General features: G+C 42.8%; 7 protein-coding genes across 7 annotated transcripts in view; 4 read left to right on the forward strand and 3 right to left on the reverse strand.

The window, feature by feature from the left end:
- The first annotated feature begins 2,323 nt into the window (after window positions 1-2,323).
- On the forward strand, window positions 2,324-5,022 carry LOC110156510 (sex-determining region Y protein-like). Its single transcript, XM_020920710.2, has 6 exons — window positions 2,324-2,428; window positions 2,702-2,850; window positions 3,812-4,233; window positions 4,369-4,497; window positions 4,739-4,861; window positions 4,947-5,022. The coding sequence occupies exons 1-6, from the start codon at window positions 2,324-2,326 to the stop codon at window positions 5,000-5,002; spliced, it is 984 nt and encodes a 327-aa protein (XP_020776369.2). The 3' UTR covers window positions 5,003-5,022.
- Window positions 5,023-10,723: 5,701 nt separating this feature from the next.
- Window positions 10,724-16,808, forward strand: psmb4 (proteasome 20S subunit beta 4). Its single transcript, XM_020920698.2, has 8 exons — window positions 10,724-10,884; window positions 11,805-11,931; window positions 12,014-12,093; window positions 13,600-13,746; window positions 15,466-15,547; window positions 16,276-16,392; window positions 16,512-16,600; window positions 16,687-16,808. The coding sequence occupies exons 1-8, from the start codon at window positions 10,754-10,756 to the stop codon at window positions 16,697-16,699; spliced, it is 786 nt and encodes a 261-aa protein (XP_020776357.2). The 5' UTR covers window positions 10,724-10,753; the 3' UTR covers window positions 16,700-16,808.
- Window positions 16,809-17,968: 1,160 nt separating this feature from the next.
- rfx5 (regulatory factor X, 5) lies at window positions 17,969-30,476 on the forward strand. The gene is made up of 11 exons (XM_020920707.2): window positions 17,969-18,129; window positions 19,442-19,559; window positions 20,068-20,101; window positions 20,195-20,277; window positions 20,584-20,706; window positions 23,056-23,172; window positions 23,704-23,782; window positions 23,851-24,049; window positions 24,136-24,218; window positions 24,281-24,370; window positions 25,054-30,476. Exons 2-11 carry the CDS (start codon window positions 19,462-19,464, stop codon window positions 25,975-25,977), a joined length of 1,830 nt encoding a protein of 609 aa, XP_020776366.1. The 5' UTR covers window positions 17,969-18,129; window positions 19,442-19,461; the 3' UTR covers window positions 25,978-30,476.
- A 620-nt stretch (window positions 30,477-31,096) lies between these two features.
- LOC110156511 (inner centromere protein A-like) lies at window positions 31,097-37,007 on the reverse strand. The gene is made up of 3 exons (XM_020920711.2): window positions 36,449-37,007; window positions 35,993-36,040; window positions 31,097-32,895 (listed from the first exon to the last, which is right to left on the reverse strand). Exons 1-3 carry the CDS (start codon window positions 36,756-36,758, stop codon window positions 31,517-31,519), a joined length of 1,737 nt encoding a protein of 578 aa, XP_020776370.2. The 5' UTR covers window positions 36,759-37,007; the 3' UTR covers window positions 31,097-31,516.
- Window positions 37,008-37,646: 639 nt separating this feature from the next.
- Window positions 37,647-49,504, forward strand: LOC110156498 (zinc finger protein 184-like). The gene is made up of 10 exons (XM_020920697.2): window positions 37,647-37,937; window positions 39,000-39,099; window positions 39,225-39,319; window positions 39,426-39,794; window positions 40,285-40,644; window positions 40,724-40,813; window positions 40,940-41,020; window positions 45,123-45,348; window positions 46,417-46,838; window positions 47,827-49,504. The coding sequence occupies exons 1-10, from the start codon at window positions 37,667-37,669 to the stop codon at window positions 48,987-48,989; spliced, it is 3,177 nt and encodes a 1,058-aa protein (XP_020776356.2). The 5' UTR covers window positions 37,647-37,666; the 3' UTR covers window positions 48,990-49,504.
- A 327-nt stretch (window positions 49,505-49,831) lies between these two features.
- Window positions 49,832-60,092, reverse strand: LOC110156512 (zinc finger protein 835-like). The gene is made up of 4 exons (XM_020920712.2): window positions 59,627-60,092; window positions 56,542-56,972; window positions 55,490-55,691; window positions 49,832-54,836 (listed from the first exon to the last, which is right to left on the reverse strand). Exons 1-4 carry the CDS (start codon window positions 59,868-59,870, stop codon window positions 54,496-54,498), a joined length of 1,218 nt encoding a protein of 405 aa, XP_020776371.2. The 5' UTR covers window positions 59,871-60,092; the 3' UTR covers window positions 49,832-54,495.
- Window positions 60,093-68,755: 8,663 nt separating this feature from the next.
- LOC110156513 (olfactory receptor 6N2-like) overlaps window positions 68,756-69,113 on the reverse strand; it is a 951-nt gene continuing 593 nt past the window's right edge. The window contains exon 1 of the mRNA XM_020920713.1: window positions 68,756-69,113. This exon is cut by the window's right edge and continues 593 nt beyond it. Coding sequence (XP_020776372.1) covers window positions 68,756-69,113 — 358 coding nt within the window.

The following is a 69,113-nucleotide window of genomic DNA, read 5'->3' on the forward strand; positions in this document are numbered from 1 at the left end:
ACTGTTAGTGACGCTGTTAGTGACACTGTTAGTGACACTGTTAGTGATGCTGTTAGTGACGTGTGACAATGTTAGTGACGCTGTTAGTGACACCGTTAGTGACGCTGTTAGTGACACTGTTAGTGACGCTGTTAGTGACACTGTTAGTGACGCTGTTAGTGACACTGTTAGTGACGCTGTTAGTGATGCTGTTAGTGACAATGTTAGTGACACTGTCAGTGAGACTGTTAGTGACACTGTTAGTGACGCTGTTAGTGACACTGTTAGTGACGCTGTTAGTGACACCGTTAGTGACACTGTTAGTGACGCTGTTAGTGATGCTGTTAGTGACACTGTTAGTGACACTGTTAGTGACACTGTTAGTGATGCTGTTAGTGACACTGTTAGTGACACTGTTAGTGACACTGTTAGTGACACTGTTAGTGATGCTGTTAGTGACAATGTTAGTGACACTGTTAGTGACACTGTTAGTGACACTGTTAGTGACGCTGTTAGTGATGCTGTTAGTGACAATGTTAGTGACGCTGTTAGTGACACCGTTAGTGACGCCGTTAGTGACGCTGTTAGTGACACTGTTAGTGACGCTGTTAGTGACACTGTTAGTGACGTTGTTAGTGACACCGTTAGTGACACTGTTAGTGACGCTGTTAGTGATGCTGTTAGTGACAATGTTAGTGACACTGTTAGTGACACTGTTAGTGACACTGTTAGTGACACTGTTAGTGATGCTGTTAGTGACAATGTTAGTGACGCTGTTAGTGACACCGTTAGTGACACTGTTAGTGACACTGTTAGTGATGCTGTTAGTGACACTGTTAGTGACACTGTTAGTGACACTGTTAGTGACACTGTTAGTGACGCTGTTAGTGATGCTGTTAGTGACAATGTTAGTGACGCTGTTAGTGACACCGTTAGTGACGCCGTTAGTGACGCTGTTAGTGACACTGTTAGTGACACTGTTAGTGACGCTGTTAGTGACACAACACTGACACTGATAACACAACTAACAAAATGTTATTGTTCCATACACATTTTCTAGGGGGCACAATTGCACTCATTTTTATATTTTCTTCTTGGTGTGCACCCACAATTAAAGTTCAATTTAGTCCGGTTCCTTATATTCATTTTTTAACCTTAGTGGGAATTTTTGGGAGGATTTGCTAAACTATATATTTTTGGAAAGGTTATAGTATATGGAGTCAGAAAATCAATGTTTGCATTTGCCCACATGTCTATATGGTGGCCATATTGAATTTTTTTTAAATGGCCGCCAAAAAACTCTTTTTGAAATATCTCACCTCTGAATAAGTTGAAATGTTGATTTTAACTGCTAAACCCACATTTTCAGGGTCAGGGAATCAAGTGGTTCTAGTTACAAAGCTATAAGACCTACCCACATTAACCCTTAGATGCATAAGTGGGTCAAAAATGACCCGGTTGGTTGTTTTCTTGCAATTTCATTGTAATATTCACATGTAATGTAATGTAATATTCTTTATTTATATAGCGCTTTTCACAGACATTTTCTGTCCCCAAAGACGCTTTACAGAGCATTATTCAGCATTATTCATTCAGCATTCATTCATACATTCACTCTATACCACCATTCACTCTGGTGATGGTAAGCTACTATAGTAGCCACAGCTGCCCTGGGGCAGACTGACAGAAGCACGGCTGCCATGCCAATCGGCGCCATCTGTCCGTCCAACCACCACCATCACTCACACACACACCACTTTCATACTAGGCAATGTGGGTGAAGTGTCTTGCCTAAGGACACAATGATTGAATTGATTGTTTTTAACTGACCATGACTATCAACTGTTCATGGAGACCTGGAGCATGTTTTGGGTTGATGGGGGAAACCGGAGCGCCCGGAGGAAACCCATCCAGACACGGGGAGGAACATGCAAACTCCACACAGAAAGGCCCGGGCGACCCGGGGATCAAACCCAGAACCTTCTTGCTGTGAGGCATGAGTGCTAGCCAATGTGTGTGTCAAAATACACTTCCATTTAGAGACAAGGACAGGTTAGAGACAAGGACAAGTTAGAAACAGGGACAAGTTAGAGACAGGGACAGGTTAGAGACAGGGACAGGTTAGAGACAGGGACAGGTTAGAGACAGGGACAGGTTAGATAATAAAGAATGACACAACAACTACTACTAGTAGTACTGCTATCACTTTACAAACAAAATCCTACTCTAAAATCAATGCCAGTCAAACCAGTCATATGACTGGTCAGTTCAAACACACACCACACTCTGATTGGTCATTCTGAGGCGTATAAACACTGTGAGATCAGACTCACTCTGAGTCAAGATGAAGTCCACTTTGGGAGTCCTCAGTCTGGCCCTGGTCCTGGTCTGGAGTCAGGCCAATGACCTGGCCTGCAACGAGACCTTGAGTCCAGAAGAGCTACACAAGGTCTGGACCAGGACTGAACAAGGACTAAACCAGCACTGAACCAGAACTAAAGCAGGAATGAACCAAGACTAAACTAGGACTAAAGCCGGGCTGTGCTAGGACTTAACCTGGCCTAAACTGGGACTGAACTAGGATAAAGTCATAACTAGACCCCAACTAAACTAGGACTAAACCAGCACTGAACCAGAACTAAATAGGACTGAACAGAACTAAATCAGGACTAAAGGAGGACTGAACCAGCACTAAATCAGGACTAACCCTGTTTGTACCCAGGTGGAGGGGGACTGGGTCTTGGCCTGGCTTGTCTATGATAAGACCAAACGTCCTGAGGTGGACCCGTTGCCAGGTTTCGCAAGTTCTCATGTGGAGCTCCGAGTCCGGTCCAAACACAGCCTGACCTTCCATGAACGCAACGTCTACGGGTAAGTCCTGGACTAGACCAGGACTAGACCTGGACTAGATGTCTGAACCCTGAGTCTTAACCTGATTCCTTATTAAATGAATCATTAAAGGTCCTATATTACACAAAATGGACTCTTATAACACTGTTACCCCTTCTAAAACAGACCTGGAGTTATTTTGTTTCATTCACACATGTTTAGAGTGTTGGTGGTTTTCAGATTCTAGAATGTGACAATGTCATACTTCCAGATGGGGGCAAGAAACACATTTCCCTATTAATGACATAGTACTTTACTATGAAATACCTAAAAAGAAAATGAACAAATGTTGAACCTGGTCATTTCTATTACTGACTAGAGCCAAGAGCTCACTGTCTTACAAAGGAAATCTGCATTTGAACAAAAATGTAATGAATTTCTGGTCCATAGAATGTTGTCATCTGAACCCCAGCAATTAGTCAACATCTTCAAAGCTCAAAATGCTCTGTTTCACCCTGTGATGTAATGAAGTGGTAGTTTTCAAGTTAGCAGGTCCTTTAGTTCAGTAGAGATTCCAGGGCTGAAACCATCCAAATGATTCTAGTGAAAGTGTATGGAGTTTAAAAAGAGGAACACTTCCTATATTACCACATGACATCACAAGGTGGAACAGAGTGTTTCTGTTTGCATAAATATGCAGGGTTTGTGTGTGAAAGGCTCATGGGGTACAGAATGAAGGTGTGATAGTGGTCGGTTGTAAAGCTTGTCACACTCTGAGTATAGAAGTGAACAAAACAGTATTTCCACACATTGTGGCTGCTTCTCCTGTTAAATGAATTAATTCCTGTTAAATCCAGCCCCGTTGGCAGGGCACTCATGTCACTTTTGAGTTGCCCAAAGGCTGAGTTTGGGTTTATGAATTTAACTTTCTTTTAAAATCAGGGGATCACCTCCCCGTCCTCCATCTGACACCTCCAGCTCCATTTTGTTTTTTCATTTTCAGAGACGGAAAATGTGCCGAGTACATCATGAACCTGACAGTGCCCCACAGTGACCACCACAACGACAGCGACCACAGCCATCACGGCCACCATGACCACCACGATCACCACGGCCACCACGGCCACCACGGCCACCATGGTCACCACGATCACCACGGCCACCACGATCACCACGGCCACCATGGCCACCACGGCCACCACGGCAACCATGGCCACCACCACCACCACGGCCACCACCATGGCCCACATGGCCCCCACAGCGACCACCACCACCACAGCAACCACAGTGACCATGGCCCACATGGCCCCCACAGCGACCACCACCACCACAGCAACCACAGTGACCATGGCCCACATGGCCCCCACAGCAACCACAGCGACCACCACCACCACGGCCCCCATGCCCTGCACATCGAGGGGGCAGGTGAGTGTGTCGGATGCCCTCCCTTCCTCTTATACCCCCGTGTGTCTGTGTGTGTCTCTCATGCTCTCATACTGTCATGCTCTCACGCTCTCATACTCTCATGCCCACACACACTCACGCTATGTGTGGTTTCAGTGTTGCACAAAGACGGAGAGGTGAAGCAGTTCGACGACTCGTCCACATTAGAGTTCGTCCACGCATCAGAGCACACCATGACAACCCTCTACCACAGCAAGCCCTATGGGACCTTCCTGCTCTCCTACAGTCAGTGTTGGTTTAGTCCTGTGTACTCCTGGTCTAGTCCTGGTTTAGTCCAGTTTTAGTCCTGGTTTTAGTCTTGGTTTAGCCTTGGCTCAGTTCCAGTTTAGGTCTAGCTCAGTCCTGGTTCTGATCTGGTTTACTCCTGGTTTATTTTAAGTTTGTACAGCACTGTATTTTAAAAGTGCTTGAGTTTAACCTTAGTTTAGTTTTGGTTTAGTCTTGGTTCTGACCTGGTTTTCTACAGGGAGAGAGGGAAATCACAGTGAAGTGGAGGTTCTGAAGGATTTGGAGGAGAACAGGAGACTGGCTCAGTGCCTGAACCTGAGCGGAGACAACTTCGGGGAGTGGAGCTATGACGGGAAGGCGGGTAAACAAACAACAAGCTAATAAATAAACTTACAAGCAAGGATGACATAACAGTCCTCAAACTCTCATATCTGTGTGTCCTTCAGATTTTTGTCACAAGAAGTCTGCTGCGGAAGAGAAGGAGAAAACGGAGGATTCTTGAATCGAAATCACCAATAAAAATATATATACATACTGTTTTTCCTTTTCTCACTAAAGTTGCTGTCTGGGCTGTTACATAGTCAAACATGCATGAATGACATCTAAAAGCCTTTCACGTATGTTTTAGATGAAGGAACATTATAACACAGTAGAAAGGTAATAAAAAATAAAAAATAAAAATATTTTGCAGAATACCCCCTCTTTAACATGTGTAGCAGTACAACATAAAGCTAGAGCAGAGCTGGAGTAGAGCAGAACTCTGGGGAGGAATAGACATGTGCCTGAGTGTTTCTGCAGTAATTTCACAGGAGTGTCTCCATGTTTAAATGTCATGACCCTATACCTTCAGCACTGAGCCCTCATGAAGGCTGTGGTGGCACAAGCACATCTGTGTATGTCCTTAAATCAGTCCTAATCTACAAGAGTGTTTTAGTACTGTTATAGATGGTGAGGGGAAACCTACCATTTACTCACCTGAAGTTGTATTTGGAGTGATTCATGCCTTTTTGAGCTATCTCTCTTAAACTAAAACAAACAATTGGTTTCTATTTTAAACACAAACATTGCTTTTCTTTTAGAGCTGAGAAATGGTGAAAGCAACTTTTCTTTCTGTTCTGGACTATGGTGATACTTTGTATATGCAGGCTTCACCTTCCACTCAGCACAAAGTGGACCTTGGGTCTCATGCATCAGCGGTGCTGAGTTTCTCACCACTGCATTATCTGTGGGTTAGTTGGCTGGACATCAGTAACAATTTGCAGAAAACAGCATATAGTTCATATTTATGTACAAAGCTATACTGTGGAACCTTCCGGGGTACCTCAGTAATCACCTTATTATGAGCTCACTGGCTTTGTTCCTCCTCACAGATAGTCTTCACTGTACCTGGAAAATCTGAGCAGTTCTGTCAGATTTCCTCTCATTATAAGAGTCTGATCTCTTCATTATAAAAGTCTGATCTCTTCATTATAAGAGTCTGATCTCTTCATTATAAGAGTCTGATCTCTTCATTATAAAAGTCTGATCTCTTCATTATAAGAGTCTGATCTCTTCATTATAAGAGTCTGATTCTAAGTGGGAACAAGCTATTAGGGGTAAATATAAGAATAGGTATAGCTGAAAGGTGCTATATAAATCCAGTGATAAATTAATATAACATTTTGTGATTTTTATTTTTTTTTGGTTTGGAGACAAATTGATCCAGATTCTTCTCAGAATGGTTGATTTAACTAAAAATAAGTGAGTTACAGATTTCTATTAATGTTTTACATGTCCATGAGATTGAGAGTTCCTTTTATCAGCAGCACACCAACGCATGGTCCCTCAGAACAGTAAGAGGTTTTTAATCACTTAATACACCATTTTACCGAACCCTCTTTTCAGCTCCACTGGTACACGCCCACTGAGACATATGCACGTTATTCTCCACTTTGATTTTCTTAATCAGTGATACACGTAGGATTCAGAAGTGTGAGTGTGTGCGTGTGTGTGTGTGCGTGTGTGTGTGTGTGTGTGTGTGTGCATGCGTGCTTGTGTGTGTGAGACAAATTCTGTGTTAAACTCTCAAACCTCATGGAGCTGATCACCTTTGTTCACCTTATGACCAAGGCCAGACTGAGCTGAGCCATGCCAGAGCAAACAAACAACACGAGGACATGTGGTCCAAAGGCACATCGGAAACAGAAGCAAAGGTGCTACTCAGCTACATTTACTTGAGCCACTTTTGAAAGAAAATGTACTTTTCAAGCCATATACTTCTACCCATACTTGAGTGATATTTTTATTGAGGTTTACAGTATTTACAGTACTTGAGTAATATATACTGAAGTGTAAAAATACTCTTACTTGAGTAATATATAGTGCAGTGTAACAGTACTCTTACTTGAGTAATACAGCAAAATTATTCAACCCCCACTGCAAATTTGGTTTATCGGTCAAATGTTCAAACTATCAGCTGTTTACAAAAAAGAAATCAAACAAGAACAATTTAAATAGCTCAACACAACTAATATTACAAGTGGTTTCTCCAAAGTCAACACAAAATGTTACTTTTAATGACTTCTGCAGTCTCAAAATGATTCAACCCCTGAATAAAATTCCTCATGAGAGCGTATTTTGGCAAATCAGGTGAGGTCTCCAGCACACCAGATGCAACCAGTCAAGGGCTTCATTAGTTGCATCAGGTGTACTTAACATAGAAGCCCTCAAATATCTGGATGGTTGACGGTGACATTTCATTGCATGTTAGAAATATGTTAAGAAAATAGTCCAAAAAGTTCAGAGAAGAAATCATTGTCTTGCACAAACAAGGAGAAGGATACAAAAATATAGCAAAGGCACTGAATGTTCTTAAAGATACAGCTGGAAGCAGAGTTCAAAAGTTTAAAGTTAAAGGAACAGTGGCTACACTACCTGAACGTGGCAGAAGAGTAAACTAACTAATGGCTGCCACCAGAGTCCTGAGGAGGCAGGTAGTAAGAAAGCCTTGACTGACTGCAAAAGACCTGCAGCAAGACTTGGTGGCAGCAGGCACTGAGGTTTCACTTTCCACAGTAAAGTGCATACTAAACGTTGAAGGGTTCCATGACATAGATCACTATTGACCCAAAGGCACAAGAAAAGTTGACTCCAGTTTGCTCAAAACTATATAAATAAGTTAAAGAGGTTTGGTGATTCTGTTCTGTGGAGCGATGAAACAAAAATTTAACTTTTTGGCCCTACTGATCAGCGGTACATCTGAAGGAGAAAGAATGAAGCATGAGTTGAAAAGAACACCCTGCCTACAGTGACGCATGGCGGTGGGTCAATGATGCTCTGGGCCTGCTTCACTTTCTCTGACACTGGAAACCTGCAGAGTGTGGAAATCAATTCAATCAAGTATCAGGAAATCCTGGGAAAATGTCATGCCATCTGTGAGGAAACTGAAGGTTGGGCGTCATTGGATCTTCCAACGGGACAATGAACGTAAGCATACCTCAAAGTATTGGCTTCAGAAGAAGTCCTGGAAGATACTAGAGTAGCCATCACAGTCACATGACCCATTGAAAATCTCTCGTGGGATTTGAAAAAGGCAGTTGTAGCACGCAAATCCAAGAATATTAGTGAACTGGAGGCCTTTGCCCATTAATAATGGGTTAAGATTCCTCAGGAATGCTGCCAGAAGCTGGTGTCTGGCTGCATCACGTTTGCAACAGGTCATATCAGCAAAAGGATGCTCTACTAAGTACTTAAGATGCTTGTCATGAAAGGGTTGAATCATTTTGAGACTGCAGTAGTCTTAGTAGACTTTGGAGAAACCACTTGTAGTATTAGTTGTGTTGAGCTATTTAAATTGTTCTAGTTTGAGTTCTTTTTGTAAACAGCTGATAGTTTGAACATTTTACCAATAAAACAAATTTGCAGTTGGGGTTGAATAATTTTGATTGCAACTGTATATAGTAGTGTAACAGTACTCCCACTGTACACTGAGTAAGTGTACAAATGATGTTGAAGAATGAGTCAAATGCAGAGGACAATTTCTCTATGGGGAAATAATAAAGCGTACCTGAAACCTTTTCTTTGAAATGATGTGTGTTGGGTTGGTCTGTGTTCTGTGTATGGTCTGTGTGTGTGTGCATGCGTGCGTATGCGTGTGTATAGTGTGTGTGTGTGTGTGTGTGTGTGTGTGTGTGTGTGTGCGTGCATGCGTATGTGTGTGTATAGTGTGTGTGTGTGTATAGTGTGTGTGTGCATGCGTACGTGTGTGTATAGTGTGTGTGTGCGTGCGTGTGTGCGTATGTGTGTATAGTGTGTATAGTGTGTGTGTGTATAGTGTGTGTGTGCATGCGTGCGTGTGTGTATAGTGTGTGTGCGTGCATATGCATGTGTATAGTGTGTATGTGTGCGTGCGTGTGTGTGTGTGCGCGCGTGTGTGTATGTTGTTCTTGTTGTTGAGTCTGAATTTGCTTCTTACTGTGGGCCTGTTATTAAACATGCTGTCAGTGTCATTTATCTTTTATTTGAACAAGATTAAACTCTGAGATTTCACTGTCTGCACTCACATGCACTCAAAACCAGATCATTCTGATCACGGTCCCTCTGATCACTTTCATCAGATTATAGCCAAAGAACTGAATTGAATTTTTCATTTGTATGGATTCTATCTGGACGACTGAGGATTACACAGACATCTCATCAGATTGTGGAGTCTGCAATATTCTTTAAAATGCATTGCACTCGGTTTGGGAAATGTGTAAAATTTTTAACATAGTTTTTTTTTTTTAAGTTACAGTTTATGAAAAAAAGTAGAGAGCAAAAAGTTGGAAAATACAAGAAGTATAGCATTGAGTTGAGACTCCCTTTACCTATGTAATCAACACAGAAAACTCCATCCAAAATGCACTGTTTTACACACAAGGAAGGAATTTCTCTGACATTTTAAATCTTCATTTAAGTAAATAACTGTTGTCAAATCACACCTATTACAGGTTTTGACAAGACTTGGCCCTTGTTTACATTATGATTGCTATTTTTTTGTGTGAAATCCTTCAGTCGTCCCTCTGTCGTCCAGGCATTGGTATTGTGGTTGCTTGGTAACTTTGCCAACATTACAAAAAAATTAAAACAATCCAAGCACAATTTTAGTAAAATCTAGCTATGAAATTGGTCTAATCCATCATAAGTCATTTCAAAGGTCTAGAGTGTTGGCGGTACTCACAAACTGAGCAGGTTTTGAAACTTGTTGAGGAGATGGCTCTTTCATCACCAACCGAAACACTAGAGTGAACTAAGAGTGAGGCCCTTCCTGTCACGTTCACCTGGTTACCTGGATCAGTCTCTCTCTTTCTTTATGGCAAGTTGGGCAATAGCAAAAATAGACAACATTCTAATACAGGGTGACCAGATTTTCAAATTTCTAAACTGGGACACACCTGGGTCGATATAAGTCAAACTGTGAAAAGAGCGTGTAAGATTGTGCATTCTCGTCATAATCTGAGGGACTTCTGTTGCTGCATTTTTTTGCCTCCCTGGTCATTCGTAAACATGTATTTCTGTATTTTGGCAAAACAAATGACTGCATTTATTGAATTTATTCTCCTCTGTAGTGTTGCCAGGGATCAGATTTGTCAAAAATTGTGATAGTCCCATTTTAGGCCTGGTTTAGACCTGATGTATTTCTGATTTAATCTTAGTTTAGTCCTGGTTTAGACCTGATGTAGTTCTGATTTAATCTTAGTTTAGTCCTGGTTTAGACTTGATGTAGTTCTGGTTTAATCTTAGTTTAGTCCTGGTTTAGACCTGATGTAGTTCTGTTTTAATCATAGTTTAGTAAATACTGATAAATAGGGATGTCTGGTCACCCTTGAATAATAAATAAATAATAATAGTAGTAGGAAATAAGAAACACTAAAAAAAACAAAAAACAAAAAAAAACATAAAATACATTTCATATCAATCTCTTTCGTTCTCGCTATTTTTTTAATGCAGCGTTTTTTTTGTTTTGTTTTTTTGTTGTTGTTTTTTTTAATATATACAATATAAACACTACATAAAACAGACATTCACGATCATTCATAATATAGTGGAAAAGAAGATTATGGAAACATATAATAAAATAACTCACGTTAGATCAAACCTTTTTTTTTTTTTTTTTCGGTAGATCATACCTAATAAAGAAAACTAAATGAAAGACGTAATGACGTCTACTCACGTATGACGCTCCAGAATAACGCCCCTGTCGTCACTTCCTGCGTCAATTTCTGTTAGATCCAAGATGGAGTCGTGCGGAGTGAAGCTGAGTTTCTGGGAGGACGGGCCGAAGCCGGGACAGTTTTACTCTTTCCCCGGGGTCAGTGGCGGCGGGGTGGGCTCCGGAGCGGCCTGCGGACCCGTTAGACACACGCTGTGAGTTTGACCCACCGGAGACAGTGGAAAAACGGTTTTTTCCGGCTGTCTATGCGCCAGCACAGACAGGAGCCGAGTCATGCTAAGCTAACGGCTAAGTGCTCTAAATAAACTCCTCAGATCATCATTAAACATAATTTACATACAGCTCAGCACCTCCGTATGCCTTTTGTAATATTAACAATTTATCTAGACGTTTAAAAGGAAGCGTAAATCAAAAACGAAACCAAAAGTGAGACTTGGTCAATAGTGTGGAATTTTCTCTGATTCAACTTCCATCCTTATTCTTGTCGCAGAGGGCAATTGTTGTGCAGCAGTGTGAGGCACACAGTAGACGGACAATACAGTTCAGTAACACAGCTTAACAGTGTAAACAAACATTCCCTTATAAATAGTCCAAAAGAATAGAAGATGTAACCGCATTTCACCACGACTGATCCAGGCTGTAAGAGCATTCATTCTAGTTCTGGCTTCAGAAATAAAAGAAGTCCGAGTTCTCTGAGTTGAGAACTCGGCTGAGAGCGGGTGTTCAGGGCTCTCCAGTATTTGTTGGGCATTGCAAATCCCCCTTCTGTTGTAGATTTCCTACTCAGTAAGACTATAATTTTACCTGCCATTTTGACCAACCGAGCCAGACGAGTTCTACTAGACAGAGAGAGGGCCCTGAACCAACAGACAATGATGTAGCTGGCTGCGGTTTAAACTATTGTAATGTTTGTATCCAGTAAATGTATTTTTCTTGTCTTATTCATGCCTGAACCTTACTCATCCTTGCTTACATTTTTAGTTAAAATGAAGGTGTAGAAAGCTATATATTATGTATAATATATCTATAAAAATAATATCTAATAAAAATGTGCATTGTGTAGGTTTATAACACAACTACGGCTCCTCTCACATCTTGTTGGTGTTTTGTGCAGTAATCCCATGGTGACCGGGACCTCAGTTCTGGGTGTGAAGTTTAATGGTGGTGTGATGATCGCTGCAGACATGTTGGGTTCATACGGTTCTCTGGCGCGGTTCAGGAACATTTCTCGCCTCATGAAGGTAAAAGAATGTGATATTTAAATATAAAACAACAACACAAAATATGACTTTTTAAAATCACTTTTTTTTTGTTAATTTTCAGGTGAACAACAACACGATACTTGGAGCATCTGGAGACTATGCAGATTATCAGTATCTTAAACAGGTCATCGAGCAGATGGTGTAAGCAGCTCTCTTCTCTATTTCTCTTTGAATATTGTAGAGGCTCATTTCTGCTCCACCTTTGTACGTAAACAGATGCATGCATTCCAAGTGTAATAACCATCACTGCATTTACAATATACTTCCTACTTACTTTTCTGTCAAGGCTGTGTTGTGTTAAATAACCATCAGAGGGCGTTAAAAGTTGGAGATTTAATGGACAAAATAGAGCAACACATAAACAAACATGCAGGCGCTCAGGGCAGGTTTTAGATCAGATCTGTTGGAAAGGAGCTTAGAAAACTAGGTCAAAGGAGCATTTATTTTGCAGCTGGCTGCAGACACTTTTTTAAAAGTTTAGCTTCTATTGTATAGATGTGTTCACTACTGCCCCCAGTGGTCAGCTCATGTACAGCTTCAGTGATTCCAGTTCTGAGATGGGCCAGATTACGGACCGAACTGTGCAGAGGACGGACCAAACCGCGCAGAGCATAAATGAGTCTTAACTCCCCATTTGAGCGTGACATAATCACACCCTCCAACTGGAAATCCCCCAATATTGATACTTTGTAGTGACATCATGCTGGGGGGGTTCAGCAGTTGTCATGGTGACACAATGCACACATTATCAAACAATGTCTGAAAACTCAAAAGATACAGAATGGTTCACTTTCACTTTCCGCGGATGGCGGAACTCGGAAGAACTCAGAGGAGACTGAGCAAAGATTCCAAGATAGAATCTACGATGGTTGTGTCCAGTGTCACTTGTATGAACAGTTTTCATTGTAAATGGATGGTTTGGTGGTTTAAACGACAATTTCAGTCACTTGAATTACTGCAGTACCTTACTGTGTCTGTATTGGCAGTTGGTATCTTGCATGTTTTTGGCTCATTTCCTGCTAACGTACCAAAATGATCAACTATCTCGTGACACCAACTCTTTCATTTCACTAATATACTGAATTAGACTATTTACACTGAATTATACAATTTACTTAGCTTTCTGGTTAGCGTCTATGTTTTTCCCCGAGTCGGACACACGAAACATAATAAAACAGTTGAAGCGCAGACATGACGTCATATCCGAGATCCGAGTGGGAGATGTACAGATAAATGAATGCAGCATTAAACGGCACATTTTGAGAAGCCTATAATCAGTCCTCGGCATGCATGGTTCTGTTTAAGAGTTTGAGTTTCAACAAAAAGATAAGAGAAACTAACTGAAAAACTGTTGGCTGATTCTTTGTTTAATGTGAGGGTTTGTTTCACAGCACAAATCAGCTCACCTGTTAAGAGTTCCAGCTAAGTCAGTTCTTTATAGTAAAATTGTGTTAAAACAAAACTCAGATAAAAGTCCAACTTGCGTAACAGCTTCAGACGCAGAAGAGCCTTTAGTTACCTTCACACTCCCAGGGAAGGTTGATGATGTCAGCTGCAGAGTATCAGCGTCACAGCCGACAGTGTGTTGTCTTGTGTTGTTTTGTGTTGTGTTGTGTTGTGTTGCCTGACGGTGTCTCCTCTCTGCAGGATCGATGAGGAGCTCCTGGGAGACGGTCACTCTTACAGCCCCAAAGCCGTTCACTCGTGGCTCACCCGCGTCATGTACAACCGCCGCAGCCGCATGAATCCACTGTGGAACACCGTGGTGCTCGGGGGCTTCTACAACGGAGAAGGGTACGGACAGGCCTGCCATCATAATGACTACATCCACATATGGTTTAATACATAACAATGGATCCATTCGTTTGGGGGTCAATATTTATCGTGCTACATTTTCTTTGCACATCGGGGAAATTGTTGGTTATTTTTGGCTATATGATGAGATTTGAGCCAAAGAAGGTTGAATAAATCACTTCTATGACTCAATACAGATGCAAAGTAAGTACTAAAGCGTTAAATTATCGTATTTTTCATACATAACGCACACCAGATTAAAAGGCGTATTAAGCGAAACAAACAGATGACACTTGAGACTGATCCTTGGCCCAGGCGTCCACAATCCATTGGCAGATCGAGGCGTAACTCGCCCGGTGTTGCTTCCCTCTCTTGGTTAATGTGGATTATGAGTGTGAATGCAGGTGGATCATTTAAGTTTGTTTCTTTATTTGCTACGAGGAGAACTCAAATATACATTGAGAAATAATGTGTTTAATACAGCTTTGCGCACATTTGTTTACATTTTACAGGACCAAAGCTTAAAACCACATGGCTAATTTGCATAAACTCTAAGTGCTGAAGAAACGGCTCCCTCCTTGTGCCCTGATGCAGTCAGCTTCTGTTGGACTAACTTATTCCACGAGGCTCCTGACTATGGTTGCCGTAATACTTGGAAATCCATTAAGTAGTGCAGCTTCACTTACCAAAGTCGTACTAACACATTTGACAGATTTTTGTGCGCCATGTGCCACATGAAATCGGTTTGGAGTCAGTAAGCAAAACCAGAATTCATGTGTGCCTTATAATCCAGTGCACCTTGACAATTTTTGAGAAAATTAAAGGATTTTAAGTGTGCCTTATAGTTCAGAAAATACATTAAGTTTTAAGTAGCTCATATTTTTTAACAATATTGTAGATTTAGAATAGTTTTTTTGTGGTATAAACCTGCTTTAGTTTTTTGTGTCAGTGGCATAAATTAGTTATAATATTATCGTTTATTGTCTGTATAGCAATGTATCGCACTTCAACATTTGTTATTGTGACAGGCCTGGGTATGGAGCATTATGGAACCTCTGCAGCCTAGCAACAGAGCCCAGGCTCAGGGGTTCGATGTAGATTTCAACCCCCCATATGTGATTATCTTTCCCCATGTATTTGAGCAAATGTGTCTTGCCCCAGTACAGAGGTCAAAAGAAGTCCACTGTGTCCTGTCTGTCTTCAGTTCTAAAAAACTCTGCTCTGGTATCTGAGAGTTGAAAATAATTTGGATGCTTAGAATGAAAGATAAGTGAGGAATAACTTTGGATCACTGCAAACTGTTTAAAATAAACTAGTTCTGTCAACAACTAGCATGCTGACATACAGATTCTGGGACAATAGAATGCTTTATAATTGTATGCAGACAGTACACAGAGGACTTATTTTGATCTCAAGAGCTGTTTATACAAGATATCTGTACTGGGGCAAGACACCTTTAAGTTATAGTAAATGCAGTGCAGAATAAAATTAATTGCTGCGCCAATTACCTCCACAGGATTTTTGGATGTTTTTAAATGATTACACTCCAGGTCTCTTTTTGAGGAGGTAACATTATTGTAATATAATGGCGTAAAGTTCACAAGAGCCTATTTTGCATAATGTATCATATATTAATAAGAAGAAATTATGAAAACATGTAGATTTCACCTGTGAGTGGTGGTGGTGTTCTGTTTGACCCGGGGCTTCCTGTTTGTGCAGGTTTCTAGGTTACGTAGACAAACTGGGCGTGGCTTATGAGGCTCCCACTGTGGCCACAGGCTTCGGCGCTTACCTGGCGCAGGTAAGAGCAGAGCACCTTTCATTAATGGGGACACTTTAAAAGATGCAAGATTCATCACAATTTAAAAGCAATTAGCAAATCACAAAGGCTGCAATTTTTGAAGTACAAAATCTCCTGTTTTATTTTGCATAAACATGTCCTGAAATCTGATTCTTGAATTAGTTTTTATAGTTCGTATTTCAGTCTTTTTGTCAATTCTTCTGGACATGTTTAAAATGTGAACTTTGAGCAGAATTCTATTATTAAAGCCACATTGCAAATCTATTGTCACTCACAATGCTTGTCAGAAAAAAACATTTTTTTGCCAAAAAACTAAAATAAAAGTGTCTGTTTTTTCTTCATTTTCATTGTGTTTATTGCACTGAAACATGCATCCTTACAGTGAGTGGGCTTGCATCTCCAGTGACCTTACTCCAATTGTCCTGCTTGTTTCTTTGGAAATGTTGTTCCTCTGGCTATAACATTCCACAGTGTGGCACAAAATATATTTATCTTTATGGACAACATTTGAAGTATGTTTTTAATTTTCTATTTCCATGGAATTATACAGATGCGACCTCCAGAAATGGACATACTGTAGCTTTAAAGGTTTTTCAGTGCAATAAAAACCCATGCTTTTATTTTATTTTATTTTTTTGTCTAAAAAGTTACATACTGTGGCTTTAAAATCAAGTCAAGTTTTCTAAATTCTGTTTGGGATAAATGTGAGCTCTTTTGTTTCTGTGCAGCCGCTGATGAGGGAGGTGGTGGAGAACAGGACAGACCTCTCCAAACAAGAAGCTCGAGATCTGATCGAACGCTGCCTCAAAGTGCTCTACTACAGAGACGCCAGATCCTACAACAGGGTCAGTGTGCTCTTCTGTCCCTGTCATCTCGTCTCCGTTTCTCTAGCTATGCTGCTATTTTCTCTGCTCCTCTGGGTTTGTCCCTCCATAAAATATGGTTTCATATTTTTGTTTTTTAGTATGAGATTGCCATAGTGACAGCTGAAGGAGTGGAGATAATTGGACCTCTTTCATCTGAGACCAACTGGGACATTGCACACTTGGTCAGGTGAGGGACAGAGATGAACTATACCATTATATACGTATATATAAAAGTATTCTTAATGAATAAAAAATTGTCTCTTTCTTCTACAGTGGATTCGAGTGAAGCCCAGCTCTAAATGGAGTAAAAGTGGAAGTGCTTCAATCCCTCCCTCATGTAGTTCTTTCTGATGTTTAATGTTTTTGTACAATTGAATAAATGCAAAATCCGAGAAGTCATGGATTCAACTGTCGAGTCATTTTTAAAAATTATTTTAAGAGTTTATCTGTCAGCTGCATGTTCAAAGTTGGATGGTCTGATAATGGGCAAAATTTCATTGTTGTGACAGCACAGAACGAAGGCCTGCAAGTGTACAGAATGAGTGATGTTACATTTGTGAATGAGTCATTTCTTGTGGACGGTTGTAACCAGAGCACATTTTTTAAAAGAACCAAATCTTTTTCTAATTTTTATGCATTTTACACTGATTAACACCAAACTAACAGAAATCAGCACAGAAACGGAGCAGGCAACACAAGGGAGTATTTTGTGCACAAATATATATGTGTATGTGTGTGTCTATATATATGTATGTGTATGTATGTATATGTGTGTGTGTGTGTATATATATATATATATATATATATATATATATATATATATATATATATATATATATATATATATATATTATAATGTATGCACATATACCACCTGGCTCCCCTCCACATCGAGAGGAGCCAGTTGAGGTGGCTCGGGCATCTGTTCCAGATGCCTCCTGGGCGCCTCCCTCGGGAGGTGTTCCGGGCATATCCCACCGGGAGGAGGCCCCGGGGAAGAACCAGGACACGCTGGAGGGACTATGTCTCTGGGCTGGCCTGGGAACACCTCAGGGTCCCCCCTGAGGAGCTGGACGACGTGTCTGGGGTGAAGGAAGTCTGGGAGTCCCTGCTTAGGCTGCTGCCCCCGCGACCCAGCCCCGGATAAGCGGACGAAAATGTATATATATATATATATATATATATATATATATATATATATATATATATATATATATATATATTTGGTATCATACATTTTTCTATTATTTTTGTAGCACAACATTTAATTTAGAGTATGCATGATTTAAATCAGTCTAAAAAAAAAAAAAAAAAAAAAAAAGATTTTGATTCCACCAAAGATCTGCAATTATAATGTACAGATTCTGAACAATCTGAAAAGTGCTATTATTTTTATGGTAAAACATATTTCTGGCCGGAGTCGGAAGAACGCGGAGTGAATAGTTCAATAAAGTGTGGCAGAACAAAGGCGTCGCAGCTGTGCGTGGCCCTGCGTGCCTTGGATGCTTTCACTTTGCTGTTGCTAGGCAGATTAGACCCATCTGCGCTGTAACTGGGCAGACCAGTGCCCAGAAGCCAATCACAATAATCGCTGCGTGCCGGCGCCATGACAGCTAGCCAATGAGAGTGCGGCCCGGGTTTGTAGTCAGGCAGACATGACAAAGCCGTCCAATCACAAAAAGATCTGAAGGGGATTTTTGCTCTATCTCTGCTCAGGTACTTTCTTTTTATTTTATAAATCAATTACCACAAAATGACTCACAAAAGCGGCCCCGTAATAATCAAACAGACATTAAAGCACATGAGCGGGCCGGTTCTGCGCTTTAAACGCCGAGAGGGAACCTGTAAAAAGCCTATTTCAGAGCAGAGCTAGCCTCAGAGAGCTAGCCTAGGCTAAGCTACTGTGCTACGTCCACTATTGTGACAGCGGGCGGACACCGCGGCCGGGCGCAGCGATCTGACAGTGGGCTGGGGCTGCTGTGCTGGGCTCGGGGAGCCCGAGGGTGCCTGCCGGCTGCAGCTGCTGTCTCTCCGGGCGTAACTGACTCTGTCCCGGCCCAGTGCACCTCTGTCAGCCGCGTTAGCCTGTGTTAGCCCGGAGCTTTGTTGTGACAGCTCCGGTGCGTAGTAAAAGCACATGAGCAGCGGAGTAAACACGGGTCAGGGCGGATTTACGGGGGACTCACGGCGGGAGGAGCGGGGCTACAGGCGGCTAGCTTCGGTGACATAAGACACACAGCCCGGTGCTCTGGAACTCAGACTAAACACTTCTGAGATTTAATATAGTTTCATTAAAAGAACACGGAGCGGGGCCTGATGAGTTACACAGACAAAGGCATTTCAATTCAAGCCTCAAAATCAGAAGCACATCTCAACAATTTGGTTATTTTACTATCGGTTTATTAAAACTAAAGAGGCATTTATTACACACAACCTGATGTAATGATGAGTTAGTAGTTGTTCACAGGAGAAGGGCTGCTGTTACCTTTGTGTGGTCCAAACCTGTTTTTACACCTGAGTCATCCGTCATTAGTTCTTAAAGAGCCAATGTTAAACTTGACTGATCTGTTTTGTAATGTTTCCTCATCAAAAACTTACCTGGAATTTTGTTTCATTCACACATGTTTAACACAAACCCTGCATATTTTGGTTGAGTTCTTCTCTCAAACAGAAAAAACCCTGTTTCACCTTGTGATGTCACGCGGTAATTCAGAAAGTGCTCTACTGTGTTTTTAAACTCCACACACCTTAACTAGAATTATCTGGATCATTTCAGCCCAGGAATTACCTATCTCTACTGAACAAAATGCAATAGGAGCTGTTAACTTTATAGCTACCACTATATGACATCACAAGGTGGAACAGAGCAATCTGAGCTTTGGAGATGTAGACAGATAATAATACTAAAGGATTACTCAAACATGTGTGAATAAAACAAACCGCAACTCTTGTAGTTTTTGAAGTATGTTTTTGAGGTAACGACATTATATATGTGATTTTTTCTTTTATTTTCTGTTGTCTGGTGCAGATGGTGTGACTGGGGCAGAGATGTCGGAGGACAGTGCTACTCATCCAGTGGACCTGGAGCCACCGGAGGGCGACACAGAGCCCAGCATGCTCCTGCAGAAGCTCAAGAACAACATCTCGTAAGAAAAACGAGATAAACCAATATATTTAATAGGGCTGTAACAATAACTGAAGTATTGTGCTATCATAGCTTCAAAAGTCTCACAATAATACCGTGGCCTGTCACAATATATTGAATCACAACTCTCTTTCCTTAAATTCAATGTTGTGGTGCAGTAATAGCTAAAAAAAAACAGAACTATATAGACCATGATCCTTTGCTGTTTCAGCACAGACTACATGAAGGAATAACCACTATTAAGTACTTTTAAATCTTAATTCTTTGTATTATAACAGTACCAAAGGCTTGCCATGACATTTTAAAAGGAAAAAGTCACATATTCACAATTGTGTTAACCTCCACAAAATATCGCAATAAATATCGTACCGTGAGATGCATATCATGAAAATATCGTACTGAAAGATTTGGAGATCGTTACATCCCTAATATTTAATCATTTATAAAAGAGTTTAGTGTGGTTTAACAGCTTTACAACACAGCGGGCTAAACGTCTGTCCTTTTTTCAGCAAACAAGTTCAGACCAAAGTGGAGCAGATTTTAGTAAGTGTTTGTTTACTTCAGTTGCTTTAATTACTCAAAAAGTTTAAAGTTTTAAATTAAAATAATGAAAAATGTTCCCATCTCTTTGTGCAGACAGAGGTGCAGCGGTTCTCAGACAATGACAAACTGTACCTGTACCTGCAGCTGCCCTCAGGCCCCAGCTCCGGAGACAAGGGGTACGCTCATGTGTCACTGTGAGGTCATTCACAAAGAAGTGACATTTCATATGAGTTTGTCAGGTGGTTGGGATGTAACAGTCAGTATTACTGTGTATTACTGTTGTAGTACGAGCACTGACAGGAGGTCTGTGTAGTAAAGTCTCCTTTATAGTGGCACAGACTGTCCTCTCTGAACAAAGTGGACCAGCTTTAGTTTAACCCTCTCATCTCTCCTGTCCTTTCCACAGTCCTCTCCACTGTCTTCTCCTTTCCTCCCCTCTCCTCTCTGCAGTAGTTTAATGGTCTTTCTTGTGTCCGTTACAGTGGAGGAGACTGTGGCTCTCTGAACACAGCTGACCAGCTTCACACCTGTAACTGGATCCGGAGTCACCTGGAGGAGCACTCAGACACCTGTCTGCCTAAACAGGACGTCTATGAGACCTACAAGTGAGACCTGCTTAGACCCGGTTTAGACTGGGTTTAGACTGAGTTCAGACTGGGGTTAGACCGGGTTTAGTTCTAGTTTAGTCCTGATTTAGACTAAATCTTTTTACATGGATTTAGAAGTGATCTGTCCTGGTGTAGTCCTGCTTCGGTCTTGGTTTAGTCTTACCTGACCAGCCGGATTCACATGCTTTGAGAAAACTGTCTCTCTGATTTCAGAAGGCATGATTGACAGGCAGATTAGCCAATCAAAAAGACGCATACTCTGTTCACTTCCAACTGAGAAACAGCACAGATCATTACAGCAATCAAAGCACCAAACCATTACTTATCTAAAATTAGGGATATATTTTCATACCTACCATACGGAATTAAATTCTTCTCCTTCGAGTTTAAATAGAAATAATAAATCCGAATTGAGGTTTACATGGAAAACACATTAAATCGTCTTTATTTAATTCCACTCAGCGTCTGGGGATGGGTTCTGATAGGACAGGGACACAAACGTATTTACATCGACCGGAAGAAAACACACACTTCAGCTGCTACCGGCTTTTGTGTCATCTCGGTTTGTCGTTAAGCTTGGGGGTACGTTCATACAAACTGGGGAACAGCGTCCAAACCAGAGTCCTGAACCAGCAGGAGCAGCGCCGGTTCAGGTCAGGGAGCGGGGTTAGGTGTGCTTTCCCCGAGAAGAGCCAAATGTGAGGACAGACCGCTCAGAACAGCATATAACCAACCAAACGGGTTTCGCGCTTCTGTCTGGATGTTTTGCACCACCTCGGTACCATCTGCACGGATCCCATGCTTGGGGCCTGGTGCCACTGCATGTGCGTATTTTGCCCGACCTGAGCGTAAAAACTGCAAGTTTTGGACGCGTAACTTTTAGAATGCACGGAAAGTGAATGACGGTGGCTCCACTGCACACGCTAGCGCTCGTAGGGAGCAGCACGTCCTGCACGCGTAGATTACAAAAAATAGGATCCATCCTACTTTTTGACGCTCTACACGAGTGTAGGCGCGTATTCCCATCAAAATACACAGAGAGCATGGATCTATTGTTGTATTTGTGCGTTTACCATCAGCACAACGTGCTCCTGGGGCAGTTCTGTGCCATGTGAAAGAGCCCAGGTCCAGAAAGACTGTTAATAAGAGCTTTAAAACTTACTTTTGAAACCCTCGCGTTTGCCCTGGTCAGCCTCACTGTTGGGCAAGTTACTTTAAAACTGTAATGCGTTATTTATGACTTGTTACTAAGTAATTTGTTACATTACAATATTACTGTGTTTAAAATGTAAGGCATTGCATTACTATTGCATTAACTTTTGCGCCGTATATAAGTAAGTAAGTCCCTATTTATATAGCGCTTTTCATAGACATTTTTTGTCACAAAGACGCTTTACAGATCATTACATTCAGCATTATCCATTCACTCTATACCTGGTGATGGTAAGCTACTGTAGTAGCACAGCTGCCCTGGGGCAGACTGACAGAAGCGCAGCTGCCATGCCAATCCGACCACCACTATCACTCTCACACACCACTTTCATACTAGGCAATGTGGGTGAAGTGTCTAGCTATTGATTGATACATTGATTGATTGTATTTAACTGACCTTGACTATCACCTGTTCTTGGAGACCTATGTAGCATGTTTTGGGTTGATGGGGAAACCGGAGCGCCCGGAGGAAACCCATCCAGACACGGGGACGCAAACTCCACACAGAAAGGCCCGGGCGACCCGGGGATCGAACCCAGCCACTCAGCCACCGTGCCGCCAATATGGACCGTATATGGACTGAACCAGGACTAAAGCAGGACTGAACCTGGAGGACTGAACCAGGTCTAAACCAGGACTAAACCAGGACTAAACCAAAACTGAACCAGAGCTGAACCCGGACTGAACCAGGAGTAAACCAGGACTGAACCAGAGCTTAACCAGGACTAAACTAGGTCTAAACCAGGACTGAGCCGAGGACTGAACCGAGGACTAAACCAGGACTAAACCAGAGCTGAACCAGGACAAAACCAAGACTAAACTAGGACTAAACCAGAGCTCAGCCAGGACTGAACCAGGTCTAAACCAGAGCTGAGCCAGGACTTAAACCAAAACTCACATTTGTACCGAGTAAAATATTACAATTTTTTTCTTGTAATGCCTTACAGCAAAAAAGCAACGCATTACAGTAATTCATTACTTTTATAACGTGTTAACCCCGCATTTGGATGATGTAGAATGTAAAAGGGACGGGCTAGTCAAGCAAGGCAAGGTTCAGTGCTGGTTTAGTCCTGGTTTAGTCCTAGTTTATTCCTGGGTCAGTGCTGGTTCAGTCCTGATTTTCATGTTTTTCAGGCGTCACTGTGAAAACCTACAGCATCGTCCACTCAGTGCTGCAAACTTTGGAAAAATCATTCGGGATATTTTCCCAAATATCAAAGCCCGAAGACTTGGAGGAAGAGGCCAGTCCAAATATCCTTTCTCCCAGATGCCCTCCCTATGTGTCAGATGCCCTCTCTGTGTGTCAGATGCCCTCCCTGTGTGTCAGATCCCCTCCCTGTGTATCAGATGCCCTCCCTGTGTCTCCATGGGGTCTTATTCTATGTAAAAGCTGCTAATATGTTCTGAAATGGATGGGATTCTTGGATTAGTTTAAAGTTCAGATTTCAGTCTCTCTCAGATGTGAATGCTCATGGATGGGTTTAAAATGTGAAAACTTTCAGGAGGGTCAAAGGAGCAGAGCAGAGGGTCAGAGGAGCTGAGGAGAAGATCAGAGGAGCTGAGGAGAGGGGCAGAGGAGCTGAGGAGAGGGGCAGAGGAGCTGAGGAGAGGGGCAGAGGAGCTGAGGAGAAGATCAGAGGAGCTGAGGAGAGGGGCAGAGGAGCTGAGGAGAGGGTGAGAAGAGTAGAGGAGCTGAGGAGAGGGTCAGAGGAGTAGAGGAGAGGGTTAGAGAGTCAGTGGATGGTCAGATGGAACAAAGGATTCCCTTGACTCTTTGGACACATACTGCTACAGTGGGATTAGGAGGAAGACGGTGTTGAACATGCCTCTGCTGCCCAACCTCGACCTGAAGAACGACCCCGTGAGTCTTGTTTTTATTCCTGGTTCAGTCTTGGTTCAGTCCTGGTCTCATGTCTCTGGTCTCTTCAGTCGGAGCTGACGGAGCTGGTGCAGACGTACAAACACGAGGTGACAGAGGCGGCGTGCGAGCTGATCTGTGATTGGGCGCAGAAGATCCTGAAGCGTTCCTTTGACACTGTGGTCGAGATTGCCCGCTACTTGATCCAGGAGCACATTGTCAACCCACGCTGCGCCCAGGCAGAGCTGGTGACCGGTGCCGCGCTGGCAGGTACCAGGGGAGACTTTGACTTGGTTTAGTCCAGGTTCAGTCCTGGTTTAGTCCTGGTTCAAGTCTGCTTCTGGACTATTTTTCAGGGTGTCCTGTCAAACCGTACAAAGTGATAAAGAAGACCTCAGGCGTCTCTAAACCGGACTCGGACTCCACCTCAGACCCAAAGGTGAAAAACTCGATGCAAATTTCTCTCAGTGTTTTTAAAATAAAGTTTTTCTGTTTTGACAGAAGGACACGGGCGACTTGTGCGTCTCTGTGAAGGACCGAGTCAAGCCATCTGAGCCTCAGCCCCGTCCGGCCGTGGGGCGCCACCTGCAGGTACAGCACATAACTACAACTCCAGCTCAAACACTGGGGCGCCACCTGCAGGCACAGCACACAACAACAACTTAAACATAACACACTAATCCTTGGTTATTGGAAAGATTTTAGAGACAAGTTTGAGACCATGGTAAAGAGAAAAATACCTTCATTGTTATGTTTTATTTACTCAGTATTATACTAGAAAATTTTTTTGTTGGTCAGAGCAGTGGATGCGCGCGGCCTGAGTGCAGAAAGCGCAACTGTCTGTGCGGTTAACATGAAGCTGCAACACTAGCCAGCGCAGTTGTCAGGACTAAAACTGTTTATCACCGTGTGATAAATTAAGTTCTGAAGCTAAATGAACATTAGTGAGTAGGATACATCTTAATGACCCATACGATTTAAATACAGGTGAGTGTGTAAATGACGAGAAGAAACATCTCAAACTTCAGTAGCCGGTCATCCACTCATACCTGATCAATACACCTATCCCCACCCCCAGGATAACCTGAAGTCTGCTGAAATTCTACAGGACACTGACATGATACAGACAGGACAGAGGCTCTTTGTGCAGGAGACGTGCAGTAGAGTGCAGTGACGTAGTCTGATAATTGCTCTGTATTTTGTTTATGTTGTTATTGGTGCTTCCCCTCTCCCTGTCTCTCTCTGGTGTCTGAACCCACCCCTCTCTTTTTCAGGTGGAGGCGTACATGAAGAAGTTGCCGACGATCCTGCCGCGCAGCTCTCTCCCCGACTCTCTGTCTGTTCGTTCATCTCCTCCGTCTCTTGCTCCTAAGGACGCCTCGGGGGCATCAGCGTCGGCTAACCCGGCTAACACCACTAATGCTCCGGCTGCTAACTCGGGCGGCGGGGTCAAGGTTATCGCCATGGCAGCGCTGCAGCCGCCGCAGCAGGGGGCGGTGCCGCTCATGATCCTACGAGCGGAGAACATGGCCCCACCCCCAAACAGCTCCGGGCCAGCTTGCCCCGCTCCCTCCGCCGCCGCGCACACTTCGGTTGTGCAGAAGGCGAAGCGACGCCTGGAAAACGCTCCTCACACCCCAAACACCGCACCACCTGTCAAACGCAAACGAGGACGTCCCAGGAAACCCCGGCCAGAAGAGGCCCAACCCCCTGCGCCGCTGCCTGCCCAGGCCCCACCCTCCATCATCACCTCAGTGACAGGCGGTGTGATCCAGAAGGCCTCGTCCGCCCCTAGTGTCTCTGGCTCCTCTGTGGTGGAGTTGGTGATCCAGGACCCGGCACTGGTGTTCGGGCACCTGCCGTCCGACAGGGGCGTGGTCCTGGGAGCACCTCCCGACAGGGGCGTGGTTCTGGGAGCACCACCTGACCGGGGTGTGGTCCTGGGAGCGCCGCTCCTACTCCAGAACCCCAACTGGGAGCTGCCGTCCAGTCACATGGTTGAGGTCATCCAGAAAGCCCCGCGACCGGGGCACTCTGTGCCACCAAACCCAGCCCCGAACCCGGCACCCAGCCCCGCCCTCAGCCCTGGGCGGGAGGTGGAGCTCATGCTAACACCGGTGGAGCTGGAGCTGCCCGCAGTGAGGGCAGGGGGCAGGGCCGAGCCGGACGGGGAGCGGCCTAAACCGGACGAGCACTGACACGAAACGCCATTCTGTGACTCCGGCTCTGAGGTCTGACCACAAATACATGTGCCATACTGCAGTAACAGTACTGCAGTAACAGCAGTACAGTAACAGTACTGCAGTAACATTACTGCAGTAACAGTACTGCAGTTCAGATGTCAGAGTCAGGGGAGGAGGCGTATGAAGCATTGGTGGAAATCCAGATAATGGAAGAATGAAGCCCATGCCATTTTGTTTTTATGTTCAGCTCTGCTCATCTGCTCCAGGACTGAACCAGGACTGAACCAGGACTGAACCAGGACTTGAGGAGTTGAGCAGAACTGTCTTTGTATTCGTGCTTTGTTTCTTTGGTTTGTCCCTGAATGTTACACAGACTCTTAGGTGCAGTGGGACATGGCACAGTTCAGCACAGGTCGACACAGGTCGGCACAGTTTGGAGCAGTTTGGCAGTTACGGGTTTGAGAGACGTTCTTCCAGATGTGTCTCTTTGTGTGAAAAAGGCAATAAGCTCAGAGCGATTAGAGGTTTGTGAACGAGTAAGAAATAATGTAAACTTTAATTTTAACACAAGTAAATAAGAACTATTCTACATTACAACAATTTAGAACTGTTTAACTCAGATGCCCTCCCATCCTCCTGTATCCCTGTGTCAGATGCCCTCCCATCCTCCTGTATCCTTGTGTGTCAGAGATGGAGCAGGTCACATGTCTCTAGTAAATCTGCAGATGTTGTGGTGCGTCAGATGCCCTTCCAGATGTTGTGATTGGAGAAATATAGAAATAATCAGGGGACAAAAAACATGTGACTTTAGATTTTTCTGATGAAAAAACTGAGAATGACATAAGAAGGTTCATTAATAAGACCATTTACAGACGTGGACAAAAATAATTGGTACCCCTCTGGTAATGAAAGAAAAATCAACAATCATCACTGAAATAACTAGAAACTGATAAAAGTAATATTAAATAAAAATTTACTGAAAATTGTCCAACAAAAATTAAACATTGTTTTTCACCTGTGATTCAACAGAATCAGTAGAAAAAACAAAATAATGAAACTGGCCTGGACAAAAATGATGGTACCCTTAACATAATATTTTATTGCACAACCTTTTGATGCAAACTCTGCAAACAAATGATTTCTGTAACTGTCAATGAGACTTCTGCTCTGGTCAACAGGTATTTTGACCCACTCCACATGAGCAAACTGTTTTAGTTGTTTCTGGTTTGAAGGGTTCCTTCTCCAGATGCATGTTTCAGCTCATTTTACCGACGCTCAATAGGACTGAGATCTGGAGATCCTGTTGGAAGACCCATGACCTACGCCTGAGACCAAGCTTTCTGACACTAGTCAACACAGTTTGTTCCAAAATACCTTGATAGTTTAGAGATTCCGTTGTACTTTGTACAGATTCAAGACACCCTGTGCCAGATGCAGCAAAACAGCCCCAGAACAAAACCAGGTCTCCTCCATGTTTCACAGTAGGGACACTGTTCTTTTCTTGGTCTACTTCATTTTTGCGTCTGTGAACATAGAGCTGATGTGTCTTGCCAAAGAGCTTCAGTTTTGTATCATCTGTCCAAAGAACATTCTCCCAGAAGTTTTGTGACTTGTCAGTCTGCATTGTGGCAAATTCCAGTTTAACTTTTTTATGATTTGCTCTCAGTAGTGGTGTCCTCACATGAAGTCCACTTTGGCTCAAACAGTGATGGATGGTGTGATCTGACACTGATGTACTTTGCCCTTCAAGTTCACATTTAGTTTCTCTGGAGGTTCTTCTGGGCTCTTTGGTTCCATTCGTATGATCCATCTCTTCATTTTGTCATCAGTTTTCCTCTTGCAGCTGCGTCCAGGGAGGTTGGCTTCAGTCCTGTGGACTGTAAACTTCTGAAGAACATGTGTAACTGTAATCACAGGAACATCAAGCTGCTTGGAGATGGTTTTATTGTCTTTATCTTTAACCTGCTTGTCTATCGATTTCTTTCTTGTCTCCTGACACAGTTCTCTTCTTCTCTTTCTCTGGTCCATGTTCAGTGTTGTGTCCATCATGTCTCCAAACAGCAGAATGACACATGTGCCCCTTTAAACAGACAGACACCTGTGATGCAGATTAGAGACACACTGAAGTTTAACATGTCCCTATTGTCCAACTGTTTACAATCTTCTCTTGGGGAACCATCATTTTTGTCCAGGCCAGTTTCATTAGTTTGTTTTTTTAAATAATTCTGTTGAAGAACAATTCAAAAACAGTGTCTGATTTTCATTCGTTTATTTTTCAGGAAATTTTGTACTTATTATTGCTTTTCTTGATTTCAAATAATTTCAGTAATCATTGTTGATTTTTCTTTCATTATTAGAGGGTACCAACAATTTTGAACACATCTGTAAAACATAGTACCAGAACTGTAGTGTAAGTGCAGTAATTATTCAAGTAGAAATATCAGTACATAATTATTACTGGAACCAACACAATGCACCAAATTCCAGTACTCTAGTGACTAAAATAAAAACACATCTCATCTCCAGAAGCACAATCCTCTGCGGCAAAAAAACACTAAATATGACTGTTTAATATGACACAGATTAGGATCATTTTCAGATCAAAAATATTTTTGAATGTAAATGTATTTATTCCCCCAAATCTTTGCACTAATTATTTATTTAAATTCTAAATTTCAGTTGGAAATTTCAGTTGGAAGTTTCTTTGTTGCTGGGAAAAATTTAAAGAGGGGGTATTCCTCAATTATAATTTTTTTTAATAATGTTGTTACCTCATCAAAAACACACCTGGAGAGGTTTTAGAGTCATCCATGCATGTTTGAGTAATCTAGAGACTCCTTCTGGTTAGCAGTACAAGTGAAATGATACACAACAATCCTCCATAAATATACAAAAACATAATGCGAAACTACACAGGAACTTGACAAACCCGATGAGATGTGCAGTGGATTCATTAGCTAATTCAGTGTGTTGTGATAGTGCTCTGAAGGGGGAGTGAGCAAATGGAGGGTCAAAAACGAAAGTGAAATGTATTAAACATGTCAGTACGTTGTTCTGGGCAAACATACTGTAGCATGTTCCAGGGAACATGGTGATCTAAATCTGTTCTGTGTTATACTTCATACCCCACATAAGTCAAATACCCCCTCTTTAATGCCTTAATGTCAATGACTTTTTGTGGATTTGTTGAAATGTGTTTCCTTTATGTCATTATTTAATTCTACTGGATAACATAAAAATATAATTCCCCATAGTTCCAAAAATGCAGTGAGATTTGAAAATGTATTTGAATTCCTGTGTTAAAAGTGGTTAAAGTTGCACTCTTGAAAAGTTTGTTTAATGCTGAATTTTTGGGGAATTTTACATATTTTCTGCTTTAAAATCGATCCAAACTAAAATATATTTGCAATTTATTTAATTTGTTCAGAAATGCAGTTTGGAGTCGAGTGATTGTTTATTTTTTTTAATGGATGTTAAAGGAAAAGAAAGTGAGTTTGAACTGAGCTATTAAACCAGGACTAAACCAGGTCTGAAACAGGACTAAGCCAGGATTAAAAACAAGACTAAATAAATAGGACTAAAAACAGGTCTAAACCAGGACTAAAACCAAGATTCAAGTGGGTACAAAACAGGACTAAACTAGGACTAAAAACAGGTCTAAACCAGGATTAAACTACTGTAGGTCTAAACAAGGACTAACAGAATTTAGTCAGGACTAAACCAGGACTGAACCAGGTCTAAACCTAGACTAAAACAGGACTAAACCAGGAAATTGGGAACTATAAAGAGGACTCATATGAACCTGGTTGTCACCAAGGACTAAACCCGGACTAACTTTGAACTACATTACCCATGGTTCTTAGCGACTGTTGGAGGCAGAAGGTGAATCACTGTGAAACTTAAACGGGTCAAAGATAGAATCGGATCAGAGCTCGGGTCCTCCCTCCTCCTTCCTCCTCGTCTCCTTTCCTTCCTCCTATACCTCCTTTTTTCCTTCCCTCTCTCCTCGTCTCCTGCCTCCTCTCTCCTTGTCTTTGCTCTTCTTGTCTCCTTTCCTTGTCTCCTCTTTCCTTCCCTCTCTCCTTTGCTTCCTGCGATGCAGTTCTTCATAATTTGACCCAAATATTTTTTTTTTCTGTTTAGTTTGAAATGTTTTGTTTTTGTTTGAGCCTCTTTGGGGACAGAAAATAAAATGTAAACATCCTATAGCTCTAGTCCTTTGTACATTGGCTTTAATTTGTATATTTCACATGATTAAACCTTCATATTGTGCCATGTGAGTTTTGTCCCCAGAGAGCCTCCGTCTGATTGTTTAAATTTGTGCAGTGTCTCGTCTCTGCATGTTTTTGTGTCGGTTTTTAAAATTGTTAAAAAAAAAAAAAAGAATTGTTAAAGTTGAACTGGTTTTGTGGCGTCGTTTTGCACTTTAACAGACACATTCAGGGTGCAGAGTTTGTCCCTGCTTTTGGTTTTTCATATTTTCATCGCTGGAATAAAAGACGACGCAAGCACCATTCTGTCTCCTGGGTCGTTTGTTTGAGCTGTGTTAGTTTCACTGTGACACAACTCAATATTTATACCAAGTTCAGAGTTCCCACTCTTTTTTCACTGACAAAATTTCAAAACTTTTCCACGAGTGAATTTTCCATGACTTTAAAGGCTCCTACATGTGAAGAATTGATCACACTTTTAGGGCTAAATATGAACTCTAACTCTTTCCACTCACCTTATGGTTTGGGATTATAGTTTTTGAACATTCTAAATCCTGTCAATGCATTTATTGTCGTCTCTTTTAAACAAAAGACACAAATGTTCACAAATAATCATAACAGCCTCATGAGAACTTAACAGAATGCTGGAGTTACGTGAAAGAGATACGAAAATTCTATGACTTTTCCAGGCCTGGAAAATGACATTTTTAATTTCCAAGACTTTTCCAGAATTTCCATGACTGTGGGAACCCTGCAAGTTATGTCAGAGCTTTTTACCGTGTTAAGAGAAGTTTTTCTCATTGACCCTCTGAATAGTGTGATTTAAACTGTCCAAATTATAACAACAATCCATGGATCCATTGATTATAACAGCAAAGCACACACAAGCATGATAGATTGAAATAATTTTGCTGAAATATAAATAATTTCATACATTTTATTCACAACATTTACAGATGAGACTTCTGTTTCCTGAGTTTGGTATGAACAGCTGAAAGGTTTCTCTGGAGTCTGAACGTTATGAGGAACTTCATTCGTAAGTATGTTTCACAGATTCAAAATGGTCAAAAAAAAAAGAAAAAAAAAACAGTCCTTCCTGAAATGAGCAAAATTGTAAAAGTCATCTTCTTTATACATAAAACCAGATAAAACCTGAGACTCAAAACACATCAGAAAAATCAACAAGCTGGAACTGTAGCTTTCATTCGTCCTGGTTAGCCCTTGTTTAATCTCGTTTTAGTCCTGGTTTAGACCTGGATAAGGTCCTTTGTTTTGGATCTTATTTCAAGTTTTTAGTAGATCTATTTTTTGTGAACCAGGACTAAACCAGGGCTGTGCAGGTTTTAGTTTTCATCTGAGGAGTCCCTGGTTTGGTCTGTGTCTGTTTCATTGTCAGTTTCCATCCTCTGCATCTGTCTGCTCCTCTCCTCCCTCGCTCTCTCCTCCCTCGCTCTCTCCTCCCTCGCTCTCTCCTCCCTCGCTCTCTCCTCCCCCCTCGCTCTCTCCTCCCTCATCTCCTCCACTCTCATCTCCTCCACTTTTGCTCTCTTCTGCACTCCCTCTCCCCCTTTCTTCTCGCTCTCCTCCACTCCCCCTCTTGTCTTTTGTCTCTTTCTCTTCTTGTTGCTCCCTTGCGTTCTCTCCCTCCCTTTCTCTCTGTCCTCTTCCTGTCTCTTCTGCACAATCTCACTCCCTCTCTTTTTCTCCTCTGCTTTCCTGCTCTTGTCTGCTCCTCCTCTCGTCGCCTCCCTCTCTTTCTTCCCTTCTTTCCTGCTTTGGTTCGCGTGCGCTCTCAGGTGTCGGCTCAGACTTCTTTTAGTCGTGAAGCTTTTCCCGCAGACGGGGCAGGGTGAGGTCTCACAGGGCTTTGTTTGGCCAGGCAGGGTCTCGCGGGGAGTCGTTTGGCCGGGCGGTGTTGGACAGGGTGGAGTTACCTTCTGCTGCCAATCAACCATCCTTTTATATGTGGCGGAGGTGTGGCTCGCATCAGCTCCGCTCTCCTTCACAGCTACCACCTTTTCGCCCTTCTTTGTCATTCTGCGATTAAGCTTCTTCCTCTTTTCCGCCTTCTTCTCTCCTTTAAATGCAGGAACACAACGCTGTGATGTCATAACGAACGATCTTTCATTGACAGATTTGGAGCGTTCAGTTTCAGAGTCGCTAAAGTCAGAGGAGTTCTCTGTTACCTCGTCCCCCGAATCCAACGGCGCAGCTTTTTGTTGGTTTTGCGTTGCATGATTTAGTGGTAGTTGGTTTAGCATTGCACCGTTTAGTTGCACCTTGGGGTCCAGGTTCAATGTGGCAATGTTACAATGATCCGGTCTCGCGGTTCCTCGTTTTGGAATTGGTTCCTTTTCAGATGAATGTTCCGTTCCTTCTGTACTTCTGCCTCCAGGATATAGTCCCTCAAAGTTCCACTCCATGCTCTCCTCACAGTCCTGCTCCAAATCTGGGTTTAGACCTTGGTCCTGGTTTAGATCCTGGTTTAGACCTGGGTCCTGGTTCTGGTCCGGTTGGGTTTTGGAGCGTAGTAGAATGTGCCATTCCTCCTCTGGTTCCTCGAGTTTGTGGTGTCTCTGAGGGAATGCTTGGATCTCCTGTGTCTCTTCCTTAATGGCATCCCCGGGAAACTGGGCGCTGAGTGGAAAAGTTCCGGGTTCCTCTTTGACAAATGTGTGGCTGATGTTCACCAGAATCTGCTCCTCCTTCACCGGACCCATGGCTGTGACACCAGACAAACCATTAGACACAAACTAAACCTCATATGACCTCCTAAACTCTCTGTAACAGTTCTAATGTAATGAAATGTCTCGCAGCGGGGCTTTTAAGCACACCTATAGTACTTATGTCTTCTCTGTAGTTCATAGTTCATAGTTCTATGACACTTGTGGACCATTATGCTAGACTTTGGCCACAATAAATCACAATATAGATCCATTTACAGTCCCTGACAAAAGTCTTGTCGCTTATCCATTTTGTAGAAACAAAAGCTTATAACCTGACTTTAAATTAATCGATTGGTTTTAGAAATGTCTCATATGAAAGCTAAAACCCTCCCAAATGATGCTCAATATACTAAAATAAATTTGCTTCACTGAAGAAAGATTGATCATTTAATGAACACAGAAAGGTCAGATTTTGGCAAGACAAAAGTTTTGTCGCCTTGTCATATGATGCACCCAATCCTAGATTACAGCCTCACCTGTGATCAGTTACTGATCAATCAATTAGTGGGTGTGTATAAAAAGAACCCCAGCACACCAGACCTTCACATCAACTGCAACTTGACCTCTGACAACATGCCTAAGATCCACCCTGAGACCAAAGCATTAATTATCAAGAGGCTGAAGACCAGATCCACTGCTGAGGTGGTGACACCTTCAATGTGTCTCAGCGTCAAGTACAAAGAATAAGAAAAAGATCTGAAATGACTGGAGATGTTTTTGACAAGCCCAGGTCCGGCAGACCCCGCAAGACAACTGCTCGGGAGGACCGTTTGTTGATTCAAAAATCCAAGGCCAGCCCCTTTTCCACTGCAGCAGACTCCACCAGGCCTGGTCACCTCAAGTCCCTGTGTCAACCACAACAGTTTGTAGAATTCTGTCTCAAAATGGCCTCCATGGTCGAATCAGTGCACAGAAACCAGCACTAAACAAAAGGCAATTAAAAAACCGTGTGGCATTTGCCAAGGGCCACAGCCTGATAAAAGGATGGACACTGGAAAAGTGGCAGAAGGTGGATTTCTCAGATGAATCCTCGGTTGAATTACATCACAGCCGCCGCAAATATTGCAGGAAAACAGTTAAGAAAGCAGTTAAGTTTGGTGGTGGAAAAATCCTGGTCTGTGGTTCCATCCAGTATGGGGGTGTGTGAGACATTTGCAGGGTGGAAGGCAATATCAATAACCTAAAATATCAAGAAGTATTAGCTCCTCTTACATTCCCAACCATAAAAGGGGTCAAATTTTGCAGCAGGATGGTGCTCCATCGCATACTTCTATCTCTACATCAAAGTTTCTCAAGGCGAAGAAGATCAAGGTGCTGCAGGACTGGCCAGCCCAGTCACCAGACATGAACATCATTGAGCATGTCTGGGGTAGAATGAAAGAGGAAGCATGGAAGGCAAAACCAAAGACTCTTGATGAACTCTGGGAGGCATGTAAGACTGATTTCTTTGCTATTCCTGATGACTTCATCAACAAATTGTATGAATCATTGTCGACCCGCGTGGATGCGTCCTTCAAGCTCATGGACGTCATACAAGATATTAAATATGGATCTCACAGCACCACTACTTAATTCACTGACGTTATTGCAATATATTTTTGTATTTAAAGTAAATTACTTGTTCAATTTTCTGTAGGCGACAAAACTTTTGTCTTGCCAAAATCTGACCTTTCTGTGTTCATTAAATGATCAATCTTTCTTCAGTGAAGCAAATTTATTTTAGTATATTGAGCATCATTTGGGAGGGTTTTAGCTTTCATATGAGACATTTCTAAAACCAATCGATTAATTTAAAGTCAGGTTATAAGCTTTTGTTTCTACAAAATGGATAAGCAACAAGACTTTTGTCAGGGACTGTACAACACTGTTTCCCAAAAATTGGGTGGGTCGCAAGAGATTGTTTTGGGGTCGTCTGTGACCTTCTCATCATTCTAGATAAGCATTTCATCAGAATCTCCTGTACTCAGTAGGATCAGTGTTTCTCGGCTTATTCCTTTCACTACTACATATTTGTGTGAACTGGGATTTTCTGTGCTCACAAAAATGAAAACAAAACACAGAAACAGACTGAATGCTGCTCCTGATCTGCTGCTGCGTCTCCTCCTGCACCTGGACTAACATGCTATAAAAACAAACACCTCTCTCATTACAAAGTTTAAGACATGTTTTGTATCATTTCTAATATTTTGTAATTCTTTTATTGTTTATTTGTTCCAGTATTGCTGGTGCAATTGAAACTTGAAAAGAAAAAGAAATGTTCTACATTTAAAGTCCAAACAGAGGACTTCTGGATCCTTTTATTGCTGCTTCAGTGACTGTTTTTCCTTCTTTAAAATTTTAGTAAAACTAATTGTTTAGACACGGTCACTCAGTCAACAATAAAATATCCTCAATAATGTTCAATAATGCTCAAATCCACCTTGATTTTGTGATTTATGAATAATGTCTAATGATTTGGATTGTGAAGGTTTGAAACTTTTAAAATATGGGTCCCCAGAAAAAAGTTTGGGAAACAGTGGTTTAGAGCATGCTTGGAGCTTGGTGCTTGGTAATCAGGAAATAAAAATGTAAGCCTAAAAATGTCTCTAACCCTGTTCACAGATAAAACTCCTTTTATTGTCGAGGACGAGTGGAGTTAAGTAGACTTTTATATTTCTATTGGACATGTTTTATTTCTATTGTGCAGCACTTTGCAAACTGAGTTGTTTATGAAATGTGCTATAGAAATACAGTGGATTGAATACTCCCTACAACTACAACTCATTTGAACACGTTTCGATTAAGTGTAAATTTTGTCTGGGTGGACCCACCACCTGCTTGTCTCCTTGGAGACGATACGGCCTGCCCTGGAATGTTCTGCAGCACAGCATTACACATAGCTAACTCCTCAAACATAAGCAGAAGAGGCAACGTTACAAGTTAAGTGTGTGGAGAGGCGAGCCCACTCACAGAAAGAATGTAGGTTTTTAAAGAGCAGTGATAGAATAAAAGCATGTTTAATTAGTTTAATGCCGCACTGTGGAACATTGCAGGCAAGACGACCTCTCACAAAAATGTTACATGGTGCAGCTTTAATAAAGAATAAAGTTTTACCTTCAGTGATCTGAATCTGCTCCAGCTTCAAAGGTTGATCTGCAACACCTGCAGCAACACCAGTGTTAGAACATGTCAGATGCCCTGCCCATCCTCCTGTAGCCCAGTGTGTCAGATGCCCTCCCATCCTCCTGTAGCCCAGTGTGTCAGATGCCCTCCCATCCTCCTGTAGCCCAGTGTGTCAGATGCCCTCCCATCCTCCTGTAGCCCAGTGTGTCAGATGCCCTCCCATCCTCCTGTAGCCCAGTGTGTCAGATGCCCTCCCATCCTCCTGTAGCCCAGTGTGTCAGATGCCCTCCCATCCTCCTGTAGCCCAGTGTGTCAGATGCCCTCCCATCCTCCTGTAGCCCAGTGTGTCAGATGCCCTTCCATCCTCCTGTAGCCCAGTGTGTCAGATGCCCTCCCATCCTCCTGTAGCCCAATGTGTCAGATGCCCTCCCTGTATTTGTCTCTGACCTCCGGATGCTCCCGGCGGCTCCTCCTTCACCTCCACGCCGGCCCGCTGCATCTTCTGCCGGTCAAACTCGTGTCGGTACCTCGCCACAGTCTTCTCCACCGCGAGCAGAATGTCCTCCACGGCCGCAGCTAACCGAGCGCTCACGATGCTCCGCAGCTCCTCCAGCGGCTCCCCGTGAGGCTCCAGCGGCTCCCCGTGAGGCTCCAGCGGCTCCCCCTGGGGCTCCAGCGGCTCCCCCTGAGACTCCAGGCCGAGGAATGCCTCCCATAAAACGACCTGAGGAGGCGCCAGCGGTCCGGGACTCGCCATGTCCAGATCTGCTCAGTCTGACACAAAAACACGAGACAGATCCAAGAAATGAGACTCATACACAAGACCTGCTGTAGTCCTGCTTTAGTCCTGCTTTTGGTCTGGTGTAACGCTGGGTCTCTTCCTTGAGGCTGCCACAGACCCATACATTATCAAATTCACTGGGTCCAAGTCTAAAAGCTTGAGTATTCTGATGTTTTTGTTGAAGTTAGTAGAGTATTTAGGGTGCCATTTTGAAAAGTGTGTGTATTTCGCCTCCACTTCCGCGCTCACTTCCGGCTACCCTTCAGATTAAAACACAGTTTCTGTCACAGTTTTCATGGATTTATAATAAAAACATTTACAGTTATTACAGTTCTAAGGTTTTTTCACTACACAAAGGGACATAATATATATGATTAGATTTATGTTCACAAAGTAGAATTCTGAGTGCACATAAACCACTGCAGCAGCATGAAAGAGTCACTCTTACTGCTGTGGCCTTATATTTTATACTTTATTGTACTTGAAAAGTGTTGACTTGGATTGAAGTTCATGTTCTAATTCAAGTCAAGTGTTTTATTATTGTGTTGAGATGTTACATCTTAAGGGGCTTCCCTTTTAAATAAATACATTTGTTTTGATTTTTGTGTATTATTCGTAAATTGGAATTTCCGACAAATAAAGGTGATGTTATCTAAACATCTTAAGAATCCCATGTATTTTAGAGGTTTAAAAAGTAGCGTCAGCTGTTTGTTCAAACAATACGCACATGAATCAATCAGAAAAGAACAACTGCGGGTGTCGCGTGTTCCTGTAGTCTTGGATCACTGCTGCTTTTTATGCCGTTGACAAACTGAGTGTGTAACACCTGCTCCTGACACACGGTGGCGTTCTTCTGCGGCTTTTAACCGCGCGGGCCATGGCGCATGCGTAGATGTTGGTGTAATGGCGGACTGTGGCGCGGGCTAAAAAGTGGAGACTTCTTCATCTCTAAAATGTCGTGCTGCGTTAACTTCTGTACAAACCGGAGCGACCGGCGCGGCGTCGCCACGGGGACGCTCCACCCGCTCCACTTCTACCGCTTCCCCTCCGACCCCACGCAGCGCACCCTCTGGATCAAAGCGGCGCGGCGCTGGGACCTTCTCAAGACCAACCCGGGGCCCAACCGCAGGGTCTGCAGCGCGCACTTCATCACAGGTACGTGCAGTCTGCGTCCCCTCCGCGTGCGCCTGCGTCTGCCTGCGTCTTATCTGCGTGTGCCTGCGTCTCATCTGCGTTTGCCTGCGTCTCATCTGCGTCCTCCTCAGTCCCCCGACAGACCATGACCGCGACGCGGCTTTTGAAACGCTCCGGACCGTGGAAGCATAAGAATAATTACTATTACTATCACTATTACTATCACTATTACTATCACTATTACTATCACTATTACTATCATCATCATCATCATCATCATCATCATCATCATCATCATCATCATCATCATCATCATCATCATCATCATCATTGTGAAATCTGATTCCAGAGACGCGCTGTAGCGGATCCTCTGCGCTTCTGTCTGTTGTGCAGCATAAAGGAGTTTTTAACCAGGGGGAATCCGCCATGTTTGTTGTTAACGTCATTACGGTCGCCCTGTTGCAGTTATAGGAGCCGTGTCCTCCTCTTACGGTTTTTAAAAGTTACTACAATCACATCTGAGCCTGTGTCTCCAGAATCTTCACCTGCAGATAGAGACACATCCAAGTGTGTCTCATTCTCAGTTTATGGACAGGCCTCATGTGAAGCTCACAACTTCCAGAATTCTCCCTGAGCTGCAGAGGCTGCACTAGCACTGACTCAGGATTGGTGCAGGTGCTGGGGTATAGAGAGTGACCATCAGATAAATCATAATTTCATTTTGGGAGAAAGAGTAAAAACCCCAGAATCATGTAGAGTGTATTAACACCAACATTTGAAGGTCAGAATGAGGAGCCTGACAGCAGCAGCTCCAGAGAGAGGCTTTTTCAATAAAAAAGTGAATTGGAGTTGATGGAGCTGAATCACGCCCATTCTCACTTCCTGTTACTTCCTGTTTGGAAATCAGTGGCTAGAGCGATGAACATGTCCATTTATACAGTCTATGGTTATGATTGAATTTTACTGCTCAATGTGTTTCAACTGCCCCTCTGGACAAATCAAGTGATTCTGACTGACGTGACCCGTGCCATGTGAGAATTCAGACCAGTCTGAAGTGAAGTGGGTTTTTTTCTGTTTTTTCAGGGAAGTTTTCTCGGGACCCTCGGCACCCGGACTACGTGCCTTCCATCTTCAGCTTCAACAAAAAGCACGAATACTCACGCATCACTGAGCGTGTGCAGAGGTGACACTGGGACTTGAACCGGGACTTGAACCAGGACTAGAGCAGGATCTTAACCAGGACTAGACTAGGACTAGACCAGGACAAGACTAGGGAGTAAATAAGGTGATGTGTTTTTTTTTCTGAAGGTTCAATCGTCTGGGGAAGCAGTGCGAGGTGCCAGGGTATCCATTTCATCCTCTGCCCAGCCCCGCTGAACACCTGCGGCTGCACACTCATTCAAGTGAGATTGAAACTATGATTTTAGTCAGGTCATGTACAATAGCAATCTGACTTAATAGAGTAACTGTTGGGCATAACTTCACACCTTTAAGTGTTTTCTGTTTCAGAGAAGACTGCTCAGAACCCGACCAAACCACAAACTGTGCCCTCTGACGAGGCTGAACAGCTGCAAGGTGCTGTAGACAACCAGGGCCATGTTCCCTTCCCAGACAGAGTGTTCCCATCCGGGACTGTCTTAGTGGATTCCAGCGGAAGGATTCTAAATGTCCAGGGGACTATTATCCCACTGGGCACCAGTATCCTGCAGGGAGCCGCGCAGACGCAGGGAGCCGCGCAGACGCAGGGAGCCGCGCAGACGCAGGGAGCCGCGCAGACGCAGGGAGCCGCGCAGACGCAGGGAGCCGCGCAGACGCAGGGAGCCGCGCAGACGCAGGGAGCCGCGCAGACGCAGGGAGCCAGATGCCACAGTTATTCAAGTAAGATTTTTATAACAATATGTCTACATTTCTTGTATTAATTTGATCTTATGCTGACTTGCACACACTACAGAGCGGTTGTCGTATTCACCTTATTCCAGAAGTTACCGTGGACGCCGCCATCATCATTCAGTTTGTGTTATTTTATATAGCGCTGCTGATCTTTACAGCAGATAAGTTCAATAGGGACTATAAAGCCGTTTTAAAGCCCCCCAGAGCAGTGTGACATTTTACACAAATGGACCGACTTTGTCATATTTAAAATGCAAAACTTTTCCCAAATTCTCCATTGACATGAAGAGGATCCCCGGTTCACTGGAAGTGCCACCACAAAAAAGGGAGGAGCATTTTGGGACAAAAGTGGGCGGGGCAGAATAAGGATATTCACAGTGTGCAAGGGGCATGAGCCAGACGAGGGCTGTGGTCAGGCCTATGGACACATTTGTGACATTTGTGTCTAAGCTTAAGTATAAAGTGTTTTGTGTTTCAGAGAAGACTCCTCAGAACCCGACCAAAGCACAAAGTGTGCCCTCTGTGGGAGCTGGACACCTGCAGGGCCCCTGGGTTTTGGTGGACTCAAACGGGAGAATTGTAAATGTTCAGGGGACTGTCCTTCCACCGGGCACCAGAGTCCTGCAGGGAGCCGGAGCTGGACACCCGCAGGGAGCCGGAGCTGGACACCCGCAGGGAGCCGGAGCTGGACACCCGCAGGGAGCCGGAGCTGGACACCCGCAGGGAGCCGGAGCTGGACACCCGCAGGGAGCCGGAGCTGGACACCCGCAGGGAGCCGGAGCTGGACACCCGCACACTCTTGGCCGTGGATTCCTATTGAACAAAGGACAGCCACAAAGTTCTGTGCTCTATTTTTACATTTTTCCTAGAATCATCTTCTGATGCTGAGTCTCATTCTTGACGGTTTTGTGTTTCAGAAAAGACTCCTCAGAACCCGACCAAAGCACAAAGTGTGCTCTCTGTGGGGGCTGGACAGCTCCTGGCAGCTGGACTCAGCAAGGCTCTTGGTTTGCAAATATAATGAGTCATAGACTTTTACAATTGAAAATAGAAACATTTGAGCAGAAACAGAATCACACCTGGGCAGATCAAAGTGTCACCTATCTGTTTAAAACTTCGGTTTCTCGTTATAGCGGCGTTAGGGGCGGAGACAACCGTGGCCCAAATGATGATTCTTCTGATCTACAATCCACCGAAGCCCGTCCCCCCAGCAGGTACTAACACATGTCTGTTTTAGATCAAGAGCATTCACATCTGAGAGATGGAAATCTCTTAAACAGAACATGTATGTAGAGCTTTAAGCTACAGGGTTAGCAGCTTTTAGGCAAAATAAGAACCCAGAGAGACACAGGGAGGACATCTGATACATGGGGAGGCATTTGACACACACTTTTTTAAAACATATTTTTATTAGTTTATTTGAACAGGGACAATACACATACAATACACATGTTAACAGTAACAGACAGTTTTAAAAGCCACATAGAGGCAAAGTTCTGGTGGAAGTCAGTGACTCAGAGGTTAGCGCATTCACCAACCCAAAGTTCTGCCAAGCAAAACACTTTATCCACCTTGTGTAGTATGAATGTGGTGTGTGTGTTGGTGGTGGGAGAGACATGAGACAGACTCCACAGATGCACCGGTGACAGGCGGCTTACAAACTGCACTAACAAGTTTGAGGCTAATAATGTAGACATGATTTAACAGTCCCATCCAGCACAGACGGACTCTCGAGAGCATTCAGCCACGTTCTAATGCTGCTCCCTCCTCAAAAACACACCTGGACTTGTGTTTTGTTTCATTCACCTATATTTGAGTAACACTTTATTATTAGCCTGTCTACATCCCCAAATGTTAAACTGCTCTGTTCCACCTTGTGATGTCATGAAGCAGTAGTTAGGGTACCTTTAGCTCTGTAAAGATCAGCAAATCCAGGGCTCAAATGATCCAAATGATTCTAGTGAAGGAGTTTAAAACACAGTGGAGCACTTCCTGTATTACCACATGTGAGAAGAACTTCCAGCCTTTATCTGCAGGGTTTTTGTGTTCAGCCTGTGTGAATGAAACAAAACACAACTCCAGATGAGGAGGAAACAACTGTATAATACAGATCAGAGAATAGTGTAATAGGCCCTGTAAAGATCCACTTGAGTATATGCTCTAGTTTCACAGAAGTTTTTAGCTTCTTTGTTAGACCTGTCACAATAACAATTATATCTACTTAATATTTAACTTGTAACAATATATTTGTACGTTTTTGTTGCAGTAGTGGGGAGCTTTCTGCTATTTTTTATGTAATATGGTAAGATTTGAGCTGCTATTTCCTCTTCTGGCTCCTTCAACTCTGGCTCCAGTTCACTTTGTATGGAAAAAGCGTGGCCTCTCTCTGTACCTGTTGCTGTCAGGCTCGTCCTTTTTCTCTTAAAATGTTGCTCTACATAATCCTGTTTTTTTATGTCGCTGTGTTGTCAATAAATCTATTGCTAATCATAATATGGAACTTTGCTCCAAATTCACCCTTATAACTGCCGGCCTCAATGCGCTTCATTTGACTGGAGCTTCATTTGACTGGAGCTGAAATGTGTGGGTGACATCACAATCCCTCACAACACTCTTTATACAGTCTCTGATTTGCACCCATTTGGTTCTTTGACCTTTGACCTGCTTTAGACTGTGGAGTCTGACAGGTTTTGGTTCAAAAACAGTTTGAGTTTGGTTTAGTGCAGTGTTTCCCAAACTTTTTATCTGGGGATTCACATTTGAAAAGTCACAAACCTTCGCAACCCAAAGTCCACAGACATTGTTCATAAATCACAAAATCAAGGTGGATTTGAGCATTAGTAAACATGAATTATATTTTATTTAGTGCTGTCATGCCATTAAAAAAATTGAGAGATTAATTAATTATGATCTGTAATTAATTAATCTAATTAATCTCTTTTTAATCTCACCTAAAAAATGCTGAAAAAAGCCTTCAAGTTGAGGTATTTTCATTTAAATTCATTATTACATTATTGTGGCAGATCAAAAGACTGATATAGAACAAAAAAAGTGACTTTATAAAGTCCTTTATTGTTTAACAAATCTCTCCAAATTGACTGTTGAGCCCAAGTCTCCATGAATAAGAAACTGTTTGCTGTAAAGTAGCAAAGACTAGGAAATCTGAACATAATAACTTTTGTCTACTTAAAGACAATAAAAAGTCCAGTCTTTCCTTAACCATATTAAAAATATTATTGATAGAGAAATGCTTTATATATGAGATCACTGGTTTTAGTCCTTGTTTTAGTCCTGGTTTAGTCCTGGTTTAGTCCTGGTTTAGTCCTGGACTGGGTTAGTCCCGGTTTTAGTCTTGGTGTTAGTTCTGGTTTAGAGGCGCACAGGAGGAAGCGCGGTTTACGCAGCGTACGCGAGAAAATGTACGCGGCGCACGGGAGCACGTCGGTGTCCGCGCAGTGTCTACGGAAAGAAACGTGGTCCGCGTGTTCTCAGGTTAATGACGATGATGAAGGTGTGTGTTTGTGTTTGTGTGTATTTGTGTGTGTTTGTGTGCGTGTCCCCTCATGTGGCAGGTCACTATAGGACAGTAGTGCAGACATCATGAGTCTATGCAGGTTGTTTTCACCAGTGACATTTAAGTTGAAGGCGATTTTATATTTGTTATTTTCTTTTATATTTCACATCGGGAGAATAATTTCCAAGACACGAATGTGTTTTTACCTGTGCACTGCTGCCTCTGTTCTACTGGCTCTTCCACCTCGTCCATTGTGCGACTGACGCCGCCAACGTGAACATGACGTTTGCATCGCTCTTACTGCGCGCGTTTTGTTGTGGGTTTCCGGCATTGAGTGGAATTACCGAAATAAAAAAATAATTAATGTGTTTTTTGTGTGTGTGTGTGTGTGTGTTGTTGTCCCAACAACACATAAAACAGATTTTATAATAAAGCAACTCGCATACAGAAACAGTAAAGTTAGAGATTAAAAATGAGATTAACGCGATTAAAAAACATAACGCGCTAAATATGACTGTAATTAATTAATCGCAATTAACGCGATAATTTGACACCCCTAATTTTATTATTGACTGAGTGATCGTGTATCTGGACAATTAGTATTACTTTATTATTATTATTACTAATTAAGTTTGAAACAATGAAAAACAGTCATTGAAGCAGCAGTAAAATGATCCAGAAGTAGTCTGTTTGGACATTAAATGTAGAACATTTCTTTTTCTTTTCAACTTTCAACTGAACCAGCAATACTGGAACATAATAGGCAATAAAATAATTACAAAAAGATTAGAAATGATATAAAACATGCCTTAACATTTCAACATTTGTAATGAGAGCGGTGGGCCTGTGTGTGTTTTTAAAGCGTGTTCCAGTCGGGTGCAGGAGGAGACGCAGCAGCAGATCAGGAGCAGCTTCAGTCTGTTTCTGTGCGCACAGGAAATCTTATGTGCAACTGTACACCAACGGTCAAAAGTTTTAGAACACCACACTTTTTCAATTTTTTTACTGTTTCCTGTTTAACCAAAACATATTCTAAACTTTTGATGTGTGTGTCCACTTTTGCAGATAGAACAGCTGAACACACTCATGGCTCGTTCTTTTTACAATAGAAATCAAATATTGTTCCAAGTCTGCTGCAGAAGTTCCATAAATGTGTGGCACTTGTAGGTTGTTTCACTCTTCTGTCCAGTTCATCCCGAACCAGCTCCATGGAGTTTAAGTCTGGACACTGTACTGGACACTCCAGGTTTTCAAGATCACCATCTTGTTCTTTTTTCCTGAGGTAGTTTTGGCAGAGCTTGGACTTGTGTTTTGTTCTTTTATCTTTTTTTAATCTCTGTCTGTTCAGTGACTCATTTCAAACTCTTCATTGGACTTGAGAGACTTGAATTGCAATAAATAACTGGAAAAATTCAGTCTTTGGGAAACAGTGGTTTGGTGCACTCAGATTTCTGGTGCATGTGAACGTAGTGACTAACACGTGTCACTGGGATTTTTTTTGATGATCGGATTTCTCTTGCAAAACACACACAAAAATCGAATCTCATTATGGGTAATTAGACTTAGACAAACTTAATTGAACCACAAGGGAAATGATTTGAACACAGCAGCTCACACATCACAATATAATAGAATAACAAAGAGCAAAAATATAAATGTTAATAATAAATTCTAAATAAGAAGCAAAAAAGAGCAAGAGACAGGTGTCAAATAAGACATAATTATATAAATGTATAATCTGACTATTCTAGTGATCAGATTTTGTGCATGTAAGTGTAGACTGTTTTCTGTGTGTCTTGCAGTTGTTGAGGCGGACCACACTTACGCTCAGTCTGCGACCTCTGCCCCCAGCTCCTCAGACTCCAGCCAGGACGAGGACGAGGATGAGGCCCCCGTAAAGGACACAGCCGGCACTGCACCCAAAGCCGCCGCTCCGAAGCCCAAAGTTTCCATGGAGAAAAACGGGAACGCCACAGAGCTGAAACCCAGCAGCAGCAGCAGCAGCAGCAGCAGCAGCAGCTGCGAGAGGTTGGCCTTCACAACAATGAACATATCGACGGTTTGGGATATGAGAGTTAGAACAGTGGGTCAAAAGTCAGGATTTGTTGTGTTACTTCTTCTTCACACTAGTGGGAACATTTTGGATTAGTTTTTTGTTCTATGATGACAGTTGTAGAAAGTTGACTAATATGAAGCTTTTATCTGATCTACTTGTACGTTCTAATGTTTCCTCATCACAAACAGACCTGGAGTTGTGTTTTGTTTCATTCACACATGTTTAACTCACAAAACCCTGTATGTATGTGTGTATGTGTAAAATCCCTCAGTTTCCCAAAGACCCCACCCAAAACATGCTACAGGTGTCCAGGAAAACCAGTTAGCTAAGGTCAGTTTAAATACAGTCAATCCAGAGATGACAGGTGGAAATTAACACTGGAGCTACAACCTGATGTACAAACATCTCTCCTGTTAAGATTCATGTAAATTGTGCACTGTCCCTGTCTCAATCAATCTATAAATCAATCAATAAATAAATGTCCAGGTAGAATCCATGGTAAAGGGAGAAATAAAATTTCATCCTCAAACCTAAATCAGAACCAACAAAGAATACAATAGTGTTACCAGGTCAGGCCCAGAGGTGTGAAAGCTCCCCTTATGGCCCTGAATGATTCTGCAAATATGACCCCACTCTCAGTGCAAATTCAACAGGCCTAGCTAACTAACAGAAACTGACAGTGTCCACCAGCGTCTGACCAGAACTGAAGAAACAGCTTAGATGCTGCAAATATATTCAACCAAATAAACTTCTGACCAGTTGACAAATTTTATTTCTCCCTTTGCTTTATTAACTTAGTGTTTGTCCACCAGTGGCTGTGCAATTCCAGCTCTCACAGGTGAATGCTGTTGTCGTGTCCTTGGATAAGACCCACCTCGCCCCCAGTGTTTGCGTACACATGCGTGTGTGTGTGCATGTGTGTGTTTGTGTGCGTGTGTGTGTGTTTGTGTGCACGTGTTTGTGTGTGTGTTTCCTTGATGTAAAGCACCTTGAGTCTTGAAGGTGTAAAATACTGTATAAAAATGTGTGTTATGTGACAGGCCTAGTGAGAAGAAACTGGTGGCTCTGAACTGCCCCGTGTGTGAAAACCAGTACCTGACCATTGACAGCTATCTGACCCACATGAAGAAACATGCCATCGAACGCTACCGCTGCAAAGTCTGTGAAAAACTGACCAAAGGCAAGACAGAGCTGGCCGGACACATGAGGATCCACACGGGGGAGAAACCTTTCAGTTGTTCATTCTGTGACAAGCGCTTCCGTCTGAAGAAGAGTATGACCACTCATCTGAAGGTCCACACAGGGCCCCAGTGCAGCATCTGCGGCAGAATGTTCAGGAGTGTGAAGCTGCTGGAGGTCCATCAGCTCAAGCATCGAGAACAGCTGAAAGAAGCGGAGGAGGAACATCAGGAGGAGGGACGCGCTGGGGAGAGAAACAACGTGGTACAGCCACAGGAAGGAGGTCAGTATCTCATTTTTGAAGCACTATAATTTCTTCAGAAAAACTGCTAAACCCGGAGGCCTGTAGTCCACTAAAGAAATTTGTGGTTGATTAAAAAGGAGGTGTGACAAAAGCTCAAAACTATTCTCTATCTGTGTATCTGGCCCAAAGTGCACTCACAAGACTCCACCTGCAGAGGGAGCTCCTGCAAAACTACTGTTTATGCAGAAAAAAGGACTAGGAAACAGAATATTTAGATAAAGACAGATTCAATGTGTGAATCATGAGTTTAAACTGCTTTTTTACAGAGGAAAATTGTTCATCTCACTTACTTTTCCCCTTCCTGCTGCTGTCCCCTAGAAATCCTGATCATCAAGATCACATGATTAATTGACAAATTAATTGACTGATTCATGAACTAAAGGACTACAGCCCTATAACCCGGTAGTTTAGATCTGTACTAACAAAAATCTGAAATGCAATTCTTGTATTCGTTTGTCAGACAGAGTTAAAATGTGAACTTTGAACAGAATCTTATTATTAAAACATCTCGATGCAAAAAAATAGTCCATAGTTTGTTTAAGTTTGTGCAGAAATGTTATGGTTTATATCTCTGTACTTCCCTGCCCTATTCACATGAAACAAAAACTGACACAAAGTTCAGGGTCTTCTCTGTCAGGAGAAATAATCTGAAGTCAAATGATTTATTCACTTTAGCTGCTGTTACGTCTTAGGCCTTTTAATTCTACTGTAAAATTTCAGAATACGGAACAGTAAAATGATTCTCCTGCTTTGTGTCAGTGGCATAAAGTAGTGTAAATATTATTGTTTATCGCACTATATTTGTGCAGCAATATATCGTGGTTCAAAATTAGTTCTAGTGACAGGCCTACTCAGTTGCCTTGTTCACGCACACACACGCGCACACACAATCGGATTTCTGGTCCATTAAGATTATGTAAATGACATGGAACGTCTCATGAGTAAGTCTGTTACGTGTGTGTTTCAGAGATGCGGTTTCCCTGTGTCGTCTGTGGAAAGGCGTTTCCTCGACAGCGCCGCCTGGAGGAGCACATGACGCTGCACACTGGAGAGCGGCCACACCAATGCACCATGTGCCACAAACGCTACCGCACCAGGACCACGCTCGCTGTGCACACCAAGAGGCACACAGCAGAGAAACCTTTCAGCTGTTCGGTGTGTACTAAGACCTTCTGGAAGAGAGACGCCCTGAACGCCCACATGGAGGCGCTCCACACGGGGAAGACCTTTGAGTGCAAGGAATGTGGACGAAAGTTTGCGTCAAAGTCCAAGCTACAGTTCCACTCAAAAAGACACGCAAAGGACAGACCTTACAGGTGCTCAGTGTGCCTGCAGTTGTTCGAATCCATGAAAACAGCAGAGGAACATTTGGAGTCTCACAAAAAAGAGGCAGAGGGTTCAGAGCAAAGCTCTGAGCGAAGTGACTTGTCCATCGTGTATCTGGGAGCACAGTATCTGTGCACCGAGTGTGGTAAAGTCTTCTACGTTAAACAAAACCTGGAGAAACACATGCGCGTCCACACTCAGGACAGACCTTTCAGCTGTTCTCAGTGTGGTCTCAAATTCAAGGATAAAGTGTCTTTGTCCACACACATGATGCTGCACACAGACGAGCGACCTTTCTGCTGTTCAGTCTGTCCCAAAGCGTTCCGGGTGAAGGTGACTCTGGACAAACATATGCTCATCCACTCTGGACTGAAGCAGTTTTCCTGTGACATGTGCACAGCTCGCTTCTCCAAGAAGTCCAGCCTGAAGACGCACTCCTTCGTCCACTCAAAGGAGCGGCCATTTTCCTGCCTCAGCTGCCCCAAAAAGTACAAGAGCCTCCAGCAACGCAACGACCACATGAGGGCAGCACATGGCGCTGGGGACCACCCCTGCCCAACCTGCCACAAGGTGTTCATGACCGACGCCGGACTGCACCGGCACATGGGCCGGGCTATGCACGTGGGGGGAGGGGCAGGGACAGGGGGAGTGGCTAAAGGAAGGACTGTGGCAGAGGGCGAAGCCAGTGCAGAGGGAGGGGCTAGAGCAGAGGGAGGGGCTAGAACAGAGGGCGGGGCAGAGGATTTGGAGACCCAACAGGCAGCAGAGACCATCCTGAAGGTGGCAGTGGAGCGGCTGCATTGAAACATTTGTTTGGAAAATTAACCGTTTTTGTACCAGGCTCAGGCTCAATAAACCTTTTGGACATTCATCTTCTGATACAGTGTTTGTTTTTTGTTGTTGTTGTTGTTGTTTTGTTTTTTGTTTCATTTCTGATGGTTTGAAGCTTTGTCTCCAGCTCTGGTTTCTGTAAGTGTGTATGACGCATGTTCGTGTTTGAACCTTTTTGTTTTAGTGACATTTCACTGTTTCACTTGTTTTAAAGGGCCCATGCTGCACAGTGTTCTGATCTCTGCTATAATGAAAATAGAAAACACTCTTCCACCTTGTGATGTCATGTGGTGATATAGGAAGTGCACGGTATGTTTAAACTCTATACAACTTCATTAGAATCATTGGATCATTTTAGTCCATTAACATACTACTGCCACTAAATGACATCAGCAGGTGGGACAGAGCAGATTTGGAGACGGACTGACGGTGGAATATTGTTTCACACCTTTAAATGTGCTGTAGAAATAAAGTGAGACTTGACTCTGCTCTGTGCACACGGATATGAGAGCAAGAGAGCCAGAACCCAGTTACATTCATGTTCTGTTACTGTACTGCACATTAGTACTCTAGTACTCGAGTACTAGAGAGGAGCTGCTGCAGCCCTGTGCACAGCGTCTGTGTTGAGTTCAGTTTGCTGTCAGAGGTGATACATGCAGAGCACAAACCGTGCTCAAGGAAGAGTAACTTTACTTCAGAATAATGTTACTGAAGTAGAAGTACAAAGGAATGGTCCAAGAAATGAGTCGCGAAAGAGTAAAAAGTATTTGGGAAAAGTACCACTCAAGTAAGGGTAAATTAAACAGGTCATGACATAATGTATATTTTTTTTATTTGAAGGACAAAACATGAAATTGATAAATATTTTATTGGTAACAAAGAAAATAATATTTATACTGCACTAAATCTGGTGCAGTGTAAATTAAACCCAAACAAGAGACAAACTCAGTCAGATCTGAAGAAGCTGCAAGAAACAAATGTTCAAATCATTTCAGATCATCACATAAAGATTGTCACTTTAGACTCAGTGGGAGGAGGAAGCACAACTTTTACACAAGAGTACGGTTACACTGTACTATAGATTACTCAAATAAGAGTACTATTACTTCGAGTTAAAAAGTAGAAGTAAAAGTATGATGCTAGAAATTGGGCACTGCAGTTTTCAAACACAGAAGTCTGGACTTGTGTGTTTCCTTTATGATCCACGAGTGAACAGAGCAAACACAAACACCATCAGCCTGAGTTAAAATAAGCCAAACTTTTCTAAAAAATCTAAATTGTGTTTTACAGCAAAACAAAAACAGTTTCAACAGATTTTTTTTCATGATTTAAGAAAAAAAAGATTTAACACCTGTTTGAGCAGACGCTCGTCTCCTGCAGCAGTTCAGGTGACAGTGTCAGTGATGGAAATATGGAAATAACTCGCTTTTATTCATGAATCACTGGATTTCTACAGCGTCTTGAAGATGCCCACAGCAGAACATGATTCACTCACTCCACACTCAGAGCTGCCACTACTGTAGCCACAGCTGCCCTGGGGCAGACACACTGATGGAAGCAATCTGTGCCATCGGCCCCTCCCACCATCACTCACGCACACACACCACTTTCACACTTTAGCCAATGTGAGTAAGTGTTTTGCCTAAGGACACAACGACAGTTTTTGGCGCTGGTCCCACTGTGACTCCTGGGATTCCCAGTGTCTCCATCCAAGTCCTGAGAAGGCCCCGTGTGCCGAGAATCCAGCTTCAGAACACACATGTACAGTCGCTCTTTGGTTTGGAGGGATTCATACACTTCCTGTTCGACATGTATCTCTAAAGGTGGAATGTTCCCATGGCAACACAATGACACAAACACTGTTAAAAGTTTGAAGATAAATGGATTTAAAGAGCACATTTTCAGGAGCTGGTGATCAGCCCGAGTGTTCATGGTCCTGTTCAGGAGTTTGATTTTCAATTTTAAAAGTGACTAACTGAAAAACTGGGCTAATGCTGGCGATTTTGTGTGACACTTTATCTTTTATTATTCTTTATGGTCATGTGTTTAAACAAAACTCTGATTAAAGTCTAACAGAGGTTCAGACAGACCAGTGCCTACAGCTACCTTCACATCCACATCAGCTGCAAATACTTGTCAGTATTGTAGTCGTACATGTTAGTATTTGATCATTTAGACTTCAGAGTGCACACGACTAGTGCGAAAAACAAACAGTGCTCTTGTCGTGTGGCTGTTGAACAGTGAAGCAAACACAAAGCTGTTTTTAAACTTATAATGCACCTTTACACTATACCTCTGTGGAAAAGTATTTTAAGTATTCACAATACACTAGAACTGTTACTGCAGTATTGAGTATTCTGTAACTAAACACATTCTCAAAGTATTTTTAACACTGGTGACAGGGATGTAACTGTAATAGAGACACTACCATGATGTGGAATCGTCACGAGTCTCACTCTGTCATGGAACATCACTAAGAATCCAACCACAAGTTTCTTTGCTTAAAAAAAAAACAAACAAAAAACTGAGAGAACTACATAGACCATGATCCTTTGCTCTGTTTCACTGCAGACTACAGAAAAAACAGCTGTCACTTTCAGATCTTAATTATTTTTGAATTTGAATTCAATTACCATTTAAATGAACATAGCTGCCTCGTTCCAAACAGGACGTGAGTACGGCTGGAATTTGGCTCCATCCACAGTGTGTCTGATTCACTTTCTATTGGAAAAATTGTGCCCTTCTCTCTGTCAGGCTCCTCATTTTAGTCTGAAAATGTTCACATTAAGCTGCTCTAAATGATCCTGGGGTTTTTATTTCACTATTTTGTCCATAAATCAATTCCTGTTCCAAATGGAACTCAGCTCCAAATTCACCGTGTATCTGCTGGCCTGATGAGTTTAGTTTGGAGCTGAACGCTGTGGGTGACAGGCCACTTACACAGTCTGTGATGATAAAACTAAAGTCTTGTGGGGGCATTTCAAAGGAAAAAGTTGGACATATCTAAGCACAGAGGTTCTGATAACGACACACGCACGATTCTGTTCTCTCCCTTCAGCAAAAAATACAAATATGTCAACCGAAACCGAAACAATAAAACTTCTAGTCTTGGTTTAGTAAATGACATCATTGGAAAAATGCACCTAGATTAACTAATAAAATGAAGATTATAGTTACATAGGAAACCTTTTATCAGTTTCCACTCAATCCTCCAAGACTTTCAAACAAATGAAAACTCCTCCTCCTTGTGCAGCTCCGCAGTGAGCCAGGCCATTATTATTGCTGTGCTTTCTTTTTGTATTGATTGATTTTTTGTAATGTAATTTAAAGTGGTGAAGTGTGTGTTTTTACATGTTTTATTTTATTTTAAGGCGCTCTGTGTGACGGATTTTAATGCTTTGGTTTCAGTGGTCCACAGTGTGGCATTAAACTAATTTGTCTTAGATTTATTCAGCTACAGGTGATATTTGTTGCTCAAAAATATCTTCAGAAACCCTCATTCTTACTGTGAGTGGGGTCGCCTCTCCACAGGTGTAACCTGTAATTTGGCTTGAAGTCTCTAGGAGATTCTTAATGTTTATGGTCACACTGTGAAACATTCTAGTGTATCTAGATGGAGACAAGCAGGTGATGAACCTCCCAGCAGACGAATCACACGGTGCACCTTTAATTATTGAAAAGAAATAACAGAAAAGTTGCATATTCACGATTGCCTTGGCCTCAGTGAATATGATGAAAATGTTGTAGTGAGAGATTTGGAAATCGTTACATCCCCAAGTCACAAACACATCACAAACTTTACAAAGATTATATCTGACAAAGCTGCAGCACTGAAATAAACCATGACCTTTGAACTCAACAAAAAACGTGCACACTAAATCGATTATTATCCGACATGTGTGCCTTTGAAACACAACTGTTTTAACGTGAATATGAACTACTCACTCTCCTAAAACACACTTAAGATCATTCGATTAAAGATAAAGGAAATCCCAGCTAGAGCTTTTCTTTAAGCTTCAAATGAACATCCTGCTCGAACACACACAGAGCACAGAGATTTATGGTCCACGTACCATTTGTTCTTTTGAATTTCAATTTACGAATGAAAAACAATAAAATGGGAAAACAGTGTGTTATTTCATTTTCCACTTTAGAAAAAAAAACATTTCGACCTCCATTTCCAGTATTTAATTTAAAGTTTAGTTCCAATAACACCAATCAAAAAAACAGCCTCGCTGTCTATTTTAATTTTCTGGTTTATTTGCCCCAGATGTTCTGCTGCAGTTTCAGCCATAGATCTGTAAAAAACTATTTTTATTCTAGTTCTGTGGCGTCAAATGAACAAAGGAGAGTTTATCTCCGCTTCCTGTTTCTCGTTGTGGAGTTCAACAACGACTTTCTACGACGTGAAAGTAAACGCGTCGCTATAAAAGAAGAGACATGTTTGTTCACAAAACTGCAACCATTTCTCAGGTGAGTCCTTCAAGCAGCAGAACCTCCAGGGCAAATAAAGCAGAGAAAATAAAATATCAAAATTAAAATAGGCACCAAGCCTTGAAATAAACTTTAAATTAAATATTGGAAATCGAGGTCAAAATCTGTTTTTTTGTTTGACACTAAAATGGAAAAATGAAATAAAGTGTTTTCCCATTTTATTGTTTTTTGTTCTTATTTGAAATGAAAAGAACACATGGTACACGGACCATTTATCAGTAACACACTTTAGATTCAAGGGTCAATCAGTGTCAAACATGAGCTTTGTCCAAACTACGGTGACTAAAGCAGCTTCAGCCTCAGAGGATCTGGGCATGCTCAGTGTGAAAAAACGTGACAAAAATCGAGTAATGACAAATCCTCCAGCTCAGATATGGCCCACTGAAGGACGGGTCAAATGCAGAGACACATTTACAAAACTTTAACCTTATTTTAGGCACTTGTTCATGAACACTTATTAGTCTGAGCTCCACTTTACAGAAACGCACAAAACAGAAAACCGTTCCAAGTTTGATTCCCAGTGTTTTTCCCTCCACATCCTGTTCTTGAAATGTGTTTACATCATGTTCTAATGCTGAGACCTCCTCAGAAACAGACCTGGAGTTGTGTTTGTTTCATTCACACATGTTTGAGTAATTCTTTATTAATCTGTCTGCATCTCCAAAGATCAAAACGCTCTGTTCCACCTTGTGATGTCATGAAGTGGTAGTTTTTAAGTGAACAGCTCCTTTTACCTTTAGTTCAGTAAAGATTAACAGTTCCAGGGCTGAAATGATCCAAATGATTCTAGTGAAGATGTCAGGAGCATTATTGAGAGAAGAAGTGTAAATCAGCCTAAATGTGCAGCTTTGTGTGTTAAACATATGTGAATGAAACAAAACACAACTCCAGGTGTGTTTCTGATGATGAAACTACATCAGAACCTCAGAAAGTGGTGCAGTATGGGCCCAGAACGTTCAAGTGCTCAAAAACGTTTGAAAAAGCTCTAAGTGCTATAATTAAAAATGTGGACGGAGGGGGCGCTGTACTCCTGACGTGGATACAGGAACATGGGCTGTCCAGAGGAGGAACCCTGCAGCTGTCCAGACGAGGAACCCTGCATCTGCTCAGAGGAAGCACCCTGCAACTGCCCAGACGAGGAACCCTGCAGCTGTCCAGACGAGGAACCCTGTAGCTGTCCAGAGGTGAGCAGACCTTGCAGCTGTTCATGGCTGAGTTGCCGCAGGTGGATGTTGATGTGTTTCTGGACGTGGTTCTTCTGCCTGAAACTCTTTTGACAAACTGGACAGCTGAAAGGCCTCTCCCCCGTGTGTCTCGTCATGTGACCTGCAAAAGGGAGGTCACAGGGTCAAAGTTGGTATAGACCTGGTTTAGACCTGTTTAAGTCCCAGCTTTAGTCCTGCTGTAGCAGCTTTTACACACACACACAGACAGACAGACAGACTCTGTAGTTTGCCCAGGAAATTAAATTACAATAAAATGCGAGAGTGTGTGTCATTTGGTTTGATTGGATTGCGACGTGTGTGTCTGCTCCATGTGTTTGTGTCTGTAGAATGTGCGATGCAAAAACTGAAGCCCCATGGACTGAACAGAGCAGAGCCTTTCCTGAATGTCTTTAGAAAGATCTGGAGCTAGAGCAGAACAAGTATCAGAGCACATAGACTAGTCCACACCCAGGAACCAACATAGAACCTACTGCACCTCTGAGGTGGTGTTCTGAGGAATTAAAAGGTGTTCTCAACTGATTTACCTGATAAAATATTGAATAAATACATAAAAATAAAACATAGAAGACCACATGGGAATAGAAAAAGTTCTTCCATTTAACATGGAAAATCACATTCTATTGTCTAAATGAAGTGTTTTTAATCATCGTGGTATTAGAATCAGTATTGAGTATCGAGTTTATTAGCCCCGTGACAGCACTGGTGTGGGCGTGGACTGTGTACACAGCATGTATCATGTCTGTCATGAGTTACCGAGCAGCGTGGCCTTCTGGGTAAACCTTTTGGAGCACTCGGGGCACTGGAATGGCTTCTCTCCAGTGTGGACACGCAGGTGCATCTCCAGGTGTGAGCGCGATGTGAAGGCTTTCCCACACTCTCCACAGCTGTGCTTGGCTCTGCTCCTCACCGCGCACAGGCCCGGGTGCACCACCATCATGTGCTTCATCACACTGTCCTGAAACACAAGCAGCACACACTGTACAAACACGTGGACTGTGGAAGTGTGACACCACACACAGCGTTCGGCTCCAGCCAAGTGAAGCTTATTGAGGCTGACAGTTACAACAGCCAATCTGGAGCCCAGTTCCATATTTAGAATTCAAAACGCATTTATCACAGCCAGTCAAGAGCGAGGGTGTTGAAGGTAACGCCCCTTCTCACCCGCACCACTGGGAGTCAGCACTTAGCTGTCAATCAAACCTGTAGCTAACGCGAGTGGGAGCTACCGTGGGGAAAGAAGGCGCTCGGTTTATTGGTTATTATGGATCCGTTTTATCTGGCACATCACTACTCATTTGTGCCACACTCGATGGTGGTAAGCTCCTATAGTAGCCACAGCTGCCCTGGGGCAGACTGACAGAAGAGAGGCTGCTAATCTGCATCATCGGCTAAACCAGGCAATGTGGGTGAAGTGCCTTGCATAAAGACACAACTAATTTTCCCAGCGTCTCCCATCCAGGTCCTAACCAGGCCCTGCGGAGCTTCTGAGACGGGATCAGGCTTTGACCAGGAGGTTTGGTCACATGTTGTGGTATGAAGAGAAAATGTTGAAATAAAAAACCCAGGATCATGTAGAGCGGTTAAAGTTTAAAACCAACATTTGAAGGTCAGAATGAGGAGCCTGAAGCTGCAGTTACAGAGAAAGGGGCCACGATTTGTACACACAAAGTGAACTGGAGCCAGAGTCCGTGGAGCCAATGTTCACCCATGCTCAGTTCCTGTTTGGAATCTGGCGGTCAGCAGGACAGAGGCTCAAAGGTTTAGAACTGAAGCAGGACTGAAGCAGGACTGAAGCGGTGCGTTACCTTGGAGATGAAGCGGTCGTGGCAGACTGAACAGCTGAATGGTTTTTCACCCGTGTGTCGGCGCAAGTGAATGACCAGGTACATCTTTTTGGTGAAACGTTTTCCGCAGACTGAGCAGCCAAAAGGTTTCTCCCCCGTGTGTACTCGGAGGTGGATCTCCAGGTGGGACTTCCAGCTGTAGCTCTTTCCGCAGATGGGACATGAGTGGGGCTTCTTCCTCCGGCCCTCCTCCCCCGTGGTCAGGTCGATAGCCTCCGTGTCGCCCTCCAGAGCCTTCGCTTCCTCTGCGTTCTCCTTCTTTAAGGGCAGAGACGGAACCTGGATCTCCACAATGTCATCTCCGAGTTCCTCCGGCTCCTGTTTGATCACGAGGTCGATCGGGTTTGGAACGTCGAGAGGGAATTCTTCAGGAACATTATGGGTTTGAGCAGCTGCAGGAGAAGAGAAAGAAAACATCAGAAACTCCCATATAAGTCTTGGTTTGGACCTTGTTTAGACCCGATTTAGACCCGATTCAGACCCGATTTAGACCTGGTTTAGACACGGCTTAGACCTGGTTTAATCCTGGATTACAGTTACTGTGAATAGTCTTGGTTTAAGCCTGGGTGGAGTCCTGTTTAGAACTTTTTGAATATTGGGCATTACAGTGGTTTGGTGGATAGTACCTGAGCTAAATATGGATCTTAGTTTCACATCAGTTCAGTGGCAGTTTGTGGAAAAAAAAGCTGAACAGAAAAGTACAAAAATACAGGAAGTCGCACTGAGACCTAAAACAGAATCCCTCTGCCTGTGTCATCAACACGGAAAACTGAAGACACCATTGACGCACAAGGAAAGAGTTTTCTGACAAATTAAAACTTCAATGAGCTAAAGATGATGTCATTTATTTGTATTCGTCTAATCATAACTATTGTGTAATTTAGACACGTTTTGGCCCTTGTTTACATTATGGTTGCTAGGTAACAGTTACAGAGTTATCTCCATGTATGTCACATCTGCTGCTGTGTCCAACCAGAAGGAACATTACAAACTTCACAACAATGACAGAAACAAAAAGATCATTTAAAACCTTTAAGCTCTGGCTTTAGACCGGGTTTAGTTCTCAATGTGGACCTGAGTTGATTCTTTTATAGTCTTGGTTTAGGCCTGCTCTTAAGAGAACAGATTCAGACAGGTCTAGACTTGGACCCAATCCCGGTTTAGTTCTGGATGTGGACCTAAATTGATCCCGGTTCAGTCCCCGGTTCAGTCCCCGGTTCAGTCCCCGGTTCAGTCCCCGGTTCAGTCCCCGGTTCAGTCCCCGGTTCAGTCCTAGATTAGTCCTGGTTTAGATTTGATGTAGTTCAGGCTGAGTTCTTGATGTGGATCTAAACTGATCAATTTATAGCCCCAGTTTAAGCCTGGTCTTGATATAACAAATTTCTCGTTACTTTTTATTTCCCTTCATTTGGACCAGTGTTTGTAAAGCCGCTTCTGACAGGTCTAGACTTGGTCCCAGTCCTGGTTTAGCTGTTCCAGTCCAGACCGGTTTAAATCCTAGTTTAATCCTGGTTTAGCCCTGGTTTTAGTCCTGTTTGCTCCCCTGGTTTTAGTCACGGATTATCTGCAGGAGGCCCCTCCCCCGGTCTGTGGAGCCGGTTCAAACAGGTCTATATTTGGACTGGACGTTTTTAGGTTTTATTTTGTTTGAACCACGAAACCAGAGACTAAATCCTCCCTTGACCGCGACTGCACTTTTGAAACTGAGCACAAGGATCTAAACTAGGACAATGTTTATTTTACAGAACAAAGTATAAACAAGGTCTAACCAGGGACTAAAGCAGGACTAAAGCAAGACTAAAGCAAGACTAAAGCAGGATTGAGGCAGGACTAAAGCAGGACTGAAGAGGGACTAACAAAGGACTAAACTGAGACTAAACCTGACCTAAAACAAGACTAACCAGGACTGAACTGAAACTAAACTAGGGACTAAAACAGAAGTAAAAACTGCATTAAACACAGGACCAGGTCTAAAGCAGGTCCAAACACTCAGCTAAAACAAGAATAAAACAAGAATAAAGCAGGACTAAAACAAAACTAAAACAAGACTAAAACACAGGACTAAAGCAGGACTAAAACACAGGACTAAAGCAGGACTAAAACAAGACTAAAACAAGACTAAAACAAAACTAAAACAAGACTAAAACACAGGACTAAAGCAGGACTAAAACACAGGACTAAAGCAGGACTAAAACACAGGACTAAAGCAGGACTAAAACAAGACTAAAACAAGACTAAAACAAGACTAAAACAAGACTAAAGCAGGATTAAAGCAGGGCTACATCCTGAGCTAAAACTGGTCTAAACCAGGATTGAACCTGCACTAAACTAGTTTTAAACATGGTCATCAATAATATTTAGCCCTGATTAAGTCTAATTCTGAACCCTGTCTGTCCTGGTTTAGTCCTAAACTGGACTAAAGCAGTAAAAGAATGTAGGATCACAGTGACTCTAGACTTTTCTAAACCAGGACTCCTCACTCAAACTAAAATTAGGTCTGAACTAGCACCTAAAATAGAACCAGGTCTGAACGAAGTCTGAACCAGGACTAAAACCGGTCTAAACTGACATCTAATACCAAACTGGACCAGATCTGTATCTGGTCTAAACCAGGACTAAAATTAGGTCAAAACATGATTTGAACTGAAATGCCACGAAATCTAAATACAGAACAGAATCAGTCAACAAGTAAGGATTACAACTGGATTACACCAGGTCTAACCTAGGACTAAAGCAGGACTAAACCAGGGATAAACCAGACCTAGACTAGGACAGACTCTTTTTAAATCCATGGAAAAAGATGTTGTCTACATCAGGACTAAATTTCAACTAACAGCACTAAACCAGGATGATTAAGCCCAAAATAAACCAGGTCTAAACTAGAACTAAACTAAGACTAAACCAGGATTAAATCTGAACTAAAATAGGCCTAAACCAGATCTAAATTGACCAAATCAGAGTTGAACTTCACTTCACACTAAAGACGTTATTTGTAGTTTTTGGGTGAAGTGTTCTTTTTGTGTTAAAAGCAGAAGCCGCTCCGAACCTGGCGCTGTCTGCTGCGGTTCTGGCGCACACTCGGCTCGCTGCTCGTGTCTCTGCTCGTGTCTCTGCTCGTGTCTCTGCTCCTGTCCCCTCTCGTGTCGCTTCTCGTGTCGCTTCTCTGTGGCTCTGCGCAGTTCCTCTTCGTATTCCGCTAAAATTCTCTCAAAAAGCGCAAAGATTTCCTCCGCAGCTGCGTCCAGCCGCAGCCGCACCATCTCCCGTAGCTGCGCGCGCATTTGGCACATTTTGGACCGGTGTTTGAGAAAAGTGTGCGCTTTAAATCCTCCGCACACGGAGCGAGGCGTGAGCGCGGACTGCCCGGGGGAAAGGGACTAAACTCGGTGTAAATGAGTCCGAGGCTCGCAGCGCGTCAGCGGCGTCAGAGCTCCGGAGCGCTCCTCATGGATCCGTGCTCGTGCAGAGACAGAGCCGTGCTGAACCGAGCTGCGGACAAAACTCAAGTGAAGTTTGAGGAAATAAACCCCACTGTTTCCGGTTATCAGTCCAGTGCACTTCCGCTTCACACTTGGCCAGAGCCGGAAAAAAAAATGGCCAGAGCAACAGCGCCCCCTTCTGTTCTTAGCGCAGAGGTACAATCTTTCCCAAACGTTTTTTTCTGGGGATCCAGGTCCAAGTCAAGAGACATTATTTGTAAATGACAAAATAAAAGTGGATTTGAGCATTATTGAACAATATTGAGGATATTTTATTGTTGACTGAGTGATCATGTCTCTGAACAGTTAGTTTTACGCAAGTTTGAAACAATGAAAAACAGTCACTGAAGCAGCAGTTAAAGGATCCATAAGTGGTCTATTTGGATATTAAATGCAGAACATTTCTTTTTCTTTTCAACATTCAATTGAACCAGCAATACTGGAACAAAATAGTCAATAAAATAATTACAAAAAGATCAGAAATTGTACAAAACATGTCTTAACATTTGAACATCTCTAATGATTTCTAATCGTGGGCCTGTGTGTTTTTGTAGTGCGTTCAGTCCAGGGTGCAGGAGGAGACGCAGCAGCAGATCAGGCAGACCCATGTGCGGGTCACAACCCAGTCTATGGGAAACAATGATCTAACCCCTCGCTCACTGCACCCGCTCCACCCACAGACCAACTATGGGTCCACTTCATAGATCCATGTACATACAGGAGAAACATCAGACCCACAGCAGCTCGTCCAGACCAAAACCAGACCTGTGATCAGCCTCCAGGAAAGTGATGTCCTGTTCTTCTTCAACAATCATCCAATCCCAAAGCTCTGCTTCCTCATTCAGACGCTGGCCAGATATTACATTCACAAAACCAAACGGACTCAAAATAAACCAAATGGTCACCACTATCATAAAGAAATACAACATTTTCAGACAATAAAACAGATCAAAAACAAAAAAGCTATTAAAATACAATATCTATAGAAAATTCCTATAAAATAACAGCAGCACTCTCCCCGACATTTTATGTTGCCGTTTATCTTATTTGGTTAAATATATTTGAGTTTAGTCCAATGAGGTTCATTTGGTCTTCTGATAAATTATGTTATTAGGTTCTTTTTTTCAGACCAGAGTTTGTTTTCATATGTGACAGTTTGTTCTGCTCCCTGTGCTCTTCCTCACAGTCTCGTGATGTTCCTGTGTCGCTCAACTGATTTAAACAGGTTTTGGTGCTGTCTTACTACTGGAGGAGTCAGGACGACAGCGCCACCTGCAGTCCCACCTCCTCAGGACACTATCCCAGGTTTGTGAGAGTGAAAAAGCCCCTTGTCCCGGTTAATAGTTCTGTGGGCATGTTTCCGTATTCCAGTTGCCTCTTTGATCTAACAACGATGTTTGTTTTCCCCAGTGATGTTTCCTCCATTCCAGTCCATAATGTGCTTCTCTCTTTTACAGTGGTCAGAAGCTGTCATCCTGCCTCCTCCGATAAGAAGACAGCACCAAAACCTGTTTAAATTAGCTGAGCGACAGCAACATCATGAAACTCTGAGGAAGAGCACAGGGAGCAGAACAAACTGTCAGGTCTGAAAACAAACTCTTGGTCTGAAAAAAAAAGAACCTAATAACATAAATGTGGGTTGTTTTCTCTCTCTCTCATGTAGCTGACTGTTGTGTGTTGCCTCATGTACTGTATGTGTTATTTATGTAAAGTTTTTTATTATGTGTGCACTCTTTTACTTTTCCAAATGTGTGAGTTTGGCGAAGTGAGCAGCCAGCAAATGGAGAGTACAGTTAAAACCCAGTTAAGACTACAAAATAAACGTGTGTTTCTGATGTCAGATGATGTCATCCTCTCATTTATAAATGAGATGATTAAATTTGTTTTAAGGTGAATTAACAGGTGAAGTTTTTACATTTCTGCAATTTTGTTTTGTTTTTTTTGTCTTGGCTTCAGTTCAGGGGAATTCAGTTTGTCCCTCTAACCATAAAAAATAACATTTGGTTTACTAAAAAATGATAAAAGAATGAAATTCAAAATCAAATGCTACAAAATCTACCAAAAAAATAAAAAAGAAACAGGTGAAGTGTAGTTAATGTTAGTGGTCACTTGAGGACGCACTGCCTATTTACTATGAGAAAAGTTGTCGCTATAAAAGTCTTATGTTTAAAAAGCCAAACCTAAAGCCAAGTCTATGGTATAAAAGATATACACGATGGCTGTTGATACATAATCTGAAATTTGCAGAAAAATTATGAAACAGAGGAGAAGATAACTGAACAATTTTGTTACTTTGGTTTAAGCAATTCAATTTAAGTTCATGTCTTAAGGGTTGTAAAATACTGCTAGATTTCGCTTTGGAAGTGGTTCTGATTTGATTTACTATTTGCCCATTTTGTTTTGTGAATATGAAATTTGCCCAACATAATGAGAAAGATCCTGAGGTGTGGAGAAGCTGTGAAAATGACAGCGAATGTCACTCTCCTGGAGGCTGATCCTATGTCCAGCTTTGTCATGAATCAGGTCTTGTAGGTGATCACTAGGTGGTTAATTATTATTAACTTTTCCAGCAGAGATAATTCCTGTTTGCATTTCTGTTTGTTTTCCTCCTCTCTCTCTTTTCTCTCTCTCTCTCTCTCTCTGTCTCTTCTATCAATCTCTACTGACTCCTCTCGTTTCTTTAGCGTAATGAAATCCTACAAGACACTGGCATGATACAAAACAAGAGCGTGAAGCAAAGTCCTGCACCGGTGCAGGATGAATAGTTGCTGAAATGGGTGGGTTTGAACGTTCTGGAATTTTACAGGCGGGTATGCAGACGGGTAGTGACTACATACTGGCAGGTCAGGACTAAACCAGGACTAAACCAAGATCAAATTAGGACTACACCAGGACTACACCAGGACTAATCCTGGACTTAAGAGGGAGAGGGAGAACCCCGAGCCTGTGCAGCAGAGTGTCCACAAAGCAAGACTGGGCAACGGCTGCACTTCGCTCCTTGGGGGCGGAGCTCTGCGCAGGTGCTTTCTCCTGCGGTCACATGACGGTCTATGCGAGCGCACCTCCAGGCCCGTCCTGACAGTCAGTCCTGATTCAGTCCTGGTTCAGTCCTAGTTTAGTTCTGGTGTAGTCCTGTTTTCCTCCTGTTTTAGTCCTGGTTCAGTCCTGGTTTAGTTCTGGTGTAGTCCTGTTTTCCTCCTGTTTTAGTCCTGGTTCAGTCCTGGCTCAGTCCGTGTGCGGCGCAAAAGTTCTCGATCGATGTTTCTTCTACTCAATAAATAAAGCCTGTGAAGTGATGTCATCTTTTTGACAGTTGAGTCTCTCTGTGAATTCATATTCGTACTGAAGAAGTCGTAACCGTTTCATTTTCATTTCGTTGATTGTTCTTAACTTTTCAATTTGTATTCTGACGTATAAAATACACACGATACATTTTATGTACGACTGGACTCATTTGAGAGTTTACAAATATGTATTTTATGCTCAACTACAGGCAAATATGCACCAATTTCTATCCTATGCACACAAATATTTCTGAAAGCTTTCATACTCTATACTATTACCTATTCAAACCGCCTATTCAATCCTCATTTAGCATTGTTCGTTGAGAGGTGCAATGAAAAAAATAAAGTGCTTCAGTTAGAATGCTTCTCATTTGTGTGTGATGTATCACGGGCACCGCTGGGTAACAGGTGGAATCTTAATGGGTCCGGGCAAGTGTGAATTTAACTTTGATATGATCACGGGTTAATGGGCGGGTGGTGTGCTGTACTGCACGGGTGCAGGAGTGTATGGGTGGGTGCAGGTCTCCAAAAATGGACCTGTGCCGGACTCTGGCCTGAAGTGCTGTAGACTGATAATCCGGTCTATGCCTGCCCATCTCTTTGTCTCATGCCTCCACAGAGTAGCAGGTAGTAGAAAGTCAGAAGCTAGTAGAGATTTGAAAACAGATGGAATTAGTTTCAAACCTGAACAAAAAAGCTGCAGTGGGACCACTTTGGATTCCAACCAAATGATAGAGGAGAACCACTTAACTTGTGAGAGGTGATATGTCGCACTTGTGGTAAAACGGAATCATCTAAACACGGCAATACAACAAACAAGCAGCTGCACTTACAACACACTCACCCGGTGCAGTTTTCCCAACTAGGGAAAAAACTACAACACCTTCTACCCGACAGTTCGCAATCACTGGGGGGTTTAATTGACAAACCAAATACAAGCAGGGCAGTGCAAAATGGTGCAAACTTACAGACAGTGTAGTTCGTTTACTCACTAAAGAGATGCTGCTGTTCAATCTTGTTGAAAAGATGAACTTTTAAAAAATGCTGCAAACATCTGACAGTTACGAATTGCCCTTGAGAACATACATGTCACAAATGGCAATTCCATAACTTCTACAACAGCATAAGTCAATATACTTACAGATATTAAAGATATCAAGTTCTAACATGACACCTTATATAAGTTTGAACATAGACTACAGAACTGCTGACTGGACCCTGCATTCCAAGTGTTTAGAGACCAGACATGTCCCAGAAAACCACTGCTGACACACTTGAACTGGATGAGCACAAACTGCATCACTACAGACAATGGTGTTAACATTGTTGTTGCAATAAGGAATCTTGACTGGCAATGGCTGAATTGCTTTGGCCACAGCCTCCATCTTGCCGTATCTCATGGTCTGGACAGCAACAAAGAACAGACAGAGCATACCATAGGACTCTGTAAAAGTTTGGTGAGGGTATTTAACCTGAGCTGGCTTTAGAGGAGAGACCTTAGGAAGGCACAGAGTGAGGCTCATCTCCCCCAACACAGTGCAATACTGGTGAGTGATGTTCAATTCATTAATGAGCTTAAATTTGCAACACAAAATATTTAAAGTAGTTTTTTATAGTAGCCTGCAGACCTATAGACTGTAGAATCAAACTGAAACTGTAGCCTCTTTGTATGCACTGGCATATAAAAGTACCATACAACATACAGATTGATAACGAAATATAATGGAAATGTAAAGTAGCATTTGTTTAAGAATGTTGTTATAGTAAGTAAGTAAGTAAGTAAGTCTTTATTTATATAGCGCTTTCACAGACATTTTCTGTCCCCAAAGACGCTTTACACAGCATTATTCAGCACTATTCATTCAGCATTCATTCATACAGCATTATTCATTCACTCTAAACCCTGGTGATGATAAGCTACTATTGTAGCCACAGCTGCCCTGGGGCTCACTGACAGAGGCGCGGCTGCCATGCCACTCGGCGCCATCGGTCCCTCCGACCACCACCAGCACTCACACACACACCACTTTCATACTAGGCAATGTGGGTGAAGTGTCTTGCCTAAGGACACAATGATTGAATTGATTGTATTTTAACTGACCATGACTATCAACTGTTTATGGAGACCTATGTAGCATGTTTTGGGATTTATAGACTAAATACTGAACAAGAACAATATTATCTTTCCCACAGGATGTTGTCCCATGATGGGGCAGTAAGCAGAAGATGGTAGAGAGCGTGTTGAAGCAACTCCCAGCCATAAGATGTGTCCTGATTAAAGACAGAAAACATGGCCACCTCAGCCCAACCTGGCAGGATGTTTCTGTGTAGGAGTCCATCAACACATTAATGACACCACTGGTTGACATATGTCACCGTGTTGTCAGTTAAGCCTGTGCTGGAACTGAGTAAAGACGACCTTCTCTCTCCAGGCCTCAGTGACGCTGCACTGACAGCCAGTATTAAACGACACATGTGCAGGGTCCTGACTGATAGGAAGTGGAGAATGTGCCAGTGGTGAGTGCTGCAGCAATGTTGCTTGAGGAAATGAGGAGGAACATACTGCTGCTGCGAAGAGGAGGCTGAGTGACCTTCTTCAAAACAGAAAAGCTCATCTCACAGGTCAGGCCCATTATCAAAGAGTACAGGCTGACGCAGAGCTGACCAAGTTTCTCCAAGAAGCTGCACTTGATGCATCTTGTGATCCCTTGATGTGGTGGGGTGAAACATATCCTTTATTGGCCAACTTGGCTCAAAAATACATGTGCAGTTGTGCAACAAGCTCCAGCTCAGAGAGAATGTTTAGCACAGCTGGTAACTTTGCTACACCTCGGACCTGAACATGGTATGCTTTATTGATTTCTCTTTGTTATTTGGGCTGATTGTTTTTGCACTCGTCAGATCCCAAAGAATTATACTTTTACATGATGTAGTTTCTGAGAAAAATTATGTCCACATATAATATAGAATGAAATAGAAAGCCTTTATTGTCATTACACAAAGTATAATGAGTTGCAGAGCTGCACACAAATGAACAGTTCTAAGCGCAAAGTTGAGTTCAGTGTGGCTTTGGGAAAGAAGCTGTCTCTAAGTCTATTTGTTCTGGCTGGTATGAACCTGAAGCTCCTGCCAGAAGGCAGCAGGTTGAAGAGGTGGAAGCTGGGGGGTGTATTGTCTTTAATGATGTTCCTGGCTCTGCTGAGACAGTGGGAGTTGTAGATGGTGGGTATGGAAGGCAGAGGACAGCCAATAATGTCCTGTGTAGTGTTGGTCACGCTCTGTAGACGCTTCCTGTCAGCCTCTGTGCAGCGAAAGTCACACTGTCACAGCAGAGGTCAGCAGGTGACTAATGGTGGAACGATAGAAGGTCACCAGCAGCTTGTGTTTAGTTGCTCCTTCCTGAGCACCTTAGTCTTGGTGATGTTCAGTGCCAACTTGTTATTTGCACACCATTGAGTTTCAGGACCTCATCTCTGTCGGCGCTTCATTCTCTTCTGTTATCAGCCCCACCACCGTCCTGTCATCAGCAAATTTGACAATGATGTTCTCTGCAGTCGTGTGTGTAGAGTACAGAAGTGGGCTACAAGTGGGGACCCAGTTTCACCTGCTGGGGTCGACTGACCAGAAAGTCCTTAATCCAGGAGCAGGTGGATGGTGGGAGCCCCAGCTTGGCTAATGTCAGAAAATAACAGAGATATTAACACAAAGAAACTCAGAAGGCAGAATTCAGGGTTTTTACTCGCGGCGAAGGACAGAGGTGCTGCTACACCTCTCTTAAACTGCCGAGAGCCACTGTCCAAGGTCACATATTTATTGAATCACACAGGTTACAAGAATAAATGGGCGGTTACATTTTTCTATCACAGTAAAAAACACAGAAAATAAAAGTGTGTATTGTGTGGGTGTCAGCTGCTGAGGTGTAGGGAGGGAAGTGCGTAGGGAGGACTGTCCTTGCAGAAGATAACGGATAATGGGAAGTTGGTTTTCCCGTGAGAAATACACTTTGAGAAATACCCTTTGATAAAATAAGACAAAGAATCGTCTATACAGCATTTGAAAAACTCTTTAACAGCTAACTTGGGGATCAGGATGTCCAGTAATATATAAAACATTTTATGTTTTAATCATTTTTATGGAACACAATAAAGTCACAAAGTGCCTGAACAACCCAAAGTGTGTTGGACACATATGTCCACCACACCAGGTTCTAGGAGGCAAAGACAACATGTTGGTATTTCTTGCTCAGAATCTGCCAGACTAAAGTAGAGCTACAGATTTCCATATGACCTGATGAGTAATCTGCTTTTATTGATGTGGAAAGTTTTTGTTGTTAGTTTGAACTTTTTAGTTAAGGTCCTAACTGGCACTTTGTTTTGCTTGTTTTCCCTGTCTGAGCCTAATGTTGAATCACTTTTAAAGGCAATTTTGTTACAAAGATGTAATAATCTATTGTATTTCTTGTTCTGGTTGTGTTTGGTTCAGCAATGGTTTATTCAAGTGCATTTTTTCTTAACAAGTCCTCAGAAAGTAAAGTTTATTGACCTTTGAAAAGTTGTATTTGCATTTTTATTCCATCCATCCATTTTCTTCCATTTTTCCAGGGCTGGGTCGTGGGAGCAGCAGTCTGTGTAGGGACTTCCTTCACCCCAGACACTTTCTCCAGCTCCTGCGGGGGGAACCCAAGACCAGACCAGCTGAGAGACGAAGTCCCTCCACCATGCCCTGGGTCTTCCCCGGAGCCTCTTTCCAGGCTTGCATTTTTATTCCTTTGTCATCATATTAGTTGAAAATGGTCTCAAAATGTCAATATTACCATTTAGTGCAATAATTTCTTAGTCAATTAATCGTAAAGCAAAATCTGTTATCGTTATAGGCCTGCTTTCAGTTGCCACAAAAATGAGGGCGTTAGAGATGAATCTGTCATCGTCCCCATCGCTGGCAACAGTTTTGGATTTTTTAGAAGGTTTATCATCAGGATGGCTGGCGGTGCCTGTAGCGAACGCCTCTCTCATTATTTTGTCCATTCTCTCTAACAGTTCATCAGTTTTTTGGCCTAAGAGTGTATATCCTCAGTGTTGCTCATGAATTGCTCTAAAATGCTGAAAAAGTCATGTCCATGTGTGGTTTTGTCACTGGTGCAGTGTTCACCTACACAGGTCAGGTCGTTCAGCCCAATCAGCACAGCATCTCCACGTCTGACAATCTTAAAGGTTTCTTTAAGTCTTTAAAGTCAAATGAACTTTCTCAGTGAGCACAGAGAAGAACTAAACCACCAGACGTAAGAGTACAAACATTTGTTATTTTACATTTACTATTGTTTTCAGTGATTCAGGGTTTGAGCGTTTACAGCACAACAGTCCCTGAGGTGGAGAAACAGCGTGTCTCTCCAGCGCTGCTCTCTGCCTGTGGGGCTCAGCGCTGCAGCACAGCGCCGAGCTGCTGGTAAATCTCAGAGACTTTGAGTCCGTACACGAGCGGGTTAAACACGGTGGGAATCATCACTGTTAACAGGGAGGCTGCAGTGGCCAGACCCTCCATGGCGTGGCTCGCTCCAGCACCGGTGGACACGCGGCGGTGCAGCAGGTCAAAGGCCGTGCTCAGCAGGTAGTTGAGGAACACGGCGATGTGCGGCACACACGTCTGCAAAGCCTTACGGCTAAAGGAGCGCGAGCGGAACAGACAAACCCACAGGATCCTGCCATAAGAGAAAACCACAAACGACCCGGGCACGAACAGCACCAGCACCATCGCAAAGAGGCCATATGCCGCC

The sequence above is a fragment of the Boleophthalmus pectinirostris genome, unplaced genomic scaffold, assembly GCF_026225935.1.
Source record: "Boleophthalmus pectinirostris isolate CB_2022bp ecotype Guang Dong unplaced genomic scaffold, ASM2622593v1 HiC_scaffold_21, whole genome shotgun sequence".
NCBI lineage: Eukaryota > Metazoa > Chordata > Actinopteri > Gobiiformes > Gobiidae > Boleophthalmus > Boleophthalmus pectinirostris.

What these genes read in the sequence shown, in the direction of transcription:
- LOC110156510 (XM_020920710.2), top strand. Translation starts at nt 2,324, where the DNA reads ATGAAGTCCACTTTGGGAGTCCTCAGTCTGGCCCTGGTCCTGGTCTGG. An exon ending in CCTGCACATCGAGGGGGCAG is followed by an intron (nt 4,234 to 4,368) that starts GTGAGTGTGTCG and finishes GTGTGGTTTCAG; the next exon opens with TGTTGCACAAAGACGGAGAG. An exon ending in GACCTTCCTGCTCTCCTACA is followed by an intron (nt 4,498 to 4,738) that starts GTCAGTGTTGGT and finishes GGTTTTCTACAG; the next exon opens with GGAGAGAGGGAAATCACAGT.
- psmb4 (XM_020920698.2), top strand. Translation starts at nt 10,754, where the DNA reads ATGGAGTCGTGCGGAGTGAAGCTGAGTTTCTGGGAGGACGGGCCGAAG. An exon ending in ACATTTCTCGCCTCATGAAG is followed by an intron (nt 11,932 to 12,013) that starts GTAAAAGAATGT and finishes GTTAATTTTCAG; the next exon opens with GTGAACAACAACACGATACT. An exon ending in ACGCCAGATCCTACAACAGG is followed by an intron (nt 16,393 to 16,511) that starts GTCAGTGTGCTC and finishes TTTGTTTTTTAG; the next exon opens with TATGAGATTGCCATAGTGAC.
- rfx5 (XM_020920707.2), top strand. Translation starts at nt 19,462, where the DNA reads ATGTCGGAGGACAGTGCTACTCATCCAGTGGACCTGGAGCCACCGGAG. An exon ending in GACGTCTATGAGACCTACAA is followed by an intron (nt 20,707 to 23,055) that starts GTGAGACCTGCT and finishes CATGTTTTTCAG; the next exon opens with GCGTCACTGTGAAAACCTAC. An exon ending in GACCGGTGCCGCGCTGGCAG is followed by an intron (nt 24,050 to 24,135) that starts GTACCAGGGGAG and finishes ACTATTTTTCAG; the next exon opens with GGTGTCCTGTCAAACCGTAC.
- LOC110156511 (XM_020920711.2), bottom strand. Translation starts at nt 36,758, where the DNA reads ATGGCGAGTCCCGGACCGCTGGCGCCTCCTCAGGTCGTTTTATGGGAG. An exon ending in GCCGCCGGGAGCATCCGGAG is followed by an intron (nt 36,041 to 36,448) that starts GTCAGAGACAAA and finishes GTGTTGCTGCAG; the next exon opens with GTGTTGCAGATCAACCTTTG. An exon ending in GCAGATTCAGATCACTGAAG is followed by an intron (nt 32,896 to 35,992) that starts GTAAAACTTTAT and finishes CTGGTGTCACAG; the next exon opens with CCATGGGTCCGGTGAAGGAG.
- LOC110156498 (XM_020920697.2), top strand. Translation starts at nt 37,667, where the DNA reads ATGCGTAGATGTTGGTGTAATGGCGGACTGTGGCGCGGGCTAAAAAGT. An exon ending in GCGGCTGCACACTCATTCAA is followed by an intron (nt 39,320 to 39,425) that starts GTGAGATTGAAA and finishes TTTCTGTTTCAG; the next exon opens with AGAAGACTGCTCAGAACCCG. An exon ending in AGCAGCAGCAGCTGCGAGAG is followed by an intron (nt 45,349 to 46,416) that starts GTTGGCCTTCAC and finishes GTTATGTGACAG; the next exon opens with GCCTAGTGAGAAGAAACTGG.
- LOC110156512 (XM_020920712.2), bottom strand. Translation starts at nt 59,870, where the DNA reads ATGTGCCAAATGCGCGCGCAGCTACGGGAGATGGTGCGGCTGCGGCTG. An exon ending in ACGACCGCTTCATCTCCAAG is followed by an intron (nt 55,692 to 56,541) that starts GTAACGCACCGC and finishes CTTGTGTTTCAG; the next exon opens with GACAGTGTGATGAAGCACAT. An exon ending in CCAGAAGGCCACGCTGCTCG is followed by an intron (nt 54,837 to 55,489) that starts GTAACTCATGAC and finishes TCCCTTTTGCAG; the next exon opens with GTCACATGACGAGACACACG.